Here is a 72089-nt window from a genome sequence, read left to right on the forward strand (position 1 = left end):
ATCTAATTTAGTTAAATTATGCTACTGTAGCAATTGTCAAAGTGGCTTTATAAGTAGATGGACCACCTCATTTAAAGGACCAATAGGGGCTTATTCTTTGATCATAAAAACATGTGTATATTCATATACATTTGTTTGTGTTATTGATCTCAATAAACAAATAAATGATTGCATCAGAGCTACGAGGGTGAGGCTACTTTGCTCACATTGCTCTTTTGCATATTTGTTCATGAAAAGTTCACTGCAAAGCGACCAGTTTGAAGTACTGTCTACAAGCATATCCATGGTAATGGTACTAGCAGTGAGACACTCAACAACAGCAAACATATGTAATCACAAAATGGGTCACTATTTAAAGTTATTGCAGTCTCCCAGAGTCTTGTGATACTTAAAGGGATAGTTGTAAGAGAGACCACATCACCCCTGTCCTTGCCTCCCTTCATTGGCTTCCAGTACTACGCTACATAATACATTTTAAGGTTCTCCTGTTAGTTTTTAAAGCCCTTAATGGTCAGCCCCCCTCCTACATCTCAGACCTCCTATCCCCCTATTCCAACACCAGATCCCTCAGGTCAGCCGATTAGAGGCTCCTGACAGTCCGGAGGTCTAACCTCGAGCTCAGGGGGGGGGCGTGCCTTTGCTGTCGCAGCCCCTGAACTGTGGAACAGCATCCCCACCTCCATTAGGCTCCTCGCCCCCTCGATAGATGCCTTCAAATAAAACCCACTTCTACCTACTAGCCTTTCCGTTCACTGACTCATGCCCTGTTTTCCTGTGTGCTTGCCTGTGTGCCCTCCCATAGAACGGAGTGTGATTGTTGTCTATATGTTGTCTATAGATGTATCTATGTGTATCTACCCTCTGTACAGCACTTTGGTTGACATGTGTCATGTTAAATGTGCTATATAAATAAATCTGATTGATTGATTGTGATTTCTGGACAATACGTTGTATGAAATACTTGCCAGTAGTGTTAGTCGAAGCAAAGCTAGTAGCTTTACTTACCGAGTCCCACAGTCGGAGTTCTGGGCCGAGTTCCGAGTGAACCGGGAAGCTTAGGGATGTCCTGATCCGATCTTTGAGATCAGTTATCGGGGCAGATCATTTCTTTTAACTGATCATATCGGCTACGTTAAGCCCAATCAAATTCTGCTTATTTTGTGTTAAAGAATAAATGAAAACCATTAAGGGAAAGCTGTGATGCAGGCGACCCCACTTAATTTTCCGGTTCTCTCAGAACCCATCCAGAACTGCTTGGGACTCTGTAAGTAGTAACTTTGCTCCACTATAACACTACTGGCAAGTATTTCATAAAAGGTCATCTAAGAATCCAAACTATCCCTTTAAGTAGCATACATATGATCTAGTGATGGACATTAGGGAGCTGAATCATATGGTTCTTCTGCCGTATTGAATGCATTAATAGCAGTAATCGCAACACCCTACAAAGACACATTTCCTTACAAAGACACATCACAGGACAGATCTGGAAACCATAGCCGGTTACAAAGGGAGTCTAATCATGCAAGAAGTCTACCATCTTGTTTCCACTGCAACATGATCCTTTCTAAATCACAAACCAGAAGAACAGCTCTTCTCCCTGCGACTCTGCTCCCTTCGTTCCTACCAAAGAACCGGATCATTTGAGAACCACACAGACATCACTAACGATAACTTCCTCAAACCATTTTTCCGTACATTTCTTCTGCACTGGCACAACACTGTGCCAACATGCTGTGAACAAGGGTCTGGGTGGTGCGAGGCTGCCACATCCATTGTGCCACATATGTTATGGAATTATTATTTTTATTTTATTCTTTTGCATTAACTACAACCTATAATGCGATTAACACATTAAGATAATTGTAATCGTTTGACTGCCCTAATATCACTTTGTGAAAACAAAATACCAACCCATCCCCAAAGATTGCTACTTGCAGGCGATTTAAGTAGTGAGTTTAGAGACTATAGCTGAAATGATCTTTTTTACTACCTTGTAGATGCTGTTCCTAATCCGGTTCACCTCGAGGAACTCCAGAAATACATCTCCAAAATCCAGCAGATCTTAATGGATCTCAGCTCCTTCTGGCGCCACATTGAGAAGATGTTGATGGGCATGCAGCAGAAGGCCTTCAGTGGGAACGACCAGCTCGATTATCTGAAATACAAGGACTTGAAGGACTCCTTTTTGGCCAACATCGAACACGCAATAACGGTACTTATAACTGAATAATGTCATTTTTATAATTTCCTTGTTTACAGCACTTAAAGTACTAGCTGAGCCGAGCACAAATCAGTTGAAATTCTTTTCAAATCGGTCGACATTCACCATGTCAAAAACATGTTTTTGTTTATTTATAAAGAAATGTATACGAATGATAAATATGTGAAATCCCCAAAACTACATTTTCACTTGTGTTCTCTTTTACTTCTAAGAGATGTTTTTTTGTGGGGCTAAGTATAGTCAATTTGACTTACCATGGTGAAGAGAACAAAAAAAATGGCGGAAACTTACTTTGCAAAGGTTTTATGAGGTTCATTTAATTCATTCAGTTTGTAGATTATAAAACAATAGACAACTCTATTTGGGTGGACATGTGAATATAAAAAAAAGCAAGTTGTTTACAAGAGAAACTCTGTTTGATACCTTTAAAGGGACATGCCAATATTCATCATATCTCCAGAGTAGCCTATCCCGTAGAACTCCAGGAGAGGTGTTTTAGGCCGGTAGCTGGTTGGTAGCTGGTCCGTATCCGCTTCCATTCATTTGTGCTAAGCTAGGCTAGCTGGTCCGTATCCGCTTCCATTAAGAGGGCCACTCTCTCAGAGCGTCCAGAGGGTCAGCGTCCAGAGGGTCACTCTCTCAGAGCGTCCAGAGGGTCAGCGTCCAGAGGGCCACTCTCTCAGAGCGTCCAGAGGGTCAGCGTCCAGAGGGCCACTCTCTAAGAGCAGCGTCCAGAGGGTCAGCGTCCAGAGGGTCACTCTCTCAGAGCAGCGTCCAGAGGGTCACTCTCTCAGAGCGTCCAGAGGGCCACTCTCTCAGAGCAGCGTCCAGAGGGCCACTCTCTCAGAGCAGCGTCCAGAGGGTCACTCTCTCAGAGCAGCGTCCAGAGGGTCACTCTCTCAGAGCAGCGTCCAGAGGGTCAGCGTCCAGAGGGCCACTCTCTCAGAGCAGCGTCCAGAGGCCACTCTCTCAGAGCAGCGTCCAGAGGGTCACTCTCTCAGAGCGTCCAGAGGGTCACTCTCTCAGAGCAGCGTCCAGAGGCCACTCTCTCAGAGCAGCGTCCAGAGGGTCACTCTCTCAGAGCAGCGTCCAGAGGGTCACTCTCTCAGAGCAGCGTCCAGAGGGTCACTCTCTCAGAGCAGCGTCCAGAGGGTCAGCGTCCAGAGGGCCACTCTCTCAGAGCAGCGTCCAGAGGGTCACTCTCTCAGAGCGTCCAGAGGGTCACTCTCTCAGAGCATCCAGAGGGTCAGCGTCCAGAGGGTCACTCTCTCAGAGCAGCGTCCAGAGGGTCACTCTCTCAGAGCGTCCAGAGGGTCAGCGTCCAGAGGCCACTCTCTCAGAGCAGCGTCCAGAGGGTCACTCTCTCAGAGCAGCGTCCAGAGGGTCAGCGTCCAGAGGGCCACTCTCTCAGAGCGTCCAGAGGGTCAGCGTCCAGAGGGTCACTCTCTCAGAGCAGCGTCCAGAGGGTCACTCTCTCAGAGCAGCGTCCAGAGGCCACTCTCTCAGAGCAGCGTCCAGAGGGTCACTCTCTCAGAGCAGCGTCCAGAGGGTCACTCTCTCAGAGCAGTGTCCAGAGGGTCAGCGTCCAGAGGCCACTCTCTCAGAGCAGCGTCCAGAGGGTCACTCTCTCAGAGCAGCGTCCAGAGGGTCACTCTCTCAGAGCAGTGTCCAGAGGGCCACTCTCTCAGAGCAGCGTCCAGAGGGTCACTCTCTCAGAGCAGCGTCCAGAGGGTCACTCTCTCAGAGCAGCATCCAGAGGGTCACTCTCTCAGAGCGTCCAGAGGGTCAGCGTCCAGAGGGTCACTCTCTCAGGGTCACTCCAGAGGGTCATCATCCAGAGGGTCAGCGTCCAGAGGGGCACTCTCTCAGAGCAGCGTCCAGAGGGTCACTCTCTCAGAGCAGCGTCCAGAGGGTCACTCTCTCAGAGCAGCGTCCAGAGGGTCACTCTCTCAGAGCAGCATCCAGAGGGTCACTCTCTCAGAGCAGCGTCCAGAGGGTCACTCTCTCAGAGCAGCATCCAGAGGGTCACTCTCTCAGAGCAGTGTCCAGAGGGTCACTCTCTCAGAGCAGCGTCCAGAGGGTCACTTTCTCAGAGCAGCGTCCAGAGGGTCACTCTCTCAGAGCAGCATCCAGAGGGTCACTCTCTCAGAGCGTCCAGAGGGTCAGCGTCCAGAGGGTCACTCTCTCAGGGTCACTCCAGAGGGTCATCATCCAGAGGGTCAGCGTCCAGAGGGTCACTCCAGACAGTAGGAGCAACGAAGCGTTCCAATGTTTACGAGTTAATATCTAATTAACCGAGTATACAGCATGATCGCTGACAAAGGGACGGCGTCCAGAGGGCCACTCAACAGCAGTGGGAATAAGTGTTTCTCAGATCACAACTTGCTTTTCTACTCACATGATTGCAGGAGGGATCAGGAGCTTAAGCGTCTGAAAATGTTATGGACATTTGTCGTCTTCTCCCGTCACGTCTGTTATCTGAGCCGTTTATAATAAATCCTCCTGTGTTTTGAGCTCCGTTCCAATGGAATCCTACTGCTCTTTATTTAAATCGGAGTGTCTGATTTAATATACAAATGTGCCTGTGGTAATAATATGTTTATCTTTAACATTCAAATTTGATTTGAATGTGCCAAATTCCATTACATTCATATAGTCAAATGGCATTATTGAGGACAATTGACCGCACTAGATGTTACTTGTTGGAGTTTGGAGTCATTTGTCCTTCCGGTGGTGCTGTTCTCACCAAATAAAAAATATAAACATTTGTCCGATCATGACATTTGTAATGTGATATCTTACTGATGTTATTAATATGTATGATTTAGATAGCTGATAAGCCATATCTGTATGACCCCCCCCAGATCCAATCAAGTTTCTGATAAATGCACGGAAAATCAACAATGTAGTTAAAGATTTTTACAGCCTGGGTCTGTTAAGACTGACAATATAGGCAACTCTAATTTTTGTCATTTACTATGAGGTGGCTACATTTAAATTTATGTAGAGACTATAATCTGCTATGGTTCATTGGTTCATTCTTTGTCAAATTCTCCTTTGAATTTGAGCATTATATGCTTGTATTTCATCATGACCGCCATACAGAAAAATTTTCACTAATTCAATCTAATTCTCTTTTTTTCTGGATTGACCTGCAGGCTTGGGCAGGATTTAAAGATGCTTGCGTCACCGTCAAGCACATGTTTGCCCTCAAAAACAAAGATGCCTACAAGTTCCTGGAGACCAGTCCATCTTCTCTGTCAAAAGCAGAGTGGGACAGACAGTATAAGGCCACGCTTTCCCGCCTGGGGGAGCTCTACAAGACTCCAAAAGCCATAGAATAAAGGGCGCTCAGTGATTTGATTTGATTTGATTTTATTAGGGATCCCCATTAGCTGGTGTGATAGCAACCAGCTAGTCTTCCTGGGGTCCACACACAAAAAAACATACAAAAACAAACACTATTGCAAAAACTAAATTATTAAAAGTCAGTACACACAATGCATAATGAAACTACTGTAACAATTAAGATAGCTAAAATTACATTAGTGTAAAACAAAAACTAAAAAATTACTTTACAGTGTTAAAAACAATTTAAAATGTTTTTAAGATTATTTAAAAAAGTTAATCTACTGTAAATGCATCAGAGGTTCCGAGGCAGGCCATTCCAAAGAGTTAATGAGTTAATCTAAAAATAAAAGATCTTGTTAAAGCGTTGGTTCTAGGACCTGGCAATTCAAGCTGCCCACTACTGGAACCTCTAGTGTAATGCTTGTGCACAGTATTACTAAAAACAATCTGATTATGAATAAAAACAGGAGTTTTACTGCTCATGACCAACTTGAACAGCACAAGTATATTAAAAGACAATCTATTTTCAACGTTAAGCCAAGAGAGGCGGGCATGCATATGGCTCACATTATACCTTAGTGAGCAGGTCAGTACCAACCGTGCTGCCCTGTTCTGGACCACCTGGAGCTTCCTGAGGTCACCACTGGCAGCAGATGACCACATCGCAGAGCAATAGTCAAGATGACATAAAACTAAACTTTGCACTATCTGACATAAAAGGGGACGGGCAACAAAAGAAGCACATTTCCTGGAAATACCAATTGCTCTTCCCATTTTTAAAACAATATAATTAATATGCTGATACCAAGACAGAGTGCAATCCAGCATCACTCCAAGGAGTTTAGTACTTTCAACTTGTTGAACTGCCGAATTACACAAGTTTAAATGAAGCTTTGAATTTGTAGATAACCTGTGCCTTGTTCCCAGCACAATACATTTAGTCTTGGAGATATTAAGGACAAGTCTATTACATACTACCCAGTCATGCACAACTTTAAGTTCTCTGCTCAAAACGTCATTTAGTACATTGCATGATGGTGCAGCGTAATACAATGTTGAATCATCTGCATAAAGAACTGTTGTAGCACATTTGGTAGCCCAAGATAGGTCATTAGTAAATACAGAGAAGAGCAAAGGTCTAGGCAACTTCCTTGCGGCACGCCACACTCTAGACCTCTGCTACTGGACAGGCTGCCATTTAGATACACCTTCTGTGATCTAGAGGACAAATAACTTAGTATCCACTTTAAAGCAGAAGAGTTCAAACCATAACATTTAAGTTTCTCAACCAGTAGAGAATGGTCCAGCACATCAAATGCAGCACTAAAATCTAACAGCACAGCTCCCACCAGCATAGAGTTATCTATAGCTTTAAGCTTTAAGTCATCAGTCATCTGTATCAAGGCAGTATAAGTAGAGTGACCAGCTCTATAGGCGTGTTGAGAATCTGTTGCAAGCTTGTTTGAAACAAAATACTTAATTTGTGAATGCACCAACTTTTCCATGATTTTGCTCAAGACAGGTAAAATACTTATAGGTCTAGAATTTCCCTCATTAAAAGCAGCTTTGGTGTCCTTAGGTAAAGGAAAAACCGTAGCCTCCTTCCACATCTTTGGAAATAGGCCCACATCCAAACATCTAATCATAATATGACATATATGAGATGCTATGATACCAGCAGTCATTCTCAGCACTTTACTATCCAGGTTATCTAGGCCTGCTAACTTACTATCAGGAAGAGAGCGGAGTAACCGCTCCACCTCACTGACTTCAGCCTGATGAAATTCAAATTCACACATTTTGTCTTTCATTATAATATACTTAATACAGTCATTTGTTTTAAGGTTGTTTGAAATATTCATAGCATGCCTTAGTTTAGATACTTTACCCACATAATAATCATTCAAATTATTTGCAATCTCACCTGGTTTCGTGAGAACAAATCCATTTGATTCCACTAAGGGTGTGCACACAGTTGTCTTTCGACCCATCATTTCATTAAAAACATTCCATATTTGTTTGCTATAATTTCTCGCATCATATAACCTTTGTTTAAAATAGTCCCCTTTTTTTTTACCTTGTTTAGTTTTGTCACCTGATTGCGTAAAGCACAGTATTTATGCCTGTCATCAATTGAACCAGAACTAACTGAGGCTTTTTTGGCCATGTCTCTCTCTTTCATTAGGGTCCTGAGGGCAGATCTATTTGACCATGCATTTTTTTTAAAGGAGCATACTTGTTTACAACACTCATATATCTTGACATAAATAAATCCAGGGCAGCATCAGGGTCATCCTCACTACACACCATGTTCCAATCTATACTGGATATTTCATCAATAAATGAATCTGAGAAAAGTGTGCTTCCTTAGTTGCCTGTTGTTGATTTGGCTTTGCTGCGGCCCTAACAGTATGTGTGTAACAATGATATAAATCAGGGGGGCCATGATGCATGATGCAATGCTTTCCTGTAACTTTAGCAATTCGTTTCCTCACTATGCTATTGTTCTTTCATGTAACTTTAGCACTTAGTTTCCTCACTATGCTATTGTTCTTTCATGTAACTTTAGCACTTAGTTTCCTCACTATGCTATTGTTCTTTCATGTAACTTTATCAATTAGTCTCCTTACTATGCTATTGTTCTTTCATGTAACTTTAGCACTTAGTTTCCTCACTATGCTATTGTTCTTTCATGTAACTTCATAAAACAGTGTCCTTGCTATGCTATTGTTCTTTCATGTAACTTCATAAATCAGTTTCCTTGCTATGCTATTGTTCTTTCATGTAACTTCATAAATCAGTTTCCTTGCTATGCTATTGTTCTTTCATGTAACTTTTTGAAGTTAGTTCTGCCATTGTATCAACTTGAACTGAGTCATATAGATGTGCATACAGTAACGTAAACATAGTAGGAGTAATTACGATGTATATATATAGATGACACATCTGACCATTACAGTATATAGCCTATAGCATAGAGATACTACCTATGGCCCATTCATAGTGTTCTCATGACCACAGTTTTACAGTTTCAAGCATTTAATGACAATCACCTGTTATTTGATTATAGGCCTGCTGTACATTCTATTGTGTTCTGTCCTTTGCTCATTATTTCCGTGCTACTTTAACAACAGCTGTGACTGTAATCTAGGCAAAAATGATTATGATGCAGTCAGGAATAAATACAATTAATCTAAAACAGGGGCTTCTCCATATCCACTGTTCTGACACTATGATCAACTTTAGCGTGAAATATAATCTAATTTGGTTCAGTTGTTTCTCCTTTGCATGCTATATATTATTTTGAGCCCAAGATTAGGAGTATAGCATTTTGCATTATGACCAAAGAACACTTTCAATCTCTTTTTTCATCAGAAGGATTTAGTTGGGCAGCGTTATTCGATGCCATGAAAATGCAGCAATGACTTAACTTAATTGTTCATTGTTAAATGAGCAGTATAGCATTCTGTGTTAAGTGTTTTGCACATTGAAACTCAGAAAATGCTAAATGAGTCAAAGCAATCGTAAAAAAAACTGTAATTGTATCGTTTGACAGCTATAATATATAGTTATATGCTTCGTGATTAATTCATTAATCGCATATCAATATTTGCGGTGAAAATAAGTTCAAAATATGTCTGTTCGGGTTGATTCAGGTAGATGAGTGAATCAATGAATAATAGACATACACTTCTAAAGTAAGTAAACTGATCAATATCTCTTTCTTCATACATTCAGAAAATGTCTTTGCTGTTCATATACAAATAATGGCCATAACAATAATAAATATAAGAATCTGAAATGTTTCAGCAAGAACAATGATGGAAATAAGTCCATAGGTTTCGAATTGTATCCTCGACATTGTAATGATTGTCAATGCATCTTATTTTAGATGCCTTGGGTAACATAGACCAGCAGTAATATATGGTGCCGTTTAAGACACAAGGCATAGCATTTTTATTTCATTGAACATACAGAGCATCTCAGGCCACAGTTACTCTATAGCTGAAGTACTGTAGCACCATTGCAAGGTGCAGTACAGGACTCTAGCACCCTCTAGGGACACCTTCTAATACTGTAGAACTACTCATTTCATTCGGCCTATCAATCCAACTTCCACAATACATGAAGACTGAGACCATAACCATAAAATTGCATGTGCCCGGATGTCAAAATTCAGTACTGTATCTAAACTGTATCTCTTTGTTCATTTGCTTAGATTTTTAGTACACTTGATCTAAAATACAATGAGTACATGTATGTGCTGATTGAATTAACTCAGTGGCAATGTCTCCTAACCACCGGTAGGTGACGTCTAACTTCAAGTCTAGGGGGGGACGTGCTTTTGCGGTCGCAGCCCCTGACCTCTGGAACAGCATCCCCATGTCCATTAAATCTGCCCCCTCCATCGAGTCTTTTAAATCAAAACTCAAAACCCACCTATACCGCCTGGCCTTCCCTGACTCACTTTGACTCTTGCCGTACTTGTTGACGTGTTGTTCTGTTTTTCCTTTGTCTATCCGTTGATTGTTTTTTTTTCTGTTTATTTTATACTTTTCTTTGTTCTTAGCTTAGCTATGTGAAGCACTTTGGTTGACAAGCGTCATGTTTAAACGTGCTATATAAATAAATGTGATTGATTGAATGTTTCACTTTTGGTCAATGTTAGCATGGTGTTATTCACCGTCAAAGATGGAAGAAAAATTACATTACTATTCATTCATTACAATTTACTCAAGCATAGTAACAGACACAATATTTCTGACACTGTGAATACATTCCCAGAGGTCCATAGATGTCCATAGAATCAGATACCAAGAACATGCAAATTAACCATGTAGAAGTGGAGCAATCTTCCATTTACTTGGATATGTATTTTAGGCGAATTTTCTGAAAATATGGCTAGGGCTTAAGAGGTTAATAATCCACATACCTTTCAAACAGAATTGCTCCACCTGCCGGCCAAATCCTCCCCCCTGACCAACCTTTCCATCACAGTTGAAAATGCAGCTGTGACCGCGTCCCCGACCGCCAAGAACCTTGGGGCTAGATCCACAAAGAATGGATTGCACGGTGCTAATTGCACCCTTACTTACAATTCATTATGAATTGAAAATGGGGGACCCTGATGTAAACAAGACGAAAGTCTTTCTCTGGTCTGCATCCCCTTAACAATTGTGTGTATTGAGCCGTACTGTATTGTACCCATTCTGCAATCTGTTAATAAAATTTTCATTCAATCAATTTCATGTCTGGTCATTTTTAGCATGGTGTTATTCACCATCAAAGATGCAAAGAAAAATCATAATTCATATTCTCCTTTGTTTCATCACGATTTAAGCAAGCCTATTAATAGACACAATATTTCTGACAATGGGAATACATTCACTGAGGTCAATAGATGTCCCTAGATACCAAGAACATGCAAATGGGAGGCTGTAACAAAAACAAGGTTATGTACATGCATACAAATAAATAAATAAAATACAAAATGACAGTAGCAATAGTAGTATACAAGGACAGCAATAAATAAGGGAGAGAGAAGGAAAAAGAGAGAGGAAGATGCTGAGAAGAGAAGAGAAGGTTGATGCTGCTATTTTTATCCTAGAGCCTTATTACCTGCTGTGTTTCAGTTTATCCATCCTAACCAGACACACGTTTCACAAACAGTTTTTTCCCCACAGCAGTCCGAACACTGAACACCCTGGCCCGCCCCCCTTTGCACAAACGGGCAAGCATCTGTCACCGACTGACACTGTTACCGTGACTGTCCTATATGTATTTATGTATATATGTTTTGACGTTTTTGATGTTTGATGTCTGTTTCATGTTTTCAACATCTGTACCGAAAACAATTACCACCAACCATCGTTGTGTGGCATTAAAGTATCTTGTATCTTGTATCAATGTGGCTATTAAATGTTATTTGCTTTTGCAAAATAAACCATTTCCAATGAACGTCCCCTGTGCGTGTGCGCAGTGTGTGGCCCCGTTAACGTTACAGACCGACGCGGCAGCAGCGACGGAGGAAACTATATATAATCATTATTCGTGTTACACCACGGTGTTATTATTATCATCGTCTATTTCACGCTTCCACCATGTCGTGAGCAATCTATATGTTGTTGTGTGCATCACGTGTTTAATTAAAGCTGTGTTTATTCATCTGGAGAGACCGTGATGGTGGGATATAGTTTCTATAGAGATGGATGGATGAGTGGGTCCCTGCCCTGCTCCGTGGCACGTAGACCTGGTGCTGTTTGATTGATTGATTGATTGATTGATTGATTGATTGATTGATTGATTGATTGATTGATTGATTGATTGAAAATTGTATTAACAGATTGCAGAATGGCTACAATACAGTACAGCTCAATACATACAATTGTTAAGGGGATGCAGACCAGAGAAAGACTTTCGTCTTGTTTACATCAGGGTCCCCCCTTTTCAATTCATCATAACATAATATGACATACATGACATACAGATAGACAGTACTGCTACATCTATACATTTATGACATACCAGATTTTCAAATACAGTACTGTTTGTGATACAAAAAGTGTCCAGAAAAGAATGTATATACATTTGACGTAGAAACTGTACATTGGAGGAGGTTGGGTAGGTGGGGTTGGGTGGGTGGGGAAGGGGGCTGTACATTGAGGGGGGGGGGGGGGGGGGGTGACTGTACACTGCACAGTGTTTTTGAAAGTGGGTAGTGATTCACATTCCTTTACAGCTGTGGGTATGGCGTTCCACATTGATGTGGCATAATTGCGAAACGTGTTTAGTCCCTTTTTTGAGCCGAATCTGGGTTTTACATGATTTGTGGAGCTCCCTCTGGTGTTGTGATCGTGGTATTCACTGACCTTTGGGAAGTATTTTGACATGTACATGGGTACCTTGGTCGTGTAGTGTATCTTGTAGACCAGGCCCATTGCAAGTTGCTGTACTCTGTCGTCTACTAAAGAGAATGGACTCTGTTTTGCCCATGTGTAATGATAGTTTGTTATCAGCGAGCCATATGCAGATTTTGCCTAGTTCCGAGCTGAGGGTTTTTTCAACCTGTAACTTGATCTTGTTAATGGAGAATATGTGATTTGGAACTTTCTTACCATCATGAATACATAACAAATAGGTCTGTTTTACTCCCCAAACCCCAACGCGGAGCTAATGATGCTAATGATGGAGCATCGCCGTCGGTTGTGTGATAGCAAAGGGCTAACCTTCTGTATTGTCACAGTGAAAGGGTTAACGTCGGAGGTTGGTCTACACACCGTGCAGGGTGTCAGCGAGCAGCAGCTGTGAGGCCTGCAGTGAGTGCAGAGTATAAATAGTCTGAGAATGACAGAGGGAGGAAAAGCCACGGCCTGTAGGCTGCTTGTTTGAAGAGAGCCGCGGCCAGCACGCCCTACAGCATGTACACACACACACACACACACACACACACACACACACACACACACACACACACACACACACACACACACACACACACACACACACACACACACACACACACACACACACACACACACACACACACACACACACACACACACACGCGCACACACACACACACACACACGCACACATACACACACACACACATACTGTAGCGGCCTCTACCTGGGTCCGCTTCCAATGGTAGTCGGGGAGTGATTCCGTACGCGCTCCATCCAAAGAATAGTTTCCACACTTTGAGTTCCGTTATCAGAACTCGAACGAACAATGAATGAACACTACACAACAACAACCACCAAACGCACATAGCACACACATCCACACGCACACACTCACTTTAAACAAACACACTGTAGCACCCACTCCACACACTTATAGCACACACCCACTTTAAACAAACACACTGTAGCACCCACTCCCCACACTTTATATTTATGGATGAAGGATTGCACTACAACTCGTACACCTTACTGTAAATTGTACATAAAATTGTACCTCATCCCATTTCTGCTTTGCACTAGATAGTACTGTACATTAGTACACTGCATAGTATTGTGTATTGTATATTATATGGTAACTCAGAACATTGTACATATGTCTATACCGAACACTGTGACCTCATTTTCTTCTTCTAAATTCATGCTATATTATGTTATTATGTTATTTGATACTATCTTGTCTAGCACAGTCTCTGGAGCGTAACAGTAAGAAGCATTTTGTATGAAAGTATTCTGTACTTCTGTATGACAACTATTAAAGAACTTGAGAACTTGAGATACCAACGTGATATCCGATTTATTTAGAAAAGATATAGTTACATGGGAGACGTGATCAAAGCGATCCTATTTCCTATATAATCGTGGTTCTAATTGTTCAAAGCGTTTCTTAAGATAAGACTATTCTAAGTGTTTCCAAAGCGATCCTAAAGCGGTCAGAAAATATTATGCTTTCCCCGTGGTGGCTACAGGCCACAGCTGATCCCCATTACCTATTTATGCCATCAGCTGTGCCGTGGCAGATTCACCTGTCACGTGAACCACCACAATACAACTGAGAACATTCAATTGCTATACAGATAAATCATAACATTCCCATAAATCGTAACCTTCTATTGGTAATAATAATAATAATAATGATAATAATAATAATAATAATAATAATAATAATAATAATAATAATAATAATAATAATAATAATAATAATAATAATAATAATAATAATAATAATAATAATAATAATAATAATAATAATAATAATAATAATAATAATAATAATAATAATAATAATAATAATAATAATAATAATAATAATAATAATAATAATAATAATAATAATAATAATAATAATAATAATAATAATCCATAACAAAAACACTCAAATGGCCCTTACACATACACACACACACACACACACACACACACACACACACACACACACACACACACACACACACACACACACACACACACACACACACACACACACACACACACACACACACACACACACACACACACGCATACACACACACACACACACCCTCGCACACACACACACATACACACACGCACACACACACACACACACACGCATACACACACACACACACACACACACACACACACACACACACACACACACATACACACACACACACACACAAACACACACACACACACACACACATACACACACACACACATACACACACACACACACACACAGACACACACATGAAGACGCACACACACGCACACACACAGATACACGACACACAATACACACACACACACACACACACACACATACACACACACACACACACCCTCGCACACACACACACACACACACACACACACACACACACACACACACACACACACAGACACACACATGAATGAAGACACACACTTCCCGTTCTCAGTGCAGGAGGTCTGCTCGCTGAGCCATGTGGACTCATCCGTGTTCTTTAATTAGAGCCCAGCCCAGCCCAGCCCAGCTCAGCCCAGCCCAGCCCAGCTCAGCCCAGCCCAGCCCAGCCCAGCCCAGCCCAGCCCAGCCCAGCCCAGTCCTGCCCAGATCCAGCCTCTCAGTCACCAGGGATACCTCCAGACTACTTAACGCTCCCGCCAGCAGAGTTGAACCTCACACAGTCAGCAGCAGCCGTGTCTCATCTCCATCTGAACCGCGAGGACGCGCTGAGAGACTGAGGTAAGAGGCTCCAGAGGTTTTCTCCCTCGTCTATCCTGCAGGTTCAATCTACAATTTAGAGTCATTTAGCTCAGTGGTTCCCAAAGTCGGGGTCGCGACCCAAAGGTGGGCCGCGAGCAGCCACGGGTGGGCCGCGAGATGATTTATTTTTTATTTTATTTATTTTTTTTTTATTGAAATTTTTTTTGTCAGGCCACTGAACTTAGAAGCAGGCCAGGACAGTGTTTCTAGTTGTATTCTAAAATTCTATTCTATTGTATTCTAAAATGTGACTACTGTATATGGTTTTAGATTAACTTAATAAATAAACAAAAACGAAAAATCTACTTATTTCAACGAACATTTCAAACTAAATAACAGATTATGCACATAAAACGCTGAAAACAACCGAAGCAACAATAGTATTTTAATGAGGCTATTATTATTATCATTATTATTTTGCAACAAGTTAGCCCTCTCATAAATAGCACATATAAATGAATAACTAACTTGAACTAACTTAATAGGATTGAAGTGATATTTGGCTTAAAAAATCGGTCACAAAAAAAAAAATAATAATAAAAAAAAGCCAGACGATGTGCATTGGGCCGCGGCTCTCTGACGCCTTATTTTCTGGGTCCTGGCCTGAAAAGTTTGGGAACCCCTTTTAGCTGATGCTCTTATCCAGAGCCACTTGCAGATTGTGAACAACAAGTCAGTACATCTCTGGCAGCTCAGGGTCAGTGGTTGTTGTTGGTCAAATAGTGTCGAGCTTGAGTGTCACACTCTGAGTGCAGAGGAGTAGTAGAGACATATTAGCAAGATAGGTAGTAATATAAGAATAGTAGCATGGTATACAGGTGTATATATATACCTTTGATATAAATGTACAGTATTTGTCACCAAAATGTACTTTCTCTTTGACTCAGAGCAGTGGTTCTCAATCTCGGTGTCGGGGCCCTCAAGGGCATCCCAAAAAGATTTTTTTTTTAAATAAGTAAATACATTAACATGTTAATCATTTTTGTAGATGTCTTTATATAGACGGAAAAGAAGAAATAAAAACCCTTATTTTGTGTGGAAGCTCAGAATTGTGTCTGTGTTTGGAGAGCAGGTGGTCGAGAGCTGTGTCGTGGGCACTGTACCGCAGAGACAGTGTACCCTTATAGACGTTAACCCTTTCACTGCCACGCGACAGAAGGTTAACCCTTTATCCGCGGAGCTAATGGCGCTAATGAGGGAGCATCGCCGTGGGTTGTGTTATAGTAAAGGGCTATAACCTTCTGTATTGTCCCAGTGAAAGGGTTAACTGGCTGTCGTGTGGCAGTGAAAGGGTTAAAGACCCAATCCGGATTTTTTTTTCCATTTCTGGGACCACATCAATTTGAGGTGTACTCTCGGATATTCTCTGAGAGTTTGATCTGTAACTGATACCCTCTTAACCCACTGTAAGTCGGAAAACAAGTCTGTCTTACTGCATTGGGTGCTTTGTGTCACCAAGTTAAACCTTCTAAAGCCATAGAATACAGCAGATACAACTAAAGACTCATATTTACCCGCTGGTCTAGTCTTAGTCTTTGTACCAATAGCAAATAGTCAAATTTTTTCTGTTTGTTTTTTTAATATGGCTTGTATTTAGTTTTTATTATAATTATCATTATCATTATAATTATCATTATAATAATAATAATAATAATAATAATAATAATAATAATAATAATAATAATAATAATAATAATAATAATAATAATAATAATAATAATAATAATAATAATAATAATAATAATAATAATAATAATAATAATAATAATAATAATAATAATAATAATAATAATAATAATAATAATAATAATAATAATAATAATAATAATAATAATAATAATAATAATAATAATAATAATAATAATAATAATAATAATAATAATAATAATAATAATAATAATAATAATAATAATAATAATAATAATAATAATAATAATAATAATAATAATAATAATAATAATAATAATAATAATAATAATAATAATAATAATAATAATAATAATAATAATAATAATAATAATAATAATAATTCAACCCCGTGCGCCTCCTTTTTTTTTCTTTCACCGAACGTTCGAACCCATTAATTAATGTCCGAATGTCAGCGTAACGAACAAACGTTCGAACGTTCGGGCTCAGCCTTAACACACACACACACACACACACACACACACACACACACACACACACACACACACACACACACACACACACACACACACACACACACACACACACACACACACACACACACACACACACACACACACACACACACACACACACACACACACACACACACACACACACACACACACACACACATATATATTTAAAAAGAACCCCAGTGGATAAAAAGGCCTTGTCACCGGGCAGGTTTCAGGATGTCTATCGCCCAAGCGGCCGCCAGGGCCATGCTGTCCGACGCCCTGCTGCGGGACGGCCCGGGGGACAGCCGCTTTGGACACCTGGAGCTTGAGCTGCCGCTGGACAAGGTCATCAAGTTTGTGTCCGTGGGTCTGCCGCTGCTGCTCGTCTCCATGGCCTTCGCCCGCGAGATCTCCCTGGGTGAGCCACTCTCTCCTTCAGCCCTTTACACTCCTCCTCCTCCCTCCCTGGGTGAGAGACTCTCCTTCAGCCCTTTACACTCCTCCTCCTCCCTCCCTGGGTGAGAGACTCTCCTTCAGCCCTTTACACTCCTCCTCCTCCTCCCTCCCTGGGTGAAAGACTCTCTCCTTCAGCCCTTTACACTCCTCCTCCTCCCTCCCTGGGTGAAAGACTCTCTCCTTCAGCCCTTTACACTCCTCCTCCTCCCTCCCTGGGTGAGAGACTCTCTCCTTCAGCCCTTTACACTCCTCCTCCTCCCTCCCTGGGTGAGACTCTCTCCTTCAGCCCTTTACACTCCTCCTCCTCCTCCCTCCCTGGGTGAGAGACTCTCCTTCAGCCCTTTACACTCCTCCTCCTCCCTCCCTGGGTGAGAGACTCTCCTTCAGCCCTTTACACTCCTCCTCCTCCTCCCTCCCTGGGTGAGAGACTCTCCTTCAGCCCTTTACACTCCTCCTCCTCCTCCCTCCCTGGGTGAGAGACTCTCCTTCAGCCCTTTACACTCCTCCTCCTCCTCCCTCCCTGGGTGAGACTCTCTCCTTCAGCCCTTTACACTCCTCCTCCTCCTCCCTCCCTGGGTGAGAGACTCCTCCCGCTCCTCCCTGCCACGTGGCGCGTTGCGAGTCTCCAGCATGTGTGATCTGTTAGTCTGCAATTACTGTATGTTTGAAAAGAGATTTGCATGAATGCTAAAAAGGCCAACATTTGAAGTAATGTAGTGGAGGACGGCTGCTACGCGCTTTCAGTCCCACGTTTCTGGTGCCAGGACCTGTTCTGTGTTGTTTCTGGTGCCAGGACCTGTTCTGTGTTGTTTCTGGTGCCAGGACCTGTTCTGTGTTGTTTCTGGTGCCAGGACCTGTTCTGTGTTGTTTCTGGTGCCACGACCTGTTCTGTGTTGTTTCTGGTGCCAGGACCTGTTCTGTGTTGTTTCTGGTGCCAGGACCTGTTCTGTGTTGTTTCTGGTGCCAGGACCTGTTCTGTGTTGTTTCTGGTGCCAGGGCCTGTTCTGTGTTGTTTCTGGTGCCAGGGCGTTACCTGTGTTGTTTCTGGTGCCAGGGCCTGTTCTGTGTTGTTTCTGGTGCCAGGGCGTTACCTGTGTTGTTTCTGGTACACCTGGCTTTTACATTATGGTTCTCTAATTATTCACCCATATTAGTTATGAAATTCAATGTCAAATATCACCACAGTACTCAACCTCTACTGTCTTTGACTATGAATGAACACAACACTCTAACTTACCATCTTTAGATAATATAGTATTCAACCTCTACTGTCTTTACATTACATTTTACATTTAGTCATTTAGCTGACACTTTTATCCAAAGCGACTTACAAGTTCTGTACGACAAGTCAGTAGGATGGGTACAACTCTATCAGCTGAGTAACAACGTTCATCAAAGTGTTCAGACATGAGTGCTACAGTGCATAAATCACATTGATATATTGTATTATATCATATGTATAAATAATTATGTTATACAATGGTATACTATATTATGTTATCATTATAATTACATTTACCAGTGATCCTTACATGCTTTTTTCTCACCCTCACTTTGCTCTGTTCCACTGCTGTTCCGCTGCCTTCGTGTCCAGATTGCCCTGTTATTTACACACATGAACAACTTTCCCTGAAAGCTAGGATCCATAAAACTAAGATTGTTATCTCTGATGTCATCAAGATATACAGCGTGGCGCAGCCTGATTTAATGGAATTATAGAATTTGTTTTTGTTGAACTTTTACCCCCAACTGGGTTTGATTTTCACTGTAAAGAGTTGATTCTTAATTAAACCCATTCAGCTCTCCCTGTGATTATCAAAAGAGCAGCGGAGTAGACTGGTGCGGTTAATCACTGCTCTTTTATAATCACAGGTAGAGCTGATATGATATTGTACAGATAAATTATACAAACAATATTGCATAACTTATAAGATTACATTAACCCTTTCACTGCCACACGACAGAAGGTTAACCCTTTACTATCACACAACTGACAGTCGCCGTCGGTTGTGTGATAGTAAATGGTTAACCTTCTGTCGTGTGGCAGTGAAAGGGTTAATGTAATCTTATAAGTTTGTCTTAAAAGTTAATCGTGAGTTAAAAATAATAGTGGCGTTAATAGAATCGGGCGATAACGCGTTAATACTGGGGCTGTCCCCGACTAAGGATTTGGATGGTCGACTATGATTGGCCAAAATTTGCCGTTAGTCGACTATTGGTCGACTAAAAAAAAGAAAAAGAAAAAAAAGTATAATATTTAAAAAAATATTTATCTTTTTTTATATATATTTTTGTATCATTCCATTTGGGCTGTGGGGGTGCTTAATGTCTGAAGGAGTCGACTGAAGGCTTCTTGTCCTCTGCAAAAGCATGCAATTGGTCCACTGATGGATACATCTTGATATTTGTCTAGTCTAGTGTGTTCATTAGATGGGTGAAATCCTCTTTCAGTGCCTCTGTGCCTGTTTTCGTAGGCAGTTAGCTTCTGGTATGCGTGCCATTAGCATTAGCCACGCTTCTAGGCCTCTTTTCTTTTGGAAAGAATGATAAAAAAAAAAAATATATATATATATATATATATATATATATATATATATATATATATATATATATATATATATATATTATTAATAAAAAAAAAAGTTTTATCAAATCAAATCAAATGTTATTTGTAAGGCCCGACAACACACGTTAATGTCCCCATGGGCCGGACACGTCTTCTTTAAACAAGTCAAGAACTCCCACTGCCATGCCTGACTCCCACTGCCATGCCTCCCACCCACAAAGCAGGCAACTCCTTGGATCTCATATTTTCCCGTAACTCCAGCATCATTAACACCACGGTAACTCCCCTACATGTATCTGACCATTCCTTCATATCCTTCTCACTAACTCTCATGCTTAACCGAAAGGTCTTCACAGGGGCGGACCTTCCTACAGGCGATATAGGCGGTCGCCTAGAGCGCCACCCAGAGGGGGGCGCAAAAAAAAAAAAAAAAAAAAAAAAAAATCTGTGCAGTTTTGGCGCCCCCCTCTATATCGGCAACCATTATTTTTACATAAAAAAAATTCTAACATAAGGGAAAATTAGCCAAAAATCTAAAACGGTCGGTCGGTCTGAGCCTCAGCTTTAGGTGTTCACAGTCAGAACATGCTAGAGCGCTGTGCATTGATGGGTATCGGTCAAGTGTTTATAGAATTGAGCGTTGAGGAAAGAAAGACTAACGTTAGAGAACTATGAAGAGGCAAAAGCCATAAAAAAAAAATTAAATAAAAAAAAAAAAAAAAATTCACCCCAACTCAAACCGTCTCACTCAGACGCAACCTGGCCTCCCTATCCCCCTCCACCCTCTCCTCTGACATACTATCCGCTCTACCTTTGAGTGACACCTTCTCTGCTCTCTCCGCAGAGATGGCAACCTCCACCCTCCTCTCAGCCCTTACAACCTCCTTCGACAAGCTCTGTCCCCTCGTTGAGAAACCTGCCCGCCGTTCCCCACCCAGTCCATGGCTGATAGATCCAGTGAGAGAACAAAGACAGGTCCTGAGAGCAGCTGAAAGGAAGTATAGAAAGTCACGCCTCACTGCTGACATCGACACATATCACAACCTCTTGTTAACATTCTCCAAAACCATTACTAATGCCAAAGCTTCTTTCTTTCACCATAGGATCGAGGCCTCTGCCAAGAATCTATGCAAACTGCATGCTACCATGTCCTCCCTCCTCACTCCCCCCCCACACCCCTCTCCCTCATCTTTCTCTGCCGAAGACTTTGCGATCTTCTTTGAGGAAAAAGTGGAGAACATCCGCAGCTCCTTCTCCCAACCCCCACCCATTCCAAATGCTGAATCGAGAACCTCATCCTTCACTCTGTCATCTTTCTCTCCCATTACAGAAGCCGAGACCCTGACACTGGTAACGTCGAACCGTCCGACTACATGCCAGCTGGACCGGCTACCCTCCCCACTCCTCCAGACCATAGCACCAGACATCCTCCCATTCCTAACTGCAACCATCAACTCCTCACTCAACTCGGGGGTGGTCCCCACCTCCCTAAAACAAGCCAGAGTCACGCCCCTCATAAAAAACCATCCCTGAACCCTACCGTCATAGGCAACTACCGTCCTGTCTCTCTTCTCTCCTTCCTTTCTAAAACACTTGAACGTGCTGTATCCAGCCAACTTACCGCTTATCTCTTACAGAATGACCTCCTAGACCCTAATCAGTCAGGCTTCAGGACTGGTCACTCCACAGAGACAGCCCTCATTGCGGTCACAGAGGCACTTCACTTAGCAAAAGTGAAAGGCCTCTCCTCCGTTCTGATTCTCCTAGATCTATCTGCAGCCTTCGACACAGTCAACACCAGATACTCCTCGCGGCCCTCGCAGGAATGGGAGTGGCTGGCTCTGCGCTGACATGGCTGTCATCATACCTCAATGACCGCTCCTACCAAGTGTCATGGAGAGGGACCCTGTCAGCCACCCACCGTGCATGACAGTAAGGTTAGTTAGGGTAGATATATATTTTTTTTTTAATTCTTTATTTCAGATAATGGTTGAAGAAGTGCGTCTTTAGAAGTGCTTCTTTAGTCGACGGCGATTCCAATGTATTTTTGTTACTTCTTGCGTTCATTTACTAATTCAAAGCACATGTTTAGTTTGACAAAGTGTAATCTAAGTACACTTGAGAAAAACTTAACCAAACTTACGTGGTACTCATTAAACTACTCAAAGATTGACTATTTTGGTTAAAAGTAACCAAAAATACATCAAAACTATCATTTTAAATGTAAGCACATCTTTTAATTTCAATTCAACACAACATGTGATTTCAATTCAACAGAACATTAATATACTTCCTGAATACATATAAATAAGTATGTATACTTACACTACTTATTACTACTATTATATATCAGTGGCGGCTCGCCACTAGGGGCGCTCGGGCGCCGCCCCCCCCTCAGGCCCTGCCCTGGTTATATGAGAGAACAAGAAAAATAAATGTTTAGTTTTTTGTTTTATAGCCCTATAAATAATATAAACATGTTTAAAATGAATAATATTTACTCATTTTAAGTATGTTTGTGTTTCCAATGCACAATATAACGTTATTATATAAAATAAAAAATACTCGTTTTCTTGAACAGGAAGTGACTCACTTTTTTTTTTTTTTTTTTTTTTTGTATTTCTCGGCCCGGGCTAGACGCGATAGCGCTCTGAGTGCGCGTCACGGTTTGATCGCTGTATCCGTCGCAGCCAATCAGTGCGTAACGCGTTGTGCGTTGAAATATGACTATTATGTTGGAATCCGGGCGCGATTTGAAGCGGTCTAGGCAGCAGCGTCAAGAATTTCTGTAGCCGCATTTCGCGGAGACGCTCTCTGATTGGCCGACGCCAGTATTTTTTTCCGTAGCAGAATTTCGCGGAGACGATCTCTGATTGGCCGAATCCAATTTCTAATGTTCCAAATCTAGCTTATTCCTAGGTTGGTGCGGTAGAGATAGTTGTTGTTGTTGTGAGATGCAGCTGTTTGTCTTAGAGCGTGACTGCAAGTTCTTTAGACGGTTAAGCTTAGGCACTCTTTCAAAGTTGGTTAAGGTTAGAGTTTGTCTTAGCGCATGGCGATAGAACGCCAGGTAGTTTGCAGTCTGTTCGACGCGGAAATAGACAAAGGAATGAAGTACTTGTGTTGTGTGGTGCTAACTGCTAACAAGCTAACACTTGGCTAACAAGCTATATGGCGGATGCAGTCTGGACACAGTGGACATTGGTCTGGAATACATCAACAGTGGATTATACACTTTATCAAGCCCTCCTGCCCTGGACGTTTCAACTAAACAGTGAGTCTATCTCTCTCTCTCTCTCTCTCTCTCTCTCTCTCTCTCTCTCTCTCTCTCTCTCTCTCTCTCTCTCTCTCTCTCTCTCTCTCTCTCTCTCTCTCTTGCTCTCTCTCTCTCGCTATACACAGCTGTCTCCGCGAAATGCGGCTACGGAAAAAAGTATTGACTGTGCTTGCTGAGACGATAATAGGCTAGCGATTCAAAACGCGCTGCTGTTGTGAACTATAACATTAATTTAGCTGCTGCTGATGCATAATGAATGAATGGTGAGTTGTTTAAAATGACAACATACATGTGTTAATTATTTGATTTGATTGATCCGAGAGACAGAGAGAGAGATTGCTCCAGAGCATCTCAGAGCATTACATTTTCAACTCGACCTCCTAACGTGAACTGCGACCCACAAGGCACCAGCGGCACCAGCCGCTACTGTTATATATACCCTTTACACAGACGGCCTCTCCCTTGTAAACACAGCTGACCTGAAGCCCAAACTGCCTGGTGGGACATAAATTTAACGCCAGCATGGCAGACTCCCTGGACTCTGAGCTAACTAGCGTCTCCCCCTCAGACGAGCTGGTCTGCAGTCAGCCGCGCTCCAGAGACTCTGAGCTAACTAGCGTCTCCCCCTCAGACGAGCTGGTCTGCAGTCAGCCTCGCTCCAGAGACTCTGAGCTAACTAGCGTCTCCCCCTCAGACGAGCTAGTCTGCAGTCAGCCGCGCTCCAGAGACTCTGAGCTAACTAGCGTCTCCCCCTCAGACGAGCTGGTCTGCAGTCAGCCGCGCTCAAGAGACTCTGAGCTAACTAGCGTCTCCCCCTCAGACGAGCTAGTCTGCAGTCAGCCGCGCTCCAGAGACTCTGAGCTAACTAGCGTCTCCCCCTCAGACGAGCTGGTCTGCAGTCAGCCGCGCTCCCTGGACTCTGAGCTAACTAGCGTCTCCCCCTCAGACGAGCTGGTCTGCAGTCAGCCTCGCTCCCTGGACTCTGAGCTAACTAGCGTCTCCCCCTCAGACGAGCTGGTCTGCAGTCAGCCGCACTCCAGAGACTCTGAGCTAACTAGCGTCTCCCCCTCAGACGAGCTGGTCTGCAGTCAGCCGCGCTCCAGATGCTAACTGGCGAGGGCGGTGATTGAGAGTGGGTTCGCTTACGCGGCAGCGCTTTAATTACAGGCCTGCTCCTTTTGCAGCAGTTCCCTCTATTTCTGTCAAATGAGGGGATATGCTGATGACCCTGCGGGCCATATACGAGAGAACATGACACAGGGACTCACAGTGACGCTGACCCCTGGCTCCCTATCCGTTTCAAGGACCGTGCAGACTCAAGCACGTTGTCGGTAGGATATTCAAGGACCGTGCAGACTCAAGCACATAGTCTGTATGATATTCAAGGACCGTGCAGATTCAAGCACGTAGTCGGTATGATATTCAATTACCGTGCAGACTCAAGCACATAGTCGGTATGATATTCAAGGACCGTGCAGACTCAAGCACATAGTCGGTATGATATTCAAGGACCGTGCAGACTCAAGCACATAGTCGGTATGATATTCAAGGACCGTGCAGACTCAAGCACATAGTCAGTATGATATTCAAGGACCGCGCAGACTCAAGCACATAGTCGGTATGATATTCAAGGACTGTGCAGACTCAAGCATGTACGAATAAACATTTAATGGTTAAGTCTACATGTCCCTCATTCCAAACCCTGTTGAATCACACACATAGACCTTCAGGGAAGTGGATCTTCATGGAAGCAGCCGTGAGACTCTCAACCTGAAGAGCATGGACAGCACCAGACCACTGCTGAGGACCAACCAGACCACTGCTGAGGACCAACCAGACCACTGCTGAGGACCAACCAGACCACTGCTGAGGACCAACCAGACCACTGCTGAGGACCAACCAGACCACTGCTGAGGACCAACCAGACCACTGCTGAGGACCAACCAGACCACTGCTGAGGACCAACCAGACCACTGCTGAGGACCAACACAGACCACAGCTGAGGACCAACACAGACCACAGCTGAGGACCAGCGCAGACCACTGCTGAGGACCAACACAGACCACAGCTGAGGACCAGCGCAGACCACTGCTGAGGACCAACCAGACCACTGCTGAGGACCAGCGCAGACCACTGCTGAGGACCAACCAGACCACTGCTGAGGACCAGCGCAGACCACTGCTGAGGACCAGCGCAGACCACTGCTGAGGACCAGCGCAGACCACTGCTGAGGACCAGCGCAGACCACTGCTGAGGACCAGCGCAGACCACTGCTGAGGACCAACCAGACCACTGCTGAGGACCAGTGCAGACCACTGCTGAGGACCAACCAGACCACTGCTGAGGACCAGCACAGACCACTGCTGAGGACCAACCAGACCACTGCTGAGGACCAGCGCAGACCACTGCTGAGGACCAACCAGACCACAGCTGAGGACCAACCAGACCACAGCTGAGGACCAGCGCAGACCACTGCTGAGGACCAACCAGACCACTGCTGAGGACCAACCAGACCACTGCTGAGGACCAACCAGACCACTGCTGAGGACCAACCAGACCACTGCTGAGGACCAACCAGACCACTGCTGAGGACCAACACAGACCACTGCTGAGGACCAACCAGACCACTGCTGAGGACCAACACAGACCACAGCTGAGGACCAACACAGACCACAGCTGAGGACCAGTGCAGACCACTGCTGAGGACCAACACAGACCACAGCTGAGGACCAGCGCAGACCACTGCTGAGGACCAACACAGACCACTGCTGAGGACCAGCGCAGACCACTGCTGAGGACCAACCAGACCACTGCTGAGGACCAGCGCAGACCACTGCTGAGGACCAACACAGACCACAGCTGAGGACCAACCAGACCACTGCTGAGGACCAACACAGACCACTGCTGAGGACCAACCAGACCACTGCTGAGGACCAGCGCAGACCACTGCTGAGGACCAACACAGACCACTGCTGAGGACCAACCAGACCACTGCTGAGGACCAACCAGACCACTGCTGAGGACCAACCAGACCACTGCTGAGGACCAACCAGACCACTGCTGAGGACCAACCAGACCACTGCTGAGGACCAACCAGACCACTGCTGAGGACCAGCGCAGACCACTGCTGAGGACCAGCGCAGACCACTGCTGAGGACCAACCAGACCACTGCTGAGGACCAACCAGACCACTGCTGAGGACCAGCGCAGACCACTGCTGAGGACCAGCGCAGACCACTGCTGAGGACCAACCAGACCACTGCTGAGGACCAACCAGACCACTGCTGAGGACCAACCAGACCACTGCTGAGGACCAACACAGATCACAGCTGAGGACCAACCAGACCACTGCTGAGGACCAACCAGACCACTGCTGAGGACCAACCAGACCACTGCTGAGGACCAACACAGACCACTGCTGAGGACCAACACAGATCACAGCTGAGGACCAACCAGACCACTGCTGAGGACCAACACAGACCACTGCTGAGGACCAACACAGATCACAGCTGAGGACCAACCAGACCACAGCTGAGGACCAACCAGACCACTGCTGAGGACCAACCAGACCACTGCTGAGGACCAACCAGACCACTGCTGAGGACCAACACAGACCACAGCTGAGGACCAGCGCAGACCACAGCTGAGGACCAACACAGACCACAGCTGAGGACCAGCGCAGACCACTGCTGAGGACCAACACAGACCACAGCTGAGGACCAGCGCAGACCACTGCTGAGGACCAACACAGACCACTGCTGAGGACCAACACAGACCACTGCTGAGGACCAACACAGACCACAGCTGAGGACCAACACAGACCACTGCTGAGGATCAACACAGACCACTGCTGAGGACCAACACAGACCACTGCTGAGGACCAGCGCAGACCACTGCTGAGGACCAACCAGACCACAGCTGACGACCAACCAGACCACTGCTGAGGACCAACCAGACCACTGCTGAGGACCAACCAGACCACTGCTGAGGACCAACCAGACCACTGCTGAGGACCAGCGCAGACCACTGCTGAGGACCAACCAGACCACTGCTGAGGACCAACCAGACCACTGCTGAGGACCAACCAGACCACAGCTGACGACCAACCAGACCACTGCTGAGGACCAACCAGACCACTGCTGACGACCAACCAGACCACTGCTGAGGACCAGCGCAGACCACTGATGAGGACCAGCGCAGACCACTGATGAGGACCAGCGCAGACCACTGCTGAGGACCAACCAGACCACTGTTGAGGACCAACCAGACCACTGCTGAGGACCAACCAGACCACTGCTGAGGACCAACCAGACCACTGCTGAGGACCAACACAGACCACAGCTGAGGACCAACACAGACCACTGCTGAGGACCAGCGCAGACCACCACACCGTGCTGCTCACCAAGCAGGGGAATAGAAGGGCCATCTACTTTTTTAATTAAAGTGTTTTTTCCCCCATTATTCATTCATTCAATCTGTATTTAATCTGTAAGGATCACCGACAGCGAGCTCTCGTTCACAATGACGTTGAGAAATACGGCACATAATAAATACAGAAAATATATAGAAACAGAAAGTCAATCAATTAAAACGTTCAAAATAAGGGGGGAAGAAGAGGAAGAAAATAAGAACAATGTTTACGTTGGTTTTGACCTCCAACCTCCCCCGACAAATCAAACTCAGCTTCTTCTATACAACAGTAGAGTCTGTTCTTCTATATGGCAGTGAATGCTGGACCCTGAAGCCCACCCTGCAGAAGTCCCTAGATCGGTGCTACACCAGAATACTGCGTGTAGTACTTAACATCAACAAGGATGAGCATGTCACCAACGCAAACTTGTATGGGGGGGGGGGGGGGGGGGGGTGCTAAGGGTGAGCGACAAAATAGCAGTCAGGAGAATGAGGCTGAGAATGAGAGACACCAAGAGCTGCCAGCCAGTAAACTTGTGCCGTGGGAGCCAACACACTGGCATCTATCACGAGGACGTCCCACACTAACCTACGTGGACATACTCAGGAGAGATGCGGGAGCAGGAAGTACCCGGCGAGCTACAGTAGGATCGGGATGACTGGAAGCAACGATGGAGGACCAAGGACGACCTAGATATAGATTTACCAGAAAGGTTGTTGATTTTGTTTTGAGGAGTTACAAGGAAGGACTGAGTCACGTCATATTTTTTGGTGTGTTTTATTTAATATTTTCCTTTATTATTATTATCATTTCAATTGAACAAGAGAGGACAGCCTTAGCGGTTAGTCATATATTGAGTATTACTATTTAGCAGAGTTGTTTCAATGAGTTATCGCCCCGCTGACTTTCTAGCTATGGCTTCCCACTATAGCCTGTCCTTCCAGAGGCAGTGAGGGGCAATTTCTGTATTATTCCTCATCAGACGTGTTATATGGTTGGCCCCCCATCACCAGTCTGTGTGCATGGCCTGGGCTACTAAATATAACCCCCTGTGTCCGAGATGTGAGATGACCTGAGAGGTTCGGTACTTCAGCAACTCGTGAGAAAAGGCCTCTTGAAGGCAACTATCAAAATTACAGCCTACTTTTATGTTCACCTTTATGATACAATAATTGCCACTTCCAGTGAACCTCCATACCCCATAACTCTCATTAATGTGAGTGCCTGGTCATTTATGTCTTATGTCACGTATGTCTTTTACTTTATTACTACTACTGCTGCTACGACTGCTGCTGTTGCAACATTTCAGGTGCTGTTGGTGATTATAGATGCTGGGATATTGACGGGATTGTGGACATTTTGAAGAAGCTTAATAATGTGATTTGTCACAAACTAGAAATCAGTAACTGTCTACAGAAAAAAACCTCCTGCACCAAGGCAAGGCAAGGCACGTTTATTTATATAGTACATGTCATGCAAAATAAAAACGACATACATCACAATGCTTTTGAAAAGCCATTATCTACGTTAAAGGCACATCATCAGTTCATTACATCACAATGCTTTGGAAAAGCCATCGTCCACGTTAAACTTGACCTTTACAGCATCAACATTTAACATTAGGAGAGAGATCACAGTTTTTATTTTAATTCCAATAAACCCCAGGCCTTGTTCAAAGTCCTAAACTCCCTCATCAACCCCTGTGCCACTCCTTCTGTTGTACCTTCATTAGCTCTATGTGAAGGCTTCCAACATTTCTTCATCAGCTTTTTTCTTTAGTTGACCTTTGGATGCAGAGGACCATACTGGTGCACAATAATCTAGGTGACATAAAATTAAAGATTTCGCCACCTGTCCCACAATATATGTAGGGACATAAGAAAGACATTTCCTCACCATGGAGATACCACTCCCCATCTTCTTCACTATGGTATCAATGTGTTCTGCCCATGACAGCTGGCTATCAATTATTATGCCCAGTAATTTTACTGGCTTTCTCCGAGATGGCTTTCTCGGAACTCTAGTCAACACACACACACACACACACACACACACACACACACACACACACACACACACACACACACACACACGCACACGCACACACACACACACAGACACACACACACACACACACACACACACACACACACACACACACGCACACGCACACACGCACACACACACAGACGCACACACGCACGGGTACCCAGTGTAATATATAATTAAGTCCATTTACAGATGCCTGTAATGATAGTCAGATTGAAGGAGAAGAAATCATTTCCTGACAGTGAATTGCAGGCTGTGTGTTGCTCTAGTTCCCACTCCCACAGCGTCGGGGCTGATGTGGAGGCGTGTCCCCTCTCTCTCCCCCTGGGTCCCCTCTCTGAAGTGGAGGGGGCCACGCCCGGCTCTGTGGCACACACCCACCCCCACACACACCCATCAGTCCTGTCTATGTCTGCACCACCTCCGGTCCACCCGGGCCTGATGAGAGGGGGGACGCTGAAGGGTGGGGACCTGCTGGGGCAAGTGGTTGGACCGTAATGTGGCTTTTAAAACAAGGTGAACTAAATATATACGGAGGGCGGAGGGAGGGAGGGAGGGCTGGACGTTTTAAATGCCAGTGTGCCGTTTGGAAAACACATGGTTTCTCCAGCGAGGGTTCTCTAGGAGTTATGTAAAGGAAATGCTAGGTCTATCGTGCGCGCGCGCGCGTGTGTGTGTGTGTGTGTGTGTGCGTGCGCGAGTGTGTGTGTGTGTCCGTGTTTTCCTGCCGTTGTGGGGACCAAATGTCTGTCCAATGGTGAAAGTTAGGTAGGGCTCAGGCATGGTCGTTTTAATGGTTAAGGGTGGGTTAAGGGATTAGGGAATGACAGTCTAGGGAAGGTTCCCACACATCTTGAGTACAGAATACATGGCTGTGTGTTTGTTTGTTTTATTTAGATCTCCGTTAGCTTTTGCATACAGTAGCAGCAGCTATTCTTCCTGGGGTCCAATAACTTACATGGTGACAACAACACAGAAAACATCACACTCATCACAATATACAGTATGGACGATTGGAAAAAAACAATAAATAACACACAAAACAAACTAACAAAAGAAACACTGCAATTAGACAAAGCAAATAGACTGTGTGTGTGTGTGTGTGTGTGTCTGTGTGTGTGTGTGTGTGTGTGTGTGTGTGTGTGTGTGTGTGTGTGTGTGTGTGTGTGTGTGTGTGTGTGTGTGTGTGTGTGTGTGTGTGTGTGTGTGTGTGTGTGTGTGTGTGTGTGTGTGTGTGTGTGTGTGTGTGTGTGTGTGTGTGTGTGTGTGTGTGTGTGTGTGTGTGTGTGTGTGTAGCAGAGGATTGTTCAGTACCTCGAGTTCAAGTTTCAAGCTTCTTTATTAGTTGTCATATAGAAATACAGAATACTTTTGAAATGCTTCTTTCAGTTTTGCTCCTGAGAGTGTGCTAGATAAAAGGATAAGTATAAAAAGTATAGAATAGAAACTCAAGTACGTAAACAAGTGTAAACAAAACAAAAATGTTCAATATACATATATACAATATACAATACAATACAGTGCCGAGTAGAGAAAGGTAACTGAGTTCCAATACAGTACAATGCAATGAGGTACAACGACGGCTTCTCGGTTGCAGTGGGTGACAATATTATCACAAGGAAAGATGAAATTACCTCCCTGGGTTCCATCCTAGAGGCTAATCTTTCCTGTGACAAAATGGCATCCAATGTAATAAAAAAAGTCAACCAACGAACGCGATTCTTGTACCGGATCTCCTCTCTGGTAAACAAGAATACCCTGAAGACTCTAGCAGGAGCACTCATTCAAGGGTACTACGACTATGCTTGCACCTCATGGTACCAAAGCACCTCAAAGGCACTAAAAAACAAATTACAAACATCTCAAAACAAGCTAGTCAGACTACTGCTTGACCTAACTCCTAGAACCCACCTCACCCCTGCCCACTTTGACAACCTAGGATGGCTTAGAGTAGACGACAGAGTACAGCAACTTGCAATGGGCCTGGTCTACAAGATACACTACGCGACCAAGGTACCCATGTACATGTCAAAATACTTCCCAAAGGTCAGTGAATACCACGATCACAACACCAGAGGGAGCTCCACAAATCATGTAAAACCCAGATTCGGCTCAAACAAGGGACTAAACACGTTTCGCAATTATGCCACATCAATGTGGAACGCCCTACCCACAGCCGTAAAGGAATGTGAATCACTACCCACTTTCAAAAACACTCTCAAAAAACACCTACGTGAGACTGCAATTCGAAACTGGCCCCTACAAATGTCCTAACCTAGTTGTACAGTAAATGACCAAGTAAGGCTTTGTCAGTATTCCAATGTACAGTGTAACATGTGTGTGTGTCCTCTACCCAACCCCCCCCCCCCACCTCCAATGTACAGCCCTCACCCAACCCACCCAACCCCACCCCACCCACCCAACCTCCTCCAATGTACAGTTTCTACGCCAAATGTATATACACTCTTTTTCTGGACACTTTTGTATCACAAACAGTACTGTATTTGCAAATCTGATATGTCATAAATGTATAGATGTAGCAGTACTGTCTATCTGTATGTCATGTATGTCATATATGTTATGATGAATTGAAAATGGGGGACCCTGATGTAAACAAGACGAAAGTCTTTCTCTGGTCTGCATCCCCTTAACAATTGTATGTATTGAGCTGTACTGTACTGTACCCATTCTGCAATCTGTTAATAAACTTTTCAATCAATCAATCAATCAATCAAGCTTAGCTTGTGGTGTCACCTTGTGGTGGTGAGGTGCAATAAGGTAAAATATACAAATATTCCTGTATACCAATAAATATAAAGTGTGTGTTAGTGTCTAAAGTGCGTAAAGTGGGTGCTGCAGTGTGTTGTTTATTTAAAGTGAGTGTGTGCGTGTGGATGTGTGTGTTGTGGGTGTATTTGATGGTCTGTTATTGTTCATTGTTCATTGAGCATCCTGATGGCCTGGGGATATAAGCTCCTTCTGAGTCTCTCTGTGCTTGCCATGAGACTCCGGTAGCGCTTGCCTGACCGCAGCAGTTCAAAGAGGCAGTTGTTTGGGTGGCTAGAGTCTTTTATTATTCTCTTAGCCTTATTTTTGCAGCGCTTGTTGTAAATGTTCTGGAGGGTGGGAAGCCCCCCTCCAATTGTGCGTTCGGCTGAACGGCCACTCTCTGTAGTCTGCTGCGGTCTTGTGCGGTGCTATTCCCAAACCAGGAGGTGATGTTGCCAGTCAGGATGCTCTCTATTGTGCATAAGTAGAAGTTCTTAAGGATCTTCTGACTGACTTTGAACTTCCTTAGGCGCCTGAGGAAGTAAAGGCGTTGCCGTGCCTTCTTCACAACACTGTCAATGTGTGTGGTCCATGTCAAGTCCTCGGATATGTAGACTCCGAGGTACTTAAAACTGTTCACTCTCTCGACCGGTGCCCCGTCGATGCTGAGGGGGCTGTAGTCCCTGACCCCCGACCTCCTAATGTCTGGTCTCTCAGTATCTGGTCTCTCTAGGACGATTGTTCAGTAATAATTTACAGCCACAGTGTAGTTGAAGCGGATGCTGCCATGTTACTGTCCTGTATGTTACTTTGCCTCCAGTCACAGACCTGGTGAAGTGATGACCTGAGAGATTTACAGACGTTTTATACTTGTGCTACGAGTCTTTGGCCTGTGCTACAAATGGTACTGTATGCCCCTAACACATGGAATAGACTACAATGCACTGTAAACTTCCATATCCCTCCTGGGACATCAGGAACATGTTGTTGAATGAAAAGAAACTCTCTTTTCTGGACTCTTTTTGTATCACAAACAGTACTGTATTTGCAAGTCTGGTATGTCATAAATGTATAGATGTAGCAGTACTATCTATCTGTATGTCATGTATGATATATGTCCTGATGAATTGAAAATGGGGGACCCTGATGTAAACAAGACGAAAGTCTTTCTCTAGTCTGCATCCCCTTAACAATTGTGTGCATTGAGCCGTACTGTATTGTACCCATTCTGCAATCTGTTAATAAAGTTTTCAATCAATCAATCAATCAAATGTGATTGTTTTTAACTCATTGTTTTAACAGTGTTGGATGTTTGTGTTTTATTTATTCCATTGTGTTGGTTTCTTTTGTTATTTTATTGTTTCTTTTTTATTATATTCTTGCCTAATGTGATCTCAGCATCACTGAAAATGAGGCCCAATGAATCCTGCATAGTTTCCCGGAGGGCGGGTCTAACCAAACTGTGGCGTCCATTTTGTGTCTCCCAGGCCCCCAGATCAGCTGCTTCCCTCCCAGTAACTTCACCATTTTGTGCCTCCCAGGCCCCCAGATCAGCTGCTTCCCTCCCAGTAACTTCACCATTTTGTGCCTCCCAGGCCCCCAGATCAGCTGCTTCCCTCCCAGTAACTTCACCATTTTGTGCCTCCCAGGCCCCCAGATCAGCTGCTTCCCTCCCAGTAACTTCACCATTTTGTGTCTCCCAGGCCCCCAGATCAGCTGCTTCCCTCCCAGTAACTTCACCATGAAGCAGGGCAGCTATGTGGACACCTACTGCTGGGACTCGCTCATGCACCACGAGTTCGACACCAACGGGAACTTCGAGGAGCGCTCTCTGTGGGTTCACAAAGTAAGTCCAATATCATTGGACAACAATATCATTCCTCCTCCTTAAAGGCCCAAATGTTTTTATTGCCTATATTTATTGTAACGTATAATATAACCGATGGGGCCTCACAGACCCTCGTCTGCACCTTTGTTTACACTGTTTACTTTTCTCATATCTATATATTCAAAGTTAATCGTATTGTTTACACTGTTTATTTTCTTTCATATTTTCATATTCAGATCAAATTTTATTGCCTACCGTATATTTATGTCTTTCTACTATTACCCTGCCCATACCTGTACCTCCCCTCCCCCTCCCCCATGCTGCTATGATGCCCGGATTTCCCCAAGGGATCAATAAAGGAATATGTTATCTTATCTTATCGTATCTTATCGTATATTATCTTATCTTATCTTATTGTATCTTATCTTATCTTATATTATCTTATCTTAACTTATCGTATCTTATCGTTTCTTATCTTATCTTATCTTATCGTATCGTATCTTATCTTATCGTATCTTATCTTATCTTATCTTGTCGTATCTTATCGTATCTTATCTTATCTTATCGTATCTTATCGTATCTTATCGTATCTTATCTTATCTTATCGTATCTTATCGTATCTTATCTTATCGTATATTATCTTATCGTATCTTATCTTATCGTATCTTATCGTATCTTATCGTATCTTATCTTATCTTATCGTATCTTATCGTATCTTATCTTATCGTATCGTATCTTATCGTATCTTATCTTATCGTATCTTATCGTATCTTATCGTATCTTATCTTATCTTATCTTATCTTATCTTATCGTATCTTATCTTATCGTATCTTATCGTATCTTATCGTATCTTATCTTATCTTATCGTATCTTATCGTATCTTATCTTATCGTATCGTATCTTATCGTATCTTATCTTATCTTATCGTATCTTATCTTATCTTATCTTCAGATTAGATTTCGTAGCCAGTAACGAGGTGTCCAACCGTGTTCTTGACACAAACTAAGTCATTGTACTGTGTCGTGGTGAGTTTGGCACAGTGGCTGATTCGCAAATTCGCCTAAAACATTATCTTTTTATTGGCTTCCTATTGTGATTCTGGGTGAGGTAGCATACAGTGCATAAACCTCATAATTTCCTCTTTCATGTGATATATGACATGTCACTGTCGCATTATGCTGTAGCATTAAGATTTTAGGGCTGAAGAGTAAGCAGCGAATGTATCTCGGGCCCTCTCTCTCTCTCTATCTCTCTCTCTCTCTCTCTCACACTCTCTCTCTCTCTCTCTCTCTCTCTCTCTCTCTCTCTCTCTCTCTCTCTCTCTCTCTCTCTCTCTCTCTCTCTCTCTCTCTCTCTCTCTATATATATATCTCTCTTTCTCTCTCTCTCTCTCTCTCTCTCTCTCTCTCTCTCTCTCTCTCTCTCTCTCTCTCTCTCTCTTCTCTCATTTGCTTGGACCCCACAATTTGATAATCACCACCTAGTACCCACTACCGAGGCAGGAACTTATGTATATTATGGCCTGCTACATTCCCATCTGGGTGGGGGGGCCTCATAATTAATGTTGAGATGGGCCCCCTGAACCTTAACCCTTTCACTGCCACACGACAGCCGGTTAACCCTTTCACTGTGACAATACAGAAGATTAGCCCTTTACTATCACTCATCCGCGGAGCTAATGATGCTAATGATGGAGCATCGCCGTCGGTTGTGTGATAGTAAAGGGCTAACCTTCTGCCGTGTGGCAGTGAAAGGGTTAAAGTTGCCTATGGTTACGTACTGTAACACAGTACTTCTACACCCCTGCTACCGAGCTACTGTATGTTTGGTGTGTCTGGACTGGACAGAGTTCTGGGGTGACACGTGCTGAAACCCCTCTGTGTCTGTAGAAGGGGACACGTGCTGAAACCCCTCTGTGTCTGTAGAAGGGGACACGTGCTGAAACCCCTCTGTGGCTGTAGAAGGGGACACGTGCTGAAACCCCTCTGTGGCTGTAGAAGGTGACACGTGCTGAAACCCCTCTGTGGCTGTAGAAGGGGGTAAAAAACATGACTGACATTTGAAACGTCAGTAGGAGGCGTAACGTCTCACTTCTTGCTGAGGTCAACCACTAGTCTATTCAGGTTTGTGCAAGAAGACAAGCCCGACATTTAACCACAAAACAAACAAAAAAAGAAAGAAAGAAAAAAGAAGTACGTCTAATAGGTGGTTGTGGAGACCGCGTGTCCTTGTATAATGTACGGGTTAGTATTACGGTACTCAGGCTTCTCTATTCCACTTTCCCTCCTACAGTATGTTTCTATCTCCATTTTCCTCTGCACTCATTCTCTTTTTGGGTTTTGAAACTTTATTTATCAGGATAGGTTCTGTTTTGAACCCCTTTATTTATCTGGGTAGGTTCTGTTTTTAACCCTTTATTTATCTGGGTAGGTTTTGTTTTTAACCCCTTTATTTATCTGTGTAGGTTCTGTTTGTAACCTTTATTTATCTGGGTAGGGTCTGTTTTTTAACCCTTTATTTAGCTGGGTAGGTTCTGTTTTTAACCATTTATTTATCTGGGTAGGTTATGTTTATAACCTTTATTTACCAGGGTAGGTTCTGTTTGTAACCTTTATTTATCAGGGTAGGTTCTGTTTTTAACCTTTATTTACCAGGGTAGGTTCTGTTTATAACCTTTATTTATCAGGGTAGGTTCTGTTTTTAACCTTTATTTACCAGGGTAGGTTCTGTTTATAACCTTTATTTACCAGGGTAGGTTCTGTTTATAACCTTTATTTACCAGGGTAGGTTCTGTTTATAACCTTTATTTATCAGGGTAGGTTCTGTTTATAACCTTTATTTACCAGGGTAGGTTCTGTTTATAACCTTTATTTACCAGGGTAGGTTATGTTTATAACCTTTATTTACCAGGGTAGGTTCTGTTTTTAACCTTTATTTACCAGGGTAGGTTCTGTTTATAACCTTTATTTACCAGGGTAGGTTCTGTAACCTTTATTTACCAGGGTAGGTTCTGTTTATAACCTTTATTTACCAGGGTAGGTTCTGTTTATAACCTTTATTTATCAGGGTAGGTTCTGTGTATAACCTTTATTTACCAGGGTAGGTTCTGTTTATAACCTTTATTTACCAGGGTAGGTTCTGTTTATAACCTTTATTTATCAGGGTAGGTTCTGTGTATAACCTTTATTTACCAGGGTAGGTTCTGTTTATAACCTTTATTTACCAGGGTAGGTTCTGTTTATAACCTTTATTTATCAGGGTAGGTTCTGTTTATAACCTTTATTTACCAGGGTAGGTTCTGTTTATAACCTTTATTTACCAGGGTAGGTTCTGTTTTTAACCTTTATTTACCAGGGTAGGTTATGTGTATAACCTTTATTTACCAGGGTAGGTTCTGTAACCTTTATTTACCAGGGTAGGTTCTGTTTTTAACCTTTATTTACCAGGGTAGGTTCTGTTTATAACCTTTATTTACCAGGGCAGGTTCTGTTTATAACCTTTATTTAACCAGGGTAGGTTCTATGTATAACCTTTATTTACCAGGGTAGGTTCTGTTTATAACCTTTATTTACCAGGGTAGGTTCTGTTTATAACCTTTATTTATCAGGGTTGGTTCTGTTTATAACCTTTATTTACCAGGGTAGTTTCTGTTTATAACCTTTATTTACCAGGGTAGGTTCTGTTTATAACCTTTATTTACCAGGGTAGGTTCTGTTTATAACCTTTATTTACCAGGGTAGGTTCTGTTTATAATAGGGATGTCCGATATTATCGGCCGACCGATATTATCGGCCGATATCGGCAGTAAAATGTGATATCGGAAAATATCGGTATCTGTTAAAAAAAGAAAAAAAAACAATAACAATATTTGTTATATATATATCCAGTGAAATTATTAGTTACCTGAAATTATTCCGTTTTTTGGACGGGGAAACCCTGCATATATCGGTATCGGTTGATATCGGTTGATATCGGTATCGGAAATTAAGAGTTGGACAATATCGGAATATCGGTATCGGTAAAAAAGCCAATATCGAGCATCCCTAGTTTATAACCTTTATTTATCAGGGTAGGTTCTGTGTATAACCTTTATTTACCAGGGTAGGTTCTGTTTATAACCTTTATTTACCAGGTAGGTTCTGTTTATAACCTTTATTTACCAGGGTAGTTTATGTTTATAACCTTTATTTACCAGGGTAGGTTCTGTTTATAACCTTTATTTACCAGGGTAGGTTCTGTTTGTAACCTTTATTTACCAGGGTAGGTTCTGTTTATAACCTTTATTTACCAGGATAGGTTCTGTTTATAACCTTTATTTACCAGGGTAGGTTCTGTTTATAACCTTTATTTACCAGGGTAGGTTCTGTTTATAACCTTTATTTATCAGGGTAGGTTCTGTGTATAACCTTTATTTACCAGGGTAGGTTCTGTTTATAACCTTTATTTACCAGGTAGGTTCTGTTTATAACCTTTATTTACCAGGGTAGTTTATGTTTATAACCTTTATTTACCAGGGTAGGTTCTGTTTATAACCTTTATTTACCAGGGTAGGTTCTGTTTGTAACCTTTATTTACCAGGGTAGGTTCTGTTTATAACCTTTATTTATCAGGGTAGGTTCTGTGTATAACCTTTATTTACCAGGGTAGTTTATGTTTATAACCTTTATTTACCAGGTAGGTTCTGTTTATAACCTTTATTTACCAGGGTAGTTTATGTTTATAACCTTTATTTACCAGGGTAGGTTCTGTTTATAACCTTTATTTACCAGGGTAGGTTCTGTTTGTAACCTTTATTTACCAGGGTAGTTTATGTTTATAACCTTTATTTACCAGGGTAGGTTCTGTTTATAACCTTTATTTACCAGGGTAGGTTCTGTTTGTAACCTTTATTTACCAGGGTAGGTTCTGTTTATAACCTTTATTTACCAGGGTTTATGTTTTACAGTTTTTCTCAATTGCTTTGGTGCATTTCTCTGATCAGAATTAAAGTTCTCATAACTGTTAGTGCATTTCTCAAAACAATTAGTACAAACTGCAAAACCTAGGTGATAACCTGCAGAAGCGTGTCACTTGCTCAAAATGGATAATTCATTCCTCAAAAGCAAGTATTCATGTCAATGAAAGTGTCACTGTCATCAAAATGAAAAGTCCTGACACCATTGTTTATAAACAAGATAGTCAAATGGCTTTGCCATGTTTTCGTTATGACAGTTCACTCTGTAAGTGTTTTCCAATGCAAAAAAAGTCAGATCTTGGTGACACTTTCTGAAAATGCTCAAGACAGCACTATACACTATTTGCACAGCCATTTGAAATCTACAGTTACACATTGCTGTATTTAGTGAGGTAAATGAGTACAAGACACGTATGTTTCACATTTTTTACTGCATATGCTCTTTGCAGTTTTAATTTGTTCACAGCATTGTGCAAAAGAAAAATACAAACTAATTTACAACAAACATAAGAAACACCCTTTGGCCTTTGGGTAGAGCTGTGCACAACTGTAAACAATATTGCAGTACATATTGGAACTGAATTGGAACATACAACATACACAGTACTGTAAATCATTCATTCACATCCAGACGTTCCTGTCTGTCTGGCTATTGGATTCAGGAATGGGGAGTAGGGAGGAAGATATTCCACCAGCATCCTTTCATGTGCTGCAAACCACTGTGTGACCAGAATTGCGCGGTGAAAACGCACATTATCCCATACAACAACGTACTTGGTCAGATGGTCGCCATTTAGACCATCTCATTCTCAGGGATTATGTCCCTGTAAAGAGTGTCTAAAAAAGTCAGCAGATGTTGTGTGTTGTATGGACCAATGCGGGGCATATGGGTGAGGACGCCGTTTTCTGAGATGGCTGCACACATCGTAATATTCCCTCCTTGTTGTCCTGGGACATCAGTGGATGCTCTCTGTCCAATGCGATTCCTTCCACGCCTTCTACCTTTTGCCAGATTGAAACCCGCCTCATCAACATATATGAATGTGTGCAGCGATTCCCTGGCATCCAGCTCCATTCAGGGGAAAAATTATAAAGAAATGTATCAAATTTGCTTGACAGATTTTGACAACTAGTTCAACATATTAGTATGTAATGACTCAAGCAATGAAATTAGTTTTATAGGGAATGACTATTCAGCAGTCATAAGTATAGTTCATTTTGACTGACATGACCTAAGCAAATGATAATGTTATAAAACAGCAGAGAATTGTATGAAAGCAATTGATGCATGTCCAAAAGCATTTGCAATTTGTTCGGAGGAATGAGAAACTGCTACTATGATGTGCACAAATTACACAATGTTGTGGAGGTTGAACTAACAGTTATGAGAACTTTAATTCTGATCAGAGAAATGCACCAAAGCAATTGAGAAAAACTGTATCAGGCAGTGGTGTCAAGTGTGCTCCTCTACGCCGCTGTCTGTTGGGGTGGTAATACCACGGCCAGGGATACCAGACGGCTGGATAAGCTGGTCAAGAAGGCTGGCTCAGTGGTAGGGAGGAGACTGGACCCACTGGGGACCGTGGTGGAGAGCCGCACTCAGAGCAAGCTGCTGGCCATCATGGGCAATACCAACCACCCTCTCCACCACACCCTGGTGGGGCAGAGCAGCAGTCGCAGCGGACGGCTCATCTCCCTGCACTCACGGACTGAGCGGCACAGGAGGTCCTTTGTCCCCACAGCCATCAGACTGTACAACAGCGTATTATAGTTACACCTGTTTTTACACCTGTTTTTACACCTGTTTTTACATCTGTTTTTACACCTGTTTTTATACACCTGCTTTTATCTAATCACGCTCCTATTTTAATTTTAATATTGATGGGTATGATTTAATTGAATTTTATCATGTACTTATTTTTAATTCATGATGCAGACATAACGTGTAACTACTGTATGGGAATGGTCAATGTCTGTATACTATGTGAGCTGCGAGATACCCTGAATTTCCCCAAGGGGATTAATAAAGTATCTATCTATCTATCTATCTATCTATCTATCTATCTATCTATCTATCTATCTATCTATCTATCTATCTATCTATCTATCTATCTATCTATCTATCTATCTATCTATCTATCTATCTATCTATCTATCTATCTATCTATCTATCTATCTATCTAGGTTCTGTTTGTAACCTTTATTTACCAGGGTAGGTTCTGTTTATAACCTTTATTTACCAGGGTAGGTTCTGTAACCTTTATTTACCAGGGTAGGTTCTGTTTATAACCTTTATTTACCAGGGTAGGTTCTGTTTATAACCTTTATTTATCAGGGTAGGTTCTGTTTATAACCTTTATTTACCAGGGTAGGTTCTGTTTATAACCTGTATTTACCAGGATAGGTTCTGTTTATAACCTTTATTTATCAGAGTAGGTTCTGTTTATAACCTTTATTTACCAGGATAGGTTCTGTTTATAACCTTTATTTACCAGAGTAGGTTCTGTTTGTAACCTTTATTTATCAGAGTAGGTTCTGTTTATAACCTTTATTTACCAGAGTAGGTTCTGTTTATAACCTTTATTTACCAGAGTAGGTTCTGTTTGTAACCTTTATTTACCAGGGTATGTTCTGTTTATAACCTTTATTTACCAGAGTAGGTTCTGTTTATAACCTTTATTTAACCAGGATGGGTTTATAACCTTTATTTACCAGAATAGGTTCTGTTTGTAACCTTTATTTATCAGAGTAGGTTCTGTTTATAACCTTTATTTACCAGAGTAGGTTCTGTTTGTAACCTTTATTTATCAGAGTAGGTTCTGTTTATAACCTTTATTTACCAGGGTAGGGTCTGTTTTTGAGCTTTTGAGAATTGAGACTTTATTTTCATCTGAGTTTATTCTGAGGTCACTAATTATTTTAGTAAGAGCAGTTCCAGTGCTATGGTGTGTTCTGAAGCCTAATTGAAATTCCTCCATGATGTTGTTTTCTTTGAGAAAGGAGTTTATTTGTATTGAGACGATTTTTTAAAGTATCTTGCTGATGAATGGGAGGTTGGATATCGGCCTATAGTAGGTCTAGTTTTTTTTTTTTTTTTTTGTATCTACTTTTTCTCCTCCTTTTACTGTATTTTTCTCCCATCACAATTTTAGTCATATGCCAATTCCCCCCTCCCCTTCCTGGTCGTTGCGCGCATTTGCCCCCCACTTGCCGGTCTAGGGAGGGTTGATAGATACTATCGCATGTCCCCTCCGATACATGTGGAGTCAGCCAGCCGCTTCTTTTCACCTGCCAGCGCGGACTCTCACTGGGGGAGCGTAACGCGTGGGAGGCTCACACTACTTCCCCCAGTTCCCTCCCTCGCTGAGCAGGCGCCCCGACCGACCTGTAGGAGTCGCTGTTTACAACGACCAGGATAGACACCCCGCCGGCTTCCCACCCGCTAACACTGCCAATTGGTTAGTATGGACGACCGACCAAGCCGGAGGTACCACTGGCAGCTGGATTCGATACCAGTGTCTCTGCGGTGGTAGGCAGGCGCTTAGTCTGCTGTGCTACTCAGCCGCCTTGGTCTAGTTTTCTAAGGGTTTTACAATGGCTGTTGTGAATGCATCTGGGAAAATGCCTTTCAACTGTTGAATCCAACTTTTCTTCCTGTATTTACTAGGGGTGTGGACATTTCTCGATTCTAAGATGCATTGAGATGCGGACTATGAAGCGCCCTACAAATCAAATATATTATTATTATTATTATTATTATTATTATTATTATTATTATTATTATTATTATTATTATTATTATTATTATTATTATTATTATTATTATTATTATATTAGCTAGTGCTCTGGTCATGCATCCACTCAATGCATAGAAAAGACAGCATCAGGCTATTCTAAAAGTATTAATACTAATACTGATACTAATAAAAAGAGTATTTAACCTTTTATAACAGCTGGGTATCTGTATCATGCAACACTAGTAAAGACATTTATTTTGACATAATGATTTAAGAACTTTCTAAATAAAAGTTAATTGATCTGACTGCTTGTAGTAATTGATGAAAAAGTAGTCATGTGCAGTAAGATAGATTATACAATTTAGGATGTAATATATTATCGAGATGCATCGTAGAATCGTAATCGGATCGAATCGTGAGGCCAGTGAAGATTCACAGCTCTAGTATTTACCCCCCCCTCTCTCTCTCTCTCTCTCTCTCTCTCTCTCTCTCTCTCTCTCTCTCTCTCTCTCTCTCTCTCTCTCTCTCTCTCTCTCCCTCTCTCTCCCTCTCCCTCTCTCTATCTCTCTCTCTCTCTGTCTCTCTCTCCCTCTCTCTCCCCCCCTCTCTCTCTCTCTCCCCCCCCCCCCTCTCTCTCTCTCTCTCTCTCTCTCTCTCCCTCTCCCTCTCCCTCTCTCTCTCTCTCTCTCTCTCTGTGCGCATGCGTGTGTTTGGAGTTGGAGCGAGTGGTTGGAGTCGGAGTGAGTTTGCGGTGTGAGTGAGTTTTCTAACTTTTCTATTTATATGTTGTTTGTTAAGTTGTGAATTAGAGTGTTACTTATTTATTGTTAGGTTGCTGTTTTAGTGTGTGTTGTTGTGTTAAACGGAGTTAGAGTTTTGTTCTCAGTCCGTTTGTCTCTGTCGACCGGCGTCTTGGCTGGTCGGTAGTATAGCAGGCGCGCAGCATGGCTGAGTTGAACAAACTGAGCAGGAGACACGGTATCAAAATTGGCACTGTGTTTCCCTGCTCAGTTGAAGAGGTTAGTTTAGCGGTAGGTAAAGTTGTTGGTTACAACAGTATTAAATCTGCAGGGAAAATGAATAGCGCTGTGGTTATCTTTTTAGACCGAGTTGAGAAAGTTAATGAGGCAATCGTCCGCGGTATTGTTGTTTGGGACCTGCACGTTCCCGTGTTGCCACTTGCGCAACCGTCAACTAAAATCACGTTGTCTAATGTACCACCATTCATCTCTGATGAGTTTCTGATAAGAGAGCTGTCCAGACACGGAAAGATAGTCTCCCCCATTAAGAAGGTGCTTACAGGCTGCAAATCACCTTTGCTGAAGCATGTTGTTTCTCACAGACGGTTTTTGTATATGATTCTGAATAACAGGAATGATGAGTTCAACATGAGATTCCATGTTAAAGTGGAAGATTTTGATTATGTATTGTATGCATCATCAGAGACCATGAAGTGCTTTGGATGTGGGGGGGGGGGCGGCATGTAATTAAATGTCCTAAGAAGCAGGCTCAAGAGGCGCATGCAGACCCTGGAGAGGGAACTAGTGGACAAGGAGAGTCTGGTAAAGAAGCGTCAAATAATGAGACTGTGGTTTTAGATATTAGTGGTGAGGAACAGCCAGGAGTGGCCAGGGAAAAACCAGCTGCTACAGACAGGGCTGCAGTTGAGCTACAAACAGAAGTGGCCAGGGATAAACCAGCTGAGACAGACAGTGCTGCAGGTGAGCTACAGGAAGAAGTGGCCAGGGTTAAACCAGCTGCTGCAGAAAGTGCTACAGGTAAGCTACAGACAGAAGTGGCCAGGGATAAACAAGCTGCTGTAGACAGTGCTACAGGTGAGCTACAGACAGAAGTGGCAAGGGATAAACCAGCTGCTGCGGACAGTGCTACAGGTGAGCTACAGACAGAAGTGGCCAGGGATAATCCAGCTGAGACAGACAGTGCTAAAGGTGAGCTACAGGAAGAAGGGGCCTGTGAGAAACAGACAGACAGTACTACAGGTGAGCTGCAGGTAGAAGGGGCCTGTGTGAAACAGACAGACAGGGCTACAGGAGAACTGCAGCTAGAAGGGGCATGTGAGAAACAGACAGACAGGACTACAGGTGAGCTGCAGGTAGAAGGGGCCTGTGAGAAACAAACATACAGTGCTGCTGTGTCTGGGGGGAAAACACAGGAGAGTAGCAGTGGTTTGTGTGACAACAGTGCAGAAGTAAGTGAACAGACAAATGAGGTGGAAATGGAAGATGAGGCTGTTTCACAATCAGCACCTCATAAACGCAAAGGAATGACTTCACAGTCAGACCAGAGTGATAGTGAGGAGTATGAGTCAGATGGTAGTGACATATCTGAGTTAAGGAAGTCACAAAACAGAAGATCACTGTCAGTCAAAACCATCAAAACTTTGCTACAGGAAACAAAGAATGTTCGGGGCTTGAAAATAGAGGAACATATTCCTGATACAGAGGCTTTCTATACGTCTGTCAGATTTCACATGGGAAATAACAGCTTTACTAAGCAGGAGGTGTATAGACTAAGGAAATTACTGCCAAAGGTCAGAAAACAAATTCATGAAAGAAAAACAAGTGGCAACTTTTAATTTATTGTTTTTGTGCGTTTTAGTCACTCCTCTTCTCTCCATGGAACATTTTAAGGTTGGAACTTTGAACTTGAATGGGGCAAGAGATGTGAGAAAACGTGCAACGCTGTTTGAACTGGTCAAGTTAAAACACATTGATGTTCTTTTTATGCAGGAGACACACAGTGATAAAGTAAATGAGGTGGAATGGAGGAAGGAATGGGAAGGGGATCTAGTGTTGAGTCATAATACTACAATTAGTAGTGGAGTTGGTTTTTTATTCTCAAAACGTTTTATTCCTGCTTCCTATACTGTAGAACATGTTGTAGAGGGTAGGTTCATTGTAGTGAAAGCACAGTTTGAAACATTTAATGTGGTTTTATTGAATATTTATGCTCCTTCTAAATTCAGCTTTGCTCCATGAAAAGGATTTTAGAGATGTTTTTAGTTTTTTTTGGGTCCTGTTTAGGAGTAGGAAGAAGGAGTTCTGTTCTCTTAGGCAGTGGTGGGACTGTGGCAAAATAGAAATTCAAATGCTTAAAAAATGGCTTTAGCTGACCTGCTAGGTGTGAAGGCTCAAGGAGCTTTGTTAAGGTCTAGATGTATGAATGTTAATGCTATGGATGTGCCTTCCAGTTACTTCTTCGGTCTGGAAAAGAAGAATGGACAGAATAAATTCATTCACTCTCTTCTGTCAGAGACGGGGCAGTACATCACTGATGCCAGTCAGATCCGGAGACGGGCCGTTGAGTTTTATTCTGCTTTGTATAGCAGTGAGTACACTGACAATGATGTCCTTCTACAGTCCTTTTGTGAAGGATTGCCCACAGTATCACGGGAGTCGAATGTGCTGCTGGAGAGACCTTTGGACTCGTCAGAGCTCTATTCTGCCTTACAGAGCATGGGTGGCGGGAAAGCCCCTGGTATTGACGGTTTGACGGTGGAGTTTTACAAAGCCTTTGGGACATTGTGAAAGATGATCTTCTCGAGGTATTCAATGCAAGTCTGGCTGAGGGTGCGTTGCCGCTTTACTGTCGCAGGGCAGTGATAACCTTACTGCCAAAAAAGGGGACTTTGCAGGACATAAGGAATTGGAAGCCTGTGTCAATTTTATGCAGCGAATATAAGATTTTGTCAAAGACCTTAGCAAACCATCTGAGAGAAGTGATGGATCAGATCATACATCGTGATCAGACGTATTGTGTACCTGGCAGGTCAATATTGGATAATGTATATTTAATTCGTGATGTTTTGGGTGTCTCTGATTCATTGGGCTTGAATACTGCTCTTATTTCAATTGATCAGGAGAAAGCATTTGACTGCGTTGAGCACAATTATCTCTGGAGTGTTATGAAGAGTTTTGGGTTCAGCGATGGTCTCATTGCTATGGTGAAAGTTTTGTATCAGAACATTGAGAGTGTGTTAAAATTCAATGGTTCTCTATGTGCTCCTTTTGAGGTACAGAGGGGCATTAGGCAAGGCTGCGCTCTCTCTGGCATGTTATATGCAATTTCACTGGAACCCATGTTACAAACATTGAGAAATGAGATGAGGGGTTTAGCTATACCTGGTTTCCAAGATAACATTGTTTTGTCAGCTTATGCTGATGATGTAGTTGTATTTGTAAAAAACCAAAATGATGTAAATATATTGGAAAGAATTGCTGACAGTTTTAGGGCTGTGTCCTCTGCCAAAATAAATTGGAGGAAGAGTGAGGCGTTAGCTGTGGGTAACTGGCATAGTAGATTATCTGTGTTACCTCAAAACATGATCTGGAAAAAGGATGGTTTTAAATATTTGGGACTATACCTTGGAAATGACACGATTGTACAGAAAAATTGGGAGAATGTGGTGGAGAAAGTAGAAGGAAGGCTGTTTAAGTGGAGATGGCTGTTGCCTCAGATTTCCTATAGAGGCAGATAATAAATAACCTTGTGGCTTCTACCTTGTGGCATAAGCTGGCATGTGTGGAGCCTCCTTCTGGCATGTTGGTGCGGTTGCAGGCAAAGATGGTTGATCTCTTTTGGGATCGCCTGCACTGGGTTCCTCAGAGTGTTCTGTATTTGCCCAGAGAAGAGGGAGGGCAAGGCCTGATTCATTTAGCGAGTAGGACAGCGACTTTGAGGCTACAGTTCATACAGCGATATCCGTTAGGACCAAGAGTTTTAGTTTGGAGAGAAGTTGCCTCTTTTATTCTTCGACAAGTAAATAGTCTTGGTCTTGATGTATCTTTGTTTTTAACAGACCCGACGACTTTAAGGTTAAATGCACTTCCTCCTTTTTATCAGTTTTTTTTTAAATGTTGGACACTTTTCAAGTGTATAAGAACTACTTCTACTAAATCGTTGCACTGGTTACTGGAGGAGCCTCTTGTTCACGGTGCAATAATGGACATAAGCGACTGTGCAAGCCCTGGGCTGACTGGACTGCTGTGTGCTGCCGAAGTGGTACGCCTGAGACAGCTGGCAGACATAGCAGGACCAGAGTTAAAGGATGCTCAGGCTGTGTGTTCGTTATTGGGCCTGAGGTCGCAGCACTATGCAACCAGGGTGCTGGATCTCCGGAGACAGAGGTTGACTGTCGAGGAGCTGGGCATGCTTAGCTTATACAGCAGTGGAGCATTAAAACCGGACAAACAGGATGAGTTTCCAAATGTCTACCTGAGCCCTGTACTGGGAGAAATGTCTGGTCCTCTACTTTCTGTAAAGGATTCAGCATTATACAAAATGGATAGGAAATCATGGTACAGAAACTGTGTCAAAGTAATTAATAAGAAATGGCTAAATAACAGTGGACACTGTATGGAGGAGCAGGCTGTGTGCAGGTAATGACACTCAACCTGTGTGGAGGGTTTTATATAAACCTCCTTTAAAAAAAAAAAACGGCAGACCTTCAGTGGAGGATTCTGCATGGTGCTGTGGCAGTGAACGCTTTTGTTTCCATCATCAACCCAGAGGTGGATAATAAATGTCCTTTCTGTGGGTTGACTGAGACTGTTTTTCATGCATTTTTAGAGTGTAACAGGCTTTTAGGGCTATTTGAGCTGCTCACCAACGTTTTTAGGCATTTTGGTGAAACCTTTTCTGTTATTGGTTATATTTTTGGAGCAGGATATAAAAAAGAAAATAAGAAAAAATGGCAACTGCTTAATTTTCTGGTGGGGGAAGCTAAGCTTGCAGTCTATGTAAACAGGAGGAACAGAGTGGAAGATAAACCGGACCAGGATGCAGTGTTAGTGTGGTGCAGTTATGTGAAGGCTAGAGTCTGGCTGGAGTTCAGGTTTTATAAAGCTATGGGAAATTTGGAGGCTTTTGCTCAGGAATGGTGTTATGGAAATGTGATTTGTGATGTATTTGATGGTGAATTGGTTTTTAACAACATTATGAATATGTGAAGTTCTATTTTTTTTTTTTTTTTTTTTATCTTGCAGATGTAAAGTCTTTTAAAGGCTTGTTGTAACGATTTTTTCATACAGTACAAAATAAAGTACTTTAAAAAATCAAAAATCTCCCTCTCCCCTCTCTCCCCCTCTCTCTCTCTCCCTCTCCCCTCCCCCTCTCTTCCTCCCTCTCTCTCTCTCCCCTCTCTCTCTCTCTCTCTCTCTCTCTCCCCCCCTCTCTCCCCCCCTCTCTCTCTATCTCCCCCCTCTCTCCCTCTCTCTCTCTCTCTCCCTCCCATCTCCCTCTCTCTCTCCCCCTCTCTCTCTCTCTCTCTTCCCCCCTCTCCCTCTCTCTCCCCCCCCCCTCTCCATCTCTCTCTCCCCCTCTCTCTCTCTCTCCCCCCCTCTCCCTCTCTATCTCTCTCCCCCCCCTCTCCCTCTCTCTCTCTCTCACTCCCTCCCCCCTCTCCCTCTCTCTCTCTCCCCCCTCCCTCCCCCCTCTCTCCCCCTCTCTCTCTCTCCCCCCCCCCCCTCTCTCTCTCTGCCACCCTCCAGATGTTCCCGTACTCCCTGCTGGCCATGGCCATGCTGATGTACCTGCCCGCCCTCATCTGGCGCCAGCTGGTGATGCCCACGCTGGCGTCCGACCTGCTCTTCATCATTGACGAGCTGGACAAGTCGTACAACCGCTCGGTCCGCATGGCCCAGAACATCCTGGACATGCGCCAGACCACGGAGAACCCGCTCACCTTCCAGGCGGAGCTGCGGAGGTGAGAGCGTGGCGGCCGGGAGAGGGCGACGTCGTGTCGCGCCCTCGTGGCGAGAGCCGTCGATGTTTTGTATTTGCCGATTTAAGATAAACGTGTCAAATCACTCCGCGGTTGTCGATCAAACACCTTGAATCTCCGAAGGTGTCTTTTCAGTCGTAGAAATCAGAAAGGTCTTTATTGCCAAGAAAAGGTTGACAAACTCGCTAGCTACTCCAGCCGCTAATGTTTTAGCCCGACATTCTCACAAAGGGTTTTTAATCCACGAAAGCGCACCTGGGCATTGTGACAGTCACAAAAAACAGCCTACTATATGTTGTTATTATTTGGTTGCAGTGCCATGTTTGGTCACTGAGAGACACTCCTTGTTTGTACTTGACGTAACAAACGGTTTAATTTGATTTTTCAACAGGCGTGTGGGTGCTGCTAAGCTTAGCCATCTCTCTGCTAACAAGTTAACGTCATCAAACATCAAACGACACCTTACAACAACATCCGTACTTTTCACAGAATATGAACTGAACTGAACTTCCCGTTGTTTTCCCTGCGTTGCAGAGCTAAGAAGAAGCGTTACTTTGAGTACCCCCTGCTGGAGCGCTACATGCAGTGCAAGCATCGCTCCTACTTCCTGGTCAGCATGCTGTTCCTGCGCGGCTTCCTGCTGCTCACCTTCATGACGGCCGCCTGCCTCTACCTGGCCTACTTCCACCTCTCCGCCTTCCTGCAGGACGAGTTCAGCTGCTTCGTGCGCACCGGCGTGCTGCGCGACCAGAGCTGGATCCCCGAGCTGGTCCAGTGCAAGATGACGGGCCAGCTGGTCTTCCAGGTGATCAGCGTGGCCAACGGCGCCATCTACGTCCTGCTCGCGCCCATCGTCCTCTTCAGCCTGGTGCGCCTCTTCGTCTGGGACACCACCTTCCTGTCCGTGTACGAGGTGCTGCCCGCGCTGGGCCTCATCCGGGACCGCAAGCTGGGCTGTCCGCTGAACGACCTCAACGTGCTGCTGCTCTTCCTCCGCGCCAACGTGATCCACCTCAAGTCCTTCGGCCGGGTGAGGGCCCTGTGCTCGCTGCCTTCGCCGCAGGTGGGCGGCGTCGGCGGCGGGCAGGGCGGCGTGGGCGCCATCCTGACCCAGGAGGAGCTGGAGGAGCGCGAGGAGGCGGCGCTGGAGCTGAAGGAGGAGGTGGAGGAGGCCCGGGACGAGGGGAGGCTCAACCTGGTGGACATCATGACCATCCTGGGAGCGGCGCAGGGCAGAGTGGTCAACTGCAGTGAACAGAGGCCGCTGGTGGAGGAGAGTGTGAGCCTGGGTACCGTAACTTTTATCTACACTCTCAAACGCATTCTGCTAGTGGCCGTTTTCACCTTCATTATCTGGGACGTGCAGAAGATTATCACGTGATGCTTCTCGTGCCGACCACAGTGGGGGGGGATCTGGAATTGGGAAAAAGTAAATGTTGGTCCTTTTGTAAGGTGTTCTCAGTGAAATAGGCATTCAATTCCAACTGAATGTAAAATAAGGTCATATCCGAATGAACCTGATGAACAGTTTGATCCGGTTAGAAAATGTGCTTTAAAAATAATAGAATGTCTTTAAACAAAACACTTTATTATATATTAGCCATTGCTTGTTGTTCACAATTCTTTTTCTCAACTGTCTTGCATTTTTGAAAATGACCTGTATTTCTAAAAGAGTCTTTTGAGAAAAAATGGGTATCTGCAAACTCTGTGGTGCTTCCCAGTCCTAACCAAGGTTCCTATATCACCGATGTGTAGTCACTGATGCAGAAGTGAACGACTCCGGTTGACCTGGGGACCAGCGCTACAAACGTTTACTTCTCACAAATTCACCTGCTTTGGTCCAAATAGAATCTGCATTGTTGTCGAGGAAACGTTGTCGTTCCTTTGTCGTCGTGGTGTAGACCTGATTTTCTTAAAGGCCACCCACGGTCCTAACTGCCCTCTCTGTCTCTCCGCAGAGCCAAACCAGCTGGGCTACCACGAGCTGAAGGAGACCTCGCCATATATACCTTATAGTCATTACTACTAACTGCATGGACTCTGATCCATCGATGTGATCAATCAGTGTATTCGGAATCTACCTACAGTAGGCCTGCGGGAGTGCTGTAGTCACAACGGCTTTGGAAACCCAGTGGAAGAATTCTCTAAGAATGAAAAAGCCTTTTTTAGAATGACTGGTAAAAGGGTATAGTGCCACACAGATAATGAACCTATAAGAACTAACGAGGAACTAGGCTAAATGTTAAGAAAATGTAGGAACAAATATTATTTAAGTTATTTAGTAATAGTTGATTTTTTCTTATTAGAGGTAAGTGGGTTTGAGAGTCCAGCGGACAGTTCTTGCGTTGCGAAGTGAAGTAGAAGCCATTCTGGAAGGTGCACTGAGACGTCTGAGAGTTGAGTAACTGGTGGTTTGATAAACAGTTTGTTAACATGTAAGTTCCTCATTAGTTCATATAGGTACTTATTAATCATTGTGCCTCCTCTAAAGTGTCACCTGTAACACCACCATGAGGATGTCAATGGATCTGACCTGTGAGCTCCCATTGCTTCACATTGACTCCGTCACCCGCAACACTCAGGCTTTGTTTTTGCTTTTCCATTCATTCACTTTGATTTCGCAAAGCTATATTGTAAAACGTATAGGCATCTAATAGAAAACGACACGACACGGGCCGTGATGATGACTTCCCCCCCCCCCCCCCTGTATCCGGGGTCATGCGTGTCAAGATATCTGGTGTGTGAACTAGCTTGAGCTATAGCTGCGTGTAATCCCGGTTTGTTTCCAAATAGGGATGTGCAGGGACACCGGTCAACCAAATATTCTTAATGGTTAAATGGTTAATTGGCTTCTTTTTTCTTTGCCTACATATTTGTTTGTATTCATATACTGTATATATTACATACTGTATGTGTAAAGATTTTAAATAAAGGGAACACATGACATAGTAATGAGTGAGTGAGCGAGGTCTAGACCATTTCCTGGTCTAGAGAGAGAGAGAGAGAGAGAGAGAGAGAGAGAGAGAGGTCAGGAGGAATGGAGCAACTCCTTGTCTATACAAGTATACAGGTATTTTTTTTAGGTTTAGTTTTAGAAAACAACTGTATACCTGTACGTGTGGCCGGCAAACAAATACTTAAAACTGAGCTTTTGGAAAACGGTAACATCCTGACCAATGTCCCTGTGTCCACACGTATGATACACGTTTACATATGGTATGTTCTCTGCAGTCAGCACCAGATCCACACGTATGATACACGTTTACATATGGTATGTTCTCTGCAGTCAGCACCAGATCCACACGTATGATACACGTTTACATATGGTATGTTCTCTGCAGTCAGCACCAGATCCACACGTATGATACACGTTTACATATGGTATGTTCTCTGCAGTCAGCACCAGATCCACACGTATGATACACGTTTACATATGGTATGTTCTCTGCAGTCAGCATCAGTTCCACACGTATGATACACGTTTACATATGGTATGTTCTCTGCAGTCAGCACCAGATCCACACGTATGATACACGTTTACATATGGTATGTTCTCTGCAGTCAGCACCAGATCCACACGTATGATACACGTTTACATATGGTATGTTCTCTGCAGTCAGCACCAGATCCACACGTATGATACACGTTTACATATGGTATGTTCTCTGCAGTCACCACCCCCCCCCCCCCCCCCCCCCCCACAGCCGGCCGTCAGGTCAGTTCATACGTGTGTTTTTGCGTTGTTGGTGACAGGTGACATCTTTTAGAAAATGTAGGGGTGAAAATTATATCATTTGTAAATATCTGTGTACTGTGGACATGAGTTTGTCAGTTTTAGTGTAAGTGTTGCTACTACTAACTATTTTTGTAGTTAGCTAACAGAGAGAGAGAGAGAGAGAGAGAGAGAGAGAGAGAGAGAGACCACTTGGAACCATGTTGCAAAAAATAAATAAAAAATAACCTCAAAATAACCGTTATGCACACATCCCTATTTCCAGGCCATGAATGCTGTTCTTCCATTCTTAGTCACTTTTTTCTTTCTCCTAAGAAGTAGGATTTGTATACTTTTAGATCATCTAAAAATGTATGCAAGTGAATAGTGAGACAGAGTATGGACCCTGGGGTCAGCTGATGTCTGGGGTTGAATATTCATAATTCCATATGTACTTTACACTTCCCAACACATTATCAGTATTAACTGCATCAGCAAGTACAATCTCATCTTTTGTAATTTTCTTTTGCATCAGAATTGTATTCTATCTTTTAATTAATTGCAATAAATAAAGTTTGTATACCATCTGGTGTTTCTCTAATCTGTCGCATGGTTTTACCGGTGTCTCTATGAACGTGCGGTTTTCATTTCATTTATTAGGAGTCCCATTAGTTACAGCAGAAGCAGTAGCTGTTCTTCTTGGGTTTATACACAAAATACAACACTGTACCCATTTCTGCTTTGCACTATATAGTACTGTACATTAGTACACTGCATAGTATTGTATATTATATGGTAACTCAGAACATTGTACATATGTCTATACCGAACACTGTGACCTCATTTTCTTCTTCTAAATTACATGCTATACTATGTTATTTGATACTATCTTGTCTAGCACAGTCTCTGGAGCGTAACAGTAAGAAGCATTTTGTATGAAAGTATTCTGTACTTCTGTATGACAACTATTAAAGAAACTTGAAACTTGAAATGACAGGACATAATGACAATAACTAGGGATGCTCGATATTGGCTTTTTTACCGATACCGATATTCCGATATTGTCCAACTCTTAATTTCGATACCGATATCAACCGATACCGATATATGCAGGGTTTCCCCCCAAAAAAACTGAATAATTTCAGGTAATTAATAATTTCACTGGATGCATTCAAAAGGCTTTCTAAATGTAAGCATTATCTGTGCAAAATATGATAATTAAAAAAGTAAAAATTAACATTACATATCTCTTGTTGTTGAATTAAACCAACATGCATACTTTTGACAATAAATAAAATAAGAATTGGTTCTTACTTGCTTGCCTGGGTAAATAAAGGTTAAATAAATGTTAAAAAAAAAAAAAAAAAAAAAAGAAAAATTTGATACCGATATTTTCCGATATCACATTTTACTGCCGATATCGGCCGATAATATCGGTCGGCCGATAATATCGGACATCCCTAACAATAACACATCACTAATGCAACTGCAACAGCAAGAACAATGACAGACAAGATCTGGCTCTATGTAGTGAAAACAGAAAACGACTGTACTGTCACCGATATATCAAATTATTATTCTTTTTTTTAATCCTCTCTTTTTTTTCGCCTGATTTTTCTATTTTTCTCCCCATCCCAATTTAGTCGTTATGCCAATTCCCCCCCTCCCCTACCTGGTTGTTGTGCGCATGTTCTCCTACTGGTCGGTACAATGGAACCCTGAAGTCCACCACATGCTTCCTCCGACACATGCAGAGACAGCCAGCGGCTCTCTTCTCACCTGGCAGCGAGGACTTTCATTGGTGAAGCGTAACGCGTGGGAGGTCACGCTGCCTTCACCATTTCCTGCCTTTCGCTGAGCAGGCGCCCAGACCTGATCTGTAGGCGTCGCTGTCCACAACGCCAGATTACCATCCTCGACTTCCCTCCCCCTAACTCAGCCAAGCGAGTTAGTATGACGATCGGCCCAAGCCGCAGGGCAATGCTGACTCCGGGAGTTGAGACCGCAGCCTCTTGCATTGGTGACGAGCGCAATCTCCGCTACGCCACCCGACCGCCCTAGATATATCAAATTAAAGATGTCTTATTATTTCATTGCATTTCAAACCTTTATTTCACCTTTTAAGAGACTGAAGTTTCCCTCATTTACAGCGACAACAAGCTTACAAAACACACAATAAAAAAGAACAAACAATACAAAATCAGCTAAGACAGTTACATGTCGACACACAGTGGTCGGAGATCCTACTTTTAAATGCAGCAAGAGAAGGAAGAACCTTCAGCTTCAGAGTCAGTCGGAGGGCGTTCCAGGTGTTGGAAGAACATTCAGCTTCAGAGTCAGTCGGAGGGCGTTCCAGGTGTTGGAAGAACCTTCAGCTTCAGAGTCAGTCGGAGGGCGTTCCAGGTGTTGGAAGAACCTTCAGCTTCAGAGTCAGTCGGAGGGCGTTCCAGGTGTTGGAAGAACCTTCAGCTTCAGAGTCAGTCGGAGGGCGTTCCGGGTGTCGGAAGAACCTTCAGCTTCAGAGTCAGTCGGAGGGCGTTCCAGGTGTTGGAAGAACCTTCAGCTTCAGAGTCAGTCGGAGGGCGTTCCAGGTGTTGGAAGAACCTTCAGCTTCAGAGTCAGTCGGAGGACGTTCCAGGTGTTGGAAGAACCTTCAGCTTCAGAGTCAGTCGGAGGACGTTCCAGGTGTTGGAAGAACCTTCAGCTTCAGAGTCAGTCGGAGGACGTTCCAGGTGTTGGAAGAACCTTCAGCTTCAGAGTCAGTCGGAGGACGTTCCAGGTGTTGGAAGAACCTTCAGCCTCAGAGTCAGTCGGAGGGCATTCCAGGTGTTGGAAGAGCCTTCAGCCTCAGAGTCAGTCGGAGGGCGTTCCAGGTGTTGGAAGAACCTTCAGCCTCAGAGTCAGTCGGAGGACGTTCCAGGTGTTGGAAGAACCTTCAGCTTCAGAGTCAGTCGGAGGGCGTTCCAGGTGTCGGAAGCATGAAAGGAAAAAAGCCATTTTCCCAGTTCAGAGCAAACTGGAGGAACTCTAAGAACCAACCAGTACCAGTCATTTGAACGTGGAGAATACGTAGGTTCCAAGATTCCATTCCAATGTGATGTAAGAGGGAAGTTTATTATTGAGTTGTAGAGCAGGCTGAGTCATATTGTAAATAAATACAGCCCAGACCAAAGAAAAGCATCACAGTATTTCTCAAAAGCATCACAGCATTTCTCAAAAGCATCACGGTATTTCTCAAAAGCATCACAGTATTTCTCACGGTATTTCTCAAAAGCATCACAGTATTTCTCAAAGGCATCACGGTATTTCTCAAAAGCATCACAGTATTTCTCAAAAGCATCACAGTATTTCTCAAAAGCATCACGGTATTTCTCAAAAGCATCACGGTATTTCTCAAAAGCATCACGGTATTTCTCAAAAGCATCACAGCATTTCTCAAAAGCATCACGGTATTTGACGACAACATATTGGAGACAACTTACAATCAATTGATCAAAATCAATTGATGAAAAAGACGAGAAAATTGGAATCTGCAGGGGACAGGTGTGTACCTTAACGAGCATCTCACCAGGAGGAACGCGGACATTGCAAGGCAGGCTCGCATCCTCCGAAAAGAGAAAAAGATCCAATCGACATGGACGAGGAATTGTAAAATCATGATCCGGCTAAACGGGAAGACACGTGAAGAAGCCAGGGTTGTCACAATTCGAGAGGTGAAGGATCTGGAGCCATTCAGATGACTAACCCATCATGACAGAAGAACAAGGACATGACCGAGTGGGACTGCACACCGATAGAGATGAGTACCAATCGCTCTCAAAAGCTGAATACACAGAACACAAATTACATGATTTTGAATATGATGTTGACCCAGAAAATCATCTATGTAATGCAATCAATCCAAACTGTGAATACTACACCGAGGAACAATTTAACAACAATGCAGCTGTGTTTGTCGACGGTGATTTGAAATGCAAAGCAGTTGAATATATATATATATATATTCCATGAAATATGACAGAATCAACAGACGAATATTTATGTGACGATAAAATACAAGACTTTGAATGCGATATCGACCCAAAAAGACATGTGTTTAATTCCATTGAAGCCAATTGTAATTATTATACTGAGGAACAATTTAGTGAATGTATAGTATTAGATAACACATTTTCGTTAATACATTTCAACTGTAGAAGCCTCTACAAAAACTTTGATAAGATTAATGATTATTTGAATACTTTTTTTTTTCTTTTTTTTTATCCAGGAATGTCCCATTGAGATACAAGATCTCTTCTTCCAGGGAGTCCTGACCAACACAGCACACAACAAGTTTCAACATAAAACAGGGCATTAAACAAAAAACATACAATTCAAATATAAATACAGAGGGTCATTTGTGCAGTGGCAAGGAGCATAATCACATCAACAATAGCATCAGGTAAAAACAGTTACATGTTTCATAAAGGGCCAATCGTAACATACCTTTAAAAGCATTCACAGAAGGAAGTGCCTGTAGACAAAGTTTTACTTGCAACATATTCCATAAAAAGGGAGCATGTTACGAATAGGGGGAGAACAGAACCCAGTAAGCAGAAGGATGGAGGAGCCCCACTCCGGGGGGTACCGCCCCCGAAGCCCCACTGATTCAGGAAATGGCTTCGGGGTTGGTGCGCAACGCGTCTCCAACACGGGATCATCCCTATGTTCCCCGGAACATCCCCGCAACACAAGTGTCGACATAGGAATTCATTACGAGTTTCTTTGCGTTGGAGAATCCCGTGGAGTACTGGGAAAGACAAATAAATGTGTATCCTAATAATCCCAACATATATATATATATATAACAGATGGTAGCGCGAGGCACTGTCAGTCACGATGGACTTCAAGCGTTGTGAAGTGACTGGCGAGTAGCGGTACTGCGAGTTAAACTCACTCCACTTAAAAAGACACACTTTACACGTCATGAAGAGTGAATTCACCTTGGTGTAGCGGTCTGTGCTGTCACCTGTCGCCCGTGTCACGGCAGACCCGGGTTCTAAACTCCCTCGGGGCATCGAAGAAAGTTAAACACAACGCAAAAAAGGTGACCATATGATATCATCTCCGTTACATATAAACTTGCTGTAATGTCTAAATTGCTGTGCCTAATCTGATCACATCTGTATGATCCAAATGCAGGATGGCATGTCGATTTTGAGTTGCTTTTTCTGAATAAAAATTAATGAAGCAAGCACTTGTCCCTGCCATCATTGTTAGAAAAACACACTATATTAAATTATAGAATGTTGTAGTAACACAAGCACTTTCTCCTCTGTCCCTGCCATCATTCTGTTAGATAAACAGACACATTATTTGTTTATTGGCATCATCATCACTCTGCCTGTTCTACATTTATTGTCCACTTGATGGCACAGTAGAGCAAATGCACCATGAAGCTTCGACACATGTGTGGTACAATTGGATGGAAAGCCTCGATGCTTCATGAAGCTTCATCTCGCCATCACTACAAAACACTACACTTACTCAGAATGACAACACAGTGCAACATGACGAGGGCAGGAACGGGGAGGAACAGGAAGTATGTCGCCACACAGAACAGAGGAAGACAACATACTTAAATACTATGCTAATTATAAGTGACAACACCTGGCGAGGCCAGTCCAAACATACAGAAACAATAAACCACAAACTAGACTAAATCAATACACAACAATAACAAAGGCAATATCACAAACCACAACCAGACAAGGGGAAGACCATTACACAAGGAAAGGAAAATGCAAGGACAGCAAACATGAAGCAATCAAATCAACAATAACAAAGAAACACAAAATGGTGGCTTGTCTCATCTGGCCCATCTGATGCTGACCACTAGGAGGTAGGAGACCAATGTTAGGCGGGAGGAAATGTTCACTGTTCCTTTCATAACCGGCCCAGCCAGGGCCAGCCCTAGGAACGTTACAGGAGCATAGTGGGAGAATGCAGCTTTACCAAGCTCTGACTGCATCAAAGGAACATTTAACAGCATCCCATTTGCTGCTCGTCTGGTATTAAAAAAGCAAGTATAAAAGGACAGAAGTCTGGAGATATATAAGGGCAGCTTACCTAGCAATGACTTAAGGATAAAAATCAACATGTGTGATTGTCTTCTTTGGTACAGAGAGGACCATCCTAATGACTGATACAAAGTGCAGTGGTGGGTGCGAGAGCCTGCACCCGTTACAAAACGTATGGCAGTATGGTACGCAGAATCCAGCTTTTTAAGCAGGGAGGAAGGAGCATGCATATAGATTACATCGCCATAGTCTAATACAGGCAGAAAGGAACTCTGCACAATTCTCTTCCTGGCTTCAGACGGGAAACATTTCTTTAACCGGAAGAAAAAGCCCAGTTTAGGTCTAAGTTTTCTCAGTAGGTTCCCAATATGAACATCAAAGGCCATCTTTTCATCAATCCATATGCCCAGATATTTATAGGATGCTACTTTGTCAAGGCATGTCCCTTCCAGTGTCAGAATCGGGGGGACAGCTGTATTAGCTCGAGAGCGAGAGAAGGCAAGTTTAAGCTGATAGCCTTATCGGAGACATGGTTGGAGGATGAAAGGGGTGTTGATTTCCACATTGACGGGTATGAACTATATCATATAAACAGAACAAGTAAGAAAGCAGGAGGTGTGGCACTTTTTGTGGATGGAGATTTTAAATGTAAACCAGTTGGATATATGACAATGGCTATTGATGACATAATGGAATGTTTAACGGTGGAAATCGAAATGGAAAAAATAAGCAATATAATTGGTACTTGTATATATAGGAGACCTGGGTCAAATATAGAAACATTTACAGATACATTGGATGATTTGTTGAGTAGGGTAAACAGAAATAAGACATTTATTATTTGTGGAGATTATAATATTGACCTACTAAAGGTTTCTAAGCATAAGGCTTCAGCAGATTTTTTCCTTCATGGCAGCCTCATGTTTGGGCAGCCAGTGCCACATCACATCTTTGTCGAGCAGTCTCCTCAGAGGCTCACATATCGCTGACAAGCATGGCATGAATCTCGACAGGTAGTTCACAAACCCGACACATCGCTGGACCCCTTTTGCGTCTGTGGGGTTTGGCATGTCCAGAACCACCCTGACCTTGTCAGGGTCAACCTTGAGGCCCTCTGCGGACAGTATGTGGCCGTGGAAGCGGTCCTCCTTCAGTCGAAACTGCAGCTTTTTCAGGCCCAGTCTCAGCTTTACCTCTCTGCATCTGTCCATCAGAGCGATGAGGTTCGTGTCATGGTCGTGGTTGGCCTCATCCTCGGTGTCCCCACAGCCAACTATGAGGATATCATCGGCTATGGGCTCAATCCCTGTCAAGCTAGCCAGCAGCTCATGCTGCTTTCTTTGGTACAGCTCCGGAGCCACTGACACACCGAAAGGGAGTTTCAGCCAACGTTTCCTACCCCACGGTGTCCAGAACGTTGTCATCAGGCTGCTCTCTTCGTCCAAACGGCACTGTAAAAATGCATCCCGTGCATCCACCAGCGTGAATATACATGCCTTTGGCAGCTTATACAGCACGTCATCCAAAGTGGGCATCAGGTAATGGGACCGTTTCAGAGCTCGGTTAAGGGGCTTTGGGTCTATACATAGTCTCAATTTGTTTGGCTTTTTTACTATGACTAGATTGCTAATCCAGTCCGTGGGTCGAGTGACTGTGGTCAAGTGCCCATCCTCTTCATATTTATCCAGCTGTGCTTTAACAGCTGCCTTCAGGGCCACTGAAACGTTCCTGGGAGCACACTGCACCGGCGCCACCGTGCTGTCCAGCTCAAAGTGAATATCACCGGGCAGAGACTCAACAGGGCTGGTGAACACATCATGGTAGATGCTGACGAGACACTCTTTGGTCAGTGACACCTTCCTGCAGTGCTCCACTCTATTCAGCTCCTCAGGAATGGTGAAGCGTATCAGACCAAGCCTCTCACATGTCTCCCCCGAAAGCAAGGGCCTCTGGCCAGTATGTACGACTTCAAAGTCCAGTCTGTGCGTCTTACCGCTAATGACACATTGTGTGCTGTACACCCCCAACGAGCTCATCCACTCACTGTTGTAATGTTTCAGTTTGATGAAGCTCTTCTGAAGGGGTGTGTTGCGGCAGGAGACTGTCATAGACAGGTAGTGCCGAGGGGCTGAGTGGAGGAGTTCAAACAATTGACGCGCATCGTGAAATAACTCCGTTCCACGTCCAGGAAATACTTTTGAGGCTTTTATTCTTTCGCTTCATGAGACAAACAAAATACCATTATTTAACATACACTAATATACTGATACTGATGCGTTCTTGCGTGCTTGTGTGCTTTCAATATTGCGTGTGGCACAACCGGTCCCCAATGGACAAACACGCTCACGTTCTAAGAACTATCTTGCGTGTGGTTGCGTTCTTCAATATTGCGCTCTTGCATGCTTTCAATATTGCGATTTGCGGTCAAAAGAAAATATGCTCTCCTAACTCTCACCCCCTCTCTCCGTGAACTGTCAACCTCAGTGAACTGTCAACCACCGTGAACTGTCAACCACCGTGAACTGTCAGACGTGAAAAGGTGAATGAAATTCCATAAAAACACTCCCATTAGCACCACACCCCCGTGAGCACGCCCACCACCTAAAGTGAGAGTACAACTAATAATACAACACAAATAGAATACTGAATGATAATAAAGAGACCTCCATTACGGCGCCTACAGGGTGTTCTAGGTGCCAGTCTTGTCTTGTTCTTGATGCTCATCACATTGCATGTGGCTCCCGAGTTGAGCTGGCACCTTTGGAGGCCTCTTTGCAGTGGTAGGTTGACAAACCACTTTTTCCCTTGAGTGTTCACAGCCCCCACGCTCTCTGCTGTGTACACATCTCTCTCCTCCCGGTCGCTGTCCTCCAGTTCCCCTGGCCATGGGTCATCCACAGCATTTAACTGGCGAGCCTGCTGGCCTCTTTTCATGCATACTTTTGCAAAATGGTTAGCCGTGCCACATGAGCGGCATGATTTACCAAAGGCGGGGCACTAGTCTCGCCCACGTTTGTGCCGTGTGCCACAGTACTTGCACTCACCAGTGTCTCTCATGTTCTGTGGCTGTGCAGATGTGTTGGCCTCGGATGGCCTGCTGGCAGGCCTCCGTCCATATCACTGCCCTTGTGTGGCGTTAACGCTGTCCCCAGGCCCGGAGCTGCCCAGAGACATGGTTTTTAACCTACAGTACTGTCCATGACCTCAGCTGCCCGGCAAATAATGATGATGAATGATTTTATTTCAGTCTTCTTTTACAAAGCATAGTAGTAGAATATTAAAAAAAAAAAAAAAAAAAATGACCGAAAAGGTGTAGGCTGAAGCCGAGGCTTATAATTGCCTACCCTTTTTACATTACATTATTTACACACAAAAAATAATACAAAAAAGAAACATAATTCAGTAAATCATTTTGCAAAAACAAAAGGTTACAAAAGTTTCATAGTTTTATGTACAAAACATATACACACTTTATATATATATATATATATATATATATATATATATATATATATATATATATATATATATATATATATATATATATATATATATATATATATATATATATATATATATATATATATATTATATATCTCTTTTTTTCTTTTTCTCCTATTGTGCATACTGCTTAGTATACATACATACATGATATTCCTATTGTGGATATAGCTAACTGTTTTGGAACCTGTTCCTTCTTCTTTTCATGTCTATTGTCAACTTAAACTGAACAGTGGTTTCTCTCCTGTATGAGTTCTCGTGTGTGTCTTCAGATTTACACACACACAACACACCGATATTCACAAGAGGCAGCCTTTTCTCTCAGTCTTGTAACAAAAGCATCAAACAGCTCTCCATCCTCCTGTTTCAAGTTGCCAAAAACGTACCTCTCAAATATCACGTTCTTAGCTGGTGTGAAGTATCGCTGCAGTGCTGTCAGAATAGCCCACACATCTTTTTGTTGCTCCACGGTGAGTCCCAGGTTGTGTTTATAAATATGACGACAGTCGTTCCCCATTAACCGCCTGAGCGCCGCCGCCTGTACTGGCTTTGCTTTCTCGCTGAGCCCGGTCGCGAGCAGATAGTCCTCGAACTCCGCTTGAAAGAGGCGGGATGCTGGAAGCCAAAAAAAAACTCTCACCAAAACAACACATAAATGTCCGCTGTTATTGCAAACAGCGACGGGCCGTATATAGATCCTCTTTGGGTCCTAGTTCCACTTTTGTTTTTTATTATTATCTTTTTCCCCCTCCTTTTTTCCGATTTTTCTCCCATCCCACTGTTAGTCATTATGCCAATTCCCAACTCCCTTCCTGGTTGCCAGCCTGGCAGCGCAGACTCTCACTGGGAGAGTGTAACGTGTGGAAGGTCACACTACCTCCCTCCAGATCCTACCTTCGCTGTGCAGGCGCCCCGACTGAACTGTAGGAGTTTTTTTCTGTCCACAACGACCAGGACCCACCCCACCAGCTTTCCCACCCCTAACACTGCCAATTGTGTTAGTATGAGCGACCAGCCAAGCTGGTAGCAACGCCGAGAGCTGGGCTCGAACCCAGCGTCTCCAGCATTGGTGGCGAGCGCCTTGCCCACCACACCACCTAGCCGCCCCCTAGTTCCACTTCTGACACCATGTTTGCAGGTGTAGCTGTACAATGAATGAGTGGAGTCGCGTTGTGTCTCAATGCCGTGTTATTGCAAAACACAAGTACAAACAAACCACCCCTTCTCCAGGACGTGAGACACGTATGTACCATACAGGCACCGGCCCAGCACGGCCACCGGGCGGAGCTGTAGAGCAGCCTGTAACAACCATTGGGCTGGTGGTCTGACCTGCTAAATGACCTCTCAGCAGAACCAGACTGACCATTGGGCTGGTGGTGGTCTGACCTGCTAAATGACCTCTCAGCAGAACCAGACTGACCATTGGGCTGGTGGTTTGACCTGCTAAATGACCTGCAGAAAAAAACCTTCTTTCTAACCCTTAACAAAGTGACCCGACTGGGGCTATATTTCGCACTATATGTCCCGGTCTGAATGATTTTCCCAGTTCGGCCCTGTGTGTGTGTGTGTGTGTGTGTGTGTGTGTGTGTGTGTGTGTGTGTGTGTGTGTGTGTGTGTGTGTGTGTGTGTGTGTGTGTGTGTGTGTGTGTGTGTGTGTGTGTGTGTGTGTGTGTGTGTGTGTGTGTGTGTGTGTGTGTGTGTGTGTGTGTGTGTGTGTGTGTGTGTGTGTGTGTGTGTGTGTGTGTGTGTGTGTGTGTGTGTTCAAGAAGCTTGAAACTTGAACTCGAGGTACTGAACAATCCTCTGCTACACACACACACACACACACACACACACACACACACACACGCACACACACACACACACACACACGCGCACACAAATCTTCAGCCTCCTAGAAGGCAAAACATGTGGCCACTAGAGGCTGGGGAATGTTGTGGGACGACCTATAACGTACAAACAAAGACAACCAGCTTGCTTTTATTTATTTATTTATTTATTTATTTATTTATTTATTTATTTATTTATTTATTTATTTATTTATTTATTTATTTATTTATTTATTTATTTATTTATTTATTTATTTATTTATTTATTTATTTATTTATTTATTTATTTATTTATTTATTTATTTATTTATTTATTTATTTATTTATTTATTTATTTATTTATTTATTTATTTATTTATTTATTTATTTATTTATTTATTTATTTATTTATTTATTTATTTATTTATTTATTTATTTATTTATTTATTTATTTATTTATTTATTTATATAGCATTTTCAGCTTTTTCTGGCCAACGCAGGACCGATAGAGGGAGAGAGGGAGAACGGGAGGAGAGGTAGGGAAGACATGCGGCAAATGGTCACCGGGACTGGGAAACGAACCCGGGACGACCGCTTCGCAAACTCAGCGCGCTATGTGGTGTGCTACTGGAGCGCCCAGCTTTTTATTATTCTACTTTTTTTTACAAAAAAAACACTACTGGCCTACTATGCACTCAATACTGCAGCACTCAGGCTTCATCACTGTTTGAGGAAAATGTCTACTCAGCTGAAAGAGTTCCTGCTGACTTGTCGTACAGAACTTGTAACAAGGTGCTTTGGATAAAAGCGTTCAGCGAAACGACGAAATGTAATGTAATGTCACATAGAAAGAGACGAGTGTTGATCTTTAGGGCGTGTTGGAGGTCGTGTTGGGAGGTCGCTGTGGAGCTGTGACAAGAACCCTCCCTCTGGAAACCAGCCGTTCAGAAGTACAGCCACAATCACCACAGTTAGTAAGACCTCGTATGCGCATGTGGAGATATCTTGATAAAACGTGTGTGTACAAGATGGTGGCTTGCGACTGCGAGTAGGACTAAAATAATGTCCCCCTTTAGATGTTTAAAGTTGTCACTACTACAGTTGAAAATAGTAAATAGCAAATAGGGGGGGGGGGGGGGGGGGGGGGTGCGATGTGGCCAAGCTCTCGACACACAGAACACGTCGGTACGTTTTACGTCTGATTATCACATGTCCTCCAGGTTGGGACTAAACCCTTTCACTGCCACACGACAGAAGGTTAACCCTTTACTATCACACGACCGACGGCGATGCTCCATCATTAGCATCATTAGCTCCGCATCATTAACATCATTATTAGCATTGCCGTCGGTTGTGTGATAGTAAAGGGCTAACCTTCTGTATTGTCACAGTGAAAGGGTTAACCGGCTGTCGTGTGGCAGTGAGAGGGTTAATTAAGAGGGTGAAGGCAGAGGACTTTGCTCACTCGTCACCGTGATGAGAGGAGAGGCCGGGCTCAGTGGAGACTTACAGTCACCGTGTGCAGGAGGCCTTGCCTCGTGAAGAATTCAAATTCATGATTTCATTAATTGTTTTATGAAGGTATCGCTCCGAGAGGCGAGCCTTCCTTCGACACACTCAGAAAGGCCTCAACGTGGTGCAAAACAATGATTGTTTAACCCTTGTGTGGTGTTCAGGTTCCTTTTCAAAGAGAAGTGATATAATTACAACATATCAAATAACATTTTCATTGAGTGCACCCCCCCCCCCTCCCCCCTCCCCTACACATGTATACTACATACCCACTGGACCCAGACATATGGAGATTGTAGGTGAAAACAAGTAATTATGGTAAAAATGAAACAAAATGTTCAGTGTGTTCCTTCACTGTCTGCCTCCAATTTGTTTTATTTATATTTCTCAAGATAAATGTGATTTATTCCATACGTCTTGATTAAAATGGATTATAATACATTTTTGTATTACATTTTATCACAAAAAAACGAATACCACTCAACGAACAATAACACTATGCAACAACCATCAAATGCACTCACAGCACACACATCCACACGCACACACTCACTTTAAACAAACAACGCACTGCAGCACCCACTCTACACACTTTAGAACACCTAAACACACTTTATATTTATTGGTAAAGAATTTGCACTACAACCCATACCTCAGTAGACCTTACTGTAAATTGTACCTAAATTGTACCTCATCCCATTTCTGCTTTGCACTGTATAGTATATTGTATATTAGTATATTGTATAGTATATTGTATGGTAACTCAGTTACTTCTATTCTGCATTGAACATTGTACATATGTACATACTGAACACTTGTGTCTACGTACTTGACTTTTATGCTTGCTATACTTCTTTTATTTATACTTATCTATTTTTGTCTAGCACAGTCTCTGGAGCGTAACAGGAAGAAGCATTTTGTATAAAAGTATTCTGTACTTCTGTATGACAACTAATAAAGAAACTTGAACTATTGATAAATGTGATCAAGTGGAGGTAAACGGCAAATATGAACCAGATATATAATGCTTCTAGATTAACCATATAATGCCTTCTAGATTAACCATATAATGCCTTCTAGATTAACCATATAATGCCTTCTAGATTGCTTGTAATTGAGATAAGGTTGACATCTGTTAACAATTTTTACATACATTGTTATGGCTTTATTGTTTTAAAATCCCAATCATGTTTTGGGTCCACCAGACATTAGGTGAACGTGAACACAAACAAACCTGTGAACACCAACACAAGGGTTAATGTTTTATAATGCAAGATTCCTTTTCAAACAAACGTTATATTTATCGACAAAGTCAATTTCCTCTTCCTCACCATGTTACCGTCATGGATATTTAGCAAAGCTAAATGGTTGCTAAATTGGCATCCTCCATCATTCAGCTCATCTGTCATTTCATCCTCCATTTCACGCTTCAACAATACACGACATTATATTATTTTCTGGTATTAGTCAAAGCAGTGACATGAGCGGCGCGTCCTGAAGCATGCAATACACTCCCGTGAAATTATCTCTCTGGATGAAACAATTACATAATCTGCTATTTGTTATTTCAAGGACTGACACTCTCATAGCGTACTGTTATTAATATTCACACATCTTAGGAGGATAATCGCTGTTCTGAGACCGTAGTGCTGCAGGTAGACAGACAGGCGGGGTTCAAGCACAATACACACAGAGCTTCAGACAGCAGAGATCAAAGAATCCTCCTAAAGGACCTTTAGGGAATCTTTGTAGCAGGCCCTATGGTACCATATGGCCATCCACCTGCCAACTTGACCCCCTGCCCTCCTCCCTGGTCATAGCCTCCCTCCCCTCTCTCCTGCCCCTTATAACTGCAATAATCCAGTCCTCCCTCACCTCTGGTTCTGTTACATCATCTCTCAAATCCGCTGCTGTAACACCGATTCTAAAGAAACCTGGTTCAGACCCCAACATTTTCAATAACCTCCGTCCCATCTCCAACCTGCCATTTCTCTAAAAAAATCCTGGAAAAAGTAGTGGCTTCTCAGATTCATGCTCACCTCTCCAACAATAACCTCTATGAACAGTTCCAATCAGGTTTTCGCCCCCGTCACAGCACAGAAACAGCCCTCCTCAAAATCACGAATTACCTTCTGATGGCAGCTGACTCCGGACTATTATCCATCCTCATCCTCCTCGATCTAAGCGCCGCATTTGACACCATATCTCACTCCACCCTCCTAAACCGACTAGCCTCCATTGGAACCTCCCACACATCCCTAGACTGGTTCCATTCATATCTCTCTGGTCGTACTCAGTTCATTCAGTTAAAATAATTCACATCCCATCCATCCCCCCTCTCCTCCGGTGTTCCCCAGGGCTCTGTCCATGGCCCTATCCTCTTCATCATCTACCTCCTCCCACTTGGTCTGATTCTCCGTAAATATTACGTGGACGACACCCAGCTCATGTTTCCTCCAAACCCACTTCCACCCTCCCTCCCTCTTCCCTCTGTGCCTGTTTACAGGAAATCAAATCCTGGTTCCTCAAACTAAACAGTGATAAAACAGAGGTAGTCCTCATTGGCTCCAAGTCCACCAAGCACCCCAGTTTCACCCTCACCATAGACAACTCCTTGGTTTCCCCTCCCCCCCAGGTCAAGAGTCTGGGTGTCGTCCTCGACAGCACCCTATCATTCCATTCCCACATCAATAACACCATCCGGTCCGCCTACTTCCACCTTCGCAACATCAACCGCCTCCGCCCTTCACTCACTCCCAACAGCGCCGCAATCCTGGTCCACTCCCTCGTCACTTCCCGCTTGGATTATTGCAACTCCCTTCTCTTTGGTCTTCCCCACAAACTCCAACTGGTCCAGAACGCTGCTGCCCGTAGAATAACCAGAACCCCTGTCATCAGTCACATCACCCCTGTCCTACGCCAACTACACAGTAAAGTGCAATGTTAATATTAATATAGTGATTAAGCTGGGTATAAGATATATACATTTGTTCTACTGAGTACAATGCTAATCACATGTATGTACAGAGTTGTAATATATTTAAATGTTTCAAACATTTTCTTATGTACCCCAGTTGCTATTGCATGCACATATTTGTGTTTTATTACACGTATATGTACATACATACCAACTATTCGCCTGTTTTATTCTCAACCCATCCATAGCAACACTATTATCACCGACATCTAAGAAGGGAGATCCCCCTTTGAACAGCCCTTCTAAGGTTTCTCTCCTCCACATTGCCTGTGGTGCTTTTTTCCTATTACTAGGTTTTTCCTTACCTTCGCTGGGGTATGTCTGGGAGTGTTGCATTTATTTATTTTACATTTATTTTGGATTTCATGGTGGGTTTTTTGTTCTTGATTTATTGGGATGTTTCTTCTTGAATAGTGTAAAGAAGACTTGTCCGGACCATGGGGACATTAACTTGTGATTTCGGGCTTTACAAATCAATTTGATTTGATTTAATTAATATGCATTTATATGTCCAGTGATACAGGTATAATATAATATAATAACCAGAACCCCTGTCATCAGTCACATCACCCCTGTCCTACGCCAACTACACTGGCTTCCCATCAAACACTGCATAGACTACAAGATCCTCCTCCATACATTCAAGGCCATCCACAACATCGCCCCTCCATACCTGTCCGACCTCCTCCACATCAACATTCCCACCCGGTCCCTCAGGTCTGCCTCCTCCATCAACCTGACCATCCCCCCAGCCCGTCTGTCCACCATGGGGTAAAGAGCCTTCAGCTGCTCTGCCCCCCGCCTCTGGAACTCCCTCCCCCCCCGACGTCAGGAACATTGACTCCATCATCCCATTCAAAACCCACCTCAAAACCCACCTGTTTAGGCAGGCGTATGTCTGATTTTATATTATAAATGGATTGTGATTGTTAATGAACTGTTTTTAAATTGTTGTACGGCAGGGCGGCTAGGTGGTGTAGTGGGCAAGGCACTCGCCACCAATGTGGAGACGCTGGGTTCGCGTGTTCGAATCCAGCTCTACACATTGTTTTCAGTTTAGCTGGTCGTCCGCAGTAATACACATTGGCCGTATTACGGGGAGGGAAACTGAAGGGTGGGGATCGGGCGTTGTGAACAAGCGACTCCTACAAGTCGGTTGGTGCGCCTGCGCAGTAGAATCAGGAAGTGTCGGGGGCAGCGTGAGCCTCCCACGCGTTACTCCTCGACACTGAGAGATCGAGCTGCGCAGGTGAAAAGATGCGACTGCTGTTACCTCAAGTACCGGAGGGGACTTGTGCTATGTATGACTTAGTCCACATTGCAGCCGGCTTGTGGGAGGCAAAAAACAGCATTCGTGACAGGGGAGGGTTGAATTGGATGATACGAAAATTGGGATGGGAGAAAATCATAGAAAATGGGAGAAAAAGTGGATCAAAAAAAAATTGTTGTACGGCGACCTTGAGTGTCTTGAAAGGGGCCTTATAAATAAAAGCATTATTATTATTTGTATTACCATTCAAACCTAAGAGCACGTGTTGTCCTGTTACTTACTCCGTGGGTCTGCTGGAAACACATTATTTGTACAAAAATGCAACAACAGATGTTAACTTTATCAATTACAAGCAATGTAGAAAGCATATATATGGTTGATGTTTCCCATTTACCTCTGCTAGATCACATTCATCAATAAAAGGGCTATTTATTATTATTAATTTTTGTATGTGATGTCTGTAAAGAAAAACATCAAGAAGACATGAATGGAATAAATCATGAAAAATATCAACGAAACAAGAGGCAGATAGGGAAGATATACACAGTGAACCTCATTTTTATATTTACTTGTTTACACCTACAATTTCGACCCAAACACCACTTATGCAAGGCCAGATTAAGACTTCAGAGGCCCCTGGGCCAGATTCTTGTGGAGGCCCCCCCACACACGTGCACGCACGCACAGTGGCGTTTTTATGTCACTTTAAAAAATATATAGAATATTTAGAAGTGGTGGGCTCTGAGGGCCAAGCTAAAAGGACTTTGATCACCCCTGCCCACTTTGACAACCTAGGATGGCTTAGAGTAGACGACAGAGTACAGCAACTTGCAATGGGCCTGGTCTACAAGATACACTACATGACCAAGGTACCCATGTACATGTCAAAATACTTCCCAAAGGTCAGTGAATACCACGATCACAACACCAGAGGGAGCTCCACAAATCATGTTAAACCCAGATTCGGCTCAAACAAGGGACTAAACACGTTTCGCAATTATGCCACATCAATGTGGAACGCCCTACCCAAAGCTGTAAAGGAA

At 43.3% G+C, this 72089-nt stretch overlaps 1 protein-coding gene across 2 annotated transcripts; it reads left to right on the forward strand.

The window, feature by feature from the left end:
• The first annotated feature begins 15155 nt into the window (after positions 1-15155).
• LOC311232874 (pannexin-3-like) lies at positions 15156-54504 on the forward strand. Of its 2 annotated transcripts, XM_084319705.1 has the most exons (6): positions 15156-15250; positions 17645-17836; positions 34650-34792; positions 49975-50189; positions 50742-51496; positions 52166-54504. In XM_084319705.1, the coding sequence occupies exons 2-6, from the start codon at positions 17653-17655 to the stop codon at positions 52234-52236; spliced, it is 1368 nt and encodes a 455-aa protein (XP_084175831.1). In that variant the 5' UTR covers positions 15156-15250; positions 17645-17652; the 3' UTR covers positions 52237-54504. The 2 variants fall into 2 exon arrangements, with proteins under 2 accessions (XP_084175831.1, XP_084175830.1); XM_084319704.1 differs by lacking the exon at positions 52166-54504 and having other exon boundaries at positions 50742-52142.
• Positions 54505-72089: the final 17585 nt, after the last annotated feature.

Source organism: Notolepis coatsorum, assembly GCF_963971535.1.
Source record: "Notolepis coatsorum genome assembly, chromosome: 8".
Classification (NCBI taxonomy): Eukaryota; Metazoa; Chordata; class Actinopteri; order Aulopiformes; family Paralepididae; genus Notolepis; species Notolepis coatsorum.

Bases quoted from the DNA above. Each gene is read 5' to 3' on its own strand.
- LOC311232874 (XM_084319704.1), top strand. From the start codon at position 17,653: ATGTCTATCGCCCAAGCGGCCGCCAGGGCCATGCTGTCCGACGCCCTG. The intron at 17,837-34,649 runs GTGAGCCACTCT...TGTGTCTCCCAG, and splicing joins CGCCCGCGAGATCTCCCTGG to GCCCCCAGATCAGCTGCTTC. The intron at 34,793-49,974 runs GTAAGTCCAATA...GCCACCCTCCAG, and splicing joins GCTCTCTGTGGGTTCACAAA to ATGTTCCCGTACTCCCTGCT.